At 40.6% G+C, this 71388-nt stretch overlaps 4 protein-coding genes, 5 non-coding genes and 1 pseudogene across 13 annotated transcripts in view; 6 read left to right on the top strand and 4 right to left on the bottom strand.

Moving 5' to 3' along the window:
- Positions 1–18, bottom strand: part of LOC127760900 (small nucleolar RNA Z247) — a 139-nt gene extending 121 nt beyond the window's left edge. Inside the window, exon 1 of the small nucleolar RNA XR_008015175.1 lies at positions 1–18. This exon is cut by the window's left edge and continues 121 nt beyond it. This is a non-coding gene — a small nucleolar RNA (small nucleolar RNA Z247).
- A 1161-nt stretch (positions 19–1179) lies between these two features.
- On the bottom strand, positions 1180–2948 carry LOC127760590 (uncharacterized). Its single transcript, XM_052284873.1, has one exon. The coding sequence runs from the start codon at positions 2716–2718 to the stop codon at positions 1303–1305; it is 1416 nt and encodes a 471-aa protein (XP_052140833.1). The 5' UTR covers positions 2719–2948; the 3' UTR covers positions 1180–1302.
- Positions 2949–29611: 26663 nt separating this feature from the next.
- LOC127768112 (uncharacterized) lies at positions 29612–32874 on the top strand. Its single transcript, XM_052293640.1, has 2 exons — positions 29612–30114; positions 32312–32874. Exons 1-2 carry the CDS (start codon positions 29695–29697, stop codon positions 32570–32572), a joined length of 681 nt encoding a protein of 226 aa, XP_052149600.1. The 5' UTR covers positions 29612–29694; the 3' UTR covers positions 32573–32874.
- On the top strand, positions 31247–31344 carry LOC127760910 (small nucleolar RNA Z119). Its single transcript, XR_008015184.1, has one exon. It is a non-coding gene; the product is annotated as a small nucleolar RNA Z119 (small nucleolar RNA).
- Positions 31463–31560, top strand: LOC127760908 (small nucleolar RNA Z119). The gene has a single exon (XR_008015182.1). It is a non-coding gene; the product is annotated as a small nucleolar RNA Z119 (small nucleolar RNA).
- Positions 31697–31791, top strand: LOC127760904 (small nucleolar RNA Z122). The gene has a single exon (XR_008015179.1). It is a non-coding gene; the product is annotated as a small nucleolar RNA Z122 (small nucleolar RNA).
- On the top strand, positions 32084–32172 carry LOC127760903 (small nucleolar RNA Z122). Its single transcript, XR_008015178.1, has one exon. It is a non-coding gene; the product is annotated as a small nucleolar RNA Z122 (small nucleolar RNA).
- A 2661-nt stretch (positions 32875–35535) lies between the features above and the next one.
- On the top strand, positions 35536–39317 carry LOC127768094 (serine carboxypeptidase-like 26). 2 transcript variants are annotated; one of them, XM_052293628.1, is made up of 10 exons: positions 35536–35923; positions 36182–36289; positions 36423–36518; positions 36615–36707; positions 37312–37400; positions 37725–38000; positions 38090–38235; positions 38325–38420; positions 38739–38844; positions 38975–39317. In XM_052293628.1, the coding sequence occupies exons 1-10, from the start codon at positions 35647–35649 to the stop codon at positions 39125–39127; spliced, it is 1440 nt and encodes a 479-aa protein (XP_052149588.1). In that variant the 5' UTR covers positions 35536–35646; the 3' UTR covers positions 39128–39317. The 2 variants fall into 2 exon arrangements, with proteins under 2 accessions (XP_052149588.1, XP_052149580.1); XM_052293620.1 differs by having other exon boundaries at positions 38087–38235.
- A 164-nt stretch (positions 39318–39481) lies between these two features.
- Positions 39482–60269, bottom strand: LOC127768071 (serine carboxypeptidase-like 26). 4 transcript variants are annotated; one of them, XM_052293597.1, is made up of 11 exons: positions 59752–60269; positions 59552–59659; positions 59348–59443; positions 59166–59258; positions 58398–58486; positions 57930–58034; positions 57759–57851; positions 57543–57691; positions 40274–40369; positions 39948–40053; positions 39482–39805 (listed from the first exon to the last, which is right to left on the bottom strand). In XM_052293597.1, exons 1-11 carry the CDS (start codon positions 60092–60094, stop codon positions 39659–39661), a joined length of 1425 nt encoding a protein of 474 aa, XP_052149557.1. In that variant the 5' UTR covers positions 60095–60269; the 3' UTR covers positions 39482–39658. The 4 variants fall into 4 exon arrangements, 3 of the variants coding, with proteins under 3 accessions (XP_052149557.1, XP_052149549.1, XP_052149565.1); XM_052293589.1 differs by having other exon boundaries at positions 57759–58034; XR_008016553.1 differs by lacking the exon at positions 39482–39805 and adding an exon at positions 45256–45384 and having other exon boundaries at positions 40011–40053; positions 57759–58034.
- A 3539-nt stretch (positions 60270–63808) lies between these two features.
- LOC127770271 (uncharacterized) lies at positions 63809–64847 on the bottom strand (annotated as a pseudogene).
- Between the last annotated feature and the right edge of the window lie 6541 nt (positions 64848–71388).

The following is a 71388-nucleotide window of genomic DNA, read 5'->3' as shown; positions in this document are numbered from 1 at the left end:
ATCTTCCTCATCAAGGGGTTTCCCTGAACTAGCGATTTCATCTGCTAGTGCTTTCATCTTGCCACAATACTCAGATATACTCATGTTACCTTTCTGGGTATTGGTGAGAGTAAGCCGGACGTTGAGCGACCGGGCTTTGGTTTGTGCGGTGAACATGGCGCACACCTGCTGCCATGCCTGCGCCGCCGTGGATGCCGTCGCCACTTGGGTGAGAATGTCTCTTGACAGCGTGGAGAGAAGGAAGCCTAGGACCTGTTGGTCCGAGGCAAACCACTCCTGGTAGGCGGGGTTGACGATCTTCTCCGTCGTCTTGTCGCTCGCCGTCTTCTCGATCTCCATGGATGGAGCGGCGGTGGCGCCGGTGATGTGGCCATCAAGACGGGCGCCGCGTATCGCGGCCAGCACTTGCGCCGACCAGAGCGCGTAGTTTCCTTTGGTCAGTTTCTCTGAAACTTGAACGCCAAAGAGAGGATTGGTGGAGGCAGTGCTTGACGAGGAACCTGCCATCACGCCGGACTTGCAGATCACGCCGGACTTTGAGGCTCTGATACCATATATGACTCAGGTGTATGCGGGAAAGCGTCACGGTGGACGCAGGGTTTCGTGTTGATTCACTATATGCAAAAACGCGCTGAGTTTACAGATATATATGCATGCAGATGTGTTGGTTCGGTGATCCTAATTACAAGGGATTAGAGTCCTATCCTCTATCTATCCGAACCAACATGCATCCGTGCATATCCATACAGAGAATGATAAGATATGATAAGATCTAACAAGCACTATCCGTAGGAGGAGCCCCTCCAAAAGTTCTAGATGTCCGGGTTGTTGCTTCCCTTCGTCAGAGGGTTGCCATCGCACTCGTCATTCGGACTGCAATTATAGGGTTCTGATCGTATTTGATTGGAAGGCGGATCGTGTGTGTCAATTTTCCGCTAAATCGATAGTTATCTTCACCCTAACGGAATATTGGACATCCGATTGCTATCACATCGCTTATCATGAACACTGAAAAGAGAATTAAGCTCTCTTTGTGCCGCAACTTTCTGGGTTTTCTTCTTCTGAATCGATCTCAACAAAGTTACAATACGAACGGATGCTTAAGTAACAAAGAGGAGGCAACTATAACTTGGATCGTGCCATCCGGCCGGCATCCCACGATCCGTGATAACTCAACTATTGCAACCACTACGCGCGCACACTCCCCATGCATAATCTCAACCAAGTATCGTAGATTATTTGCTCAAACATACTCGTTTTGTGTACGTATCGTAGATTATTTGCTCACACATACTCGTTTCCCTACGGTATAATATTGCTTTGCGCCGCAGGCCTTGTGGTGATGCCGGCGTGCAGGAGCAGCGCCCACACGAGCGTGACGAACTCGCCGCCGCGGCCCATGGCCTCAACGTGCCCCTTGACGTTCTCCGACGACGCCACGTATAACACCATCTCCGACCAGAAATTCTCAAGGAACTGCCACGCCATGTCCGCGTTCACGCCGTCGCCCTCGCCCTTGTCGAACTCCTTCACCAGGCGCCCAACGATCACCACTCCGCGCTGCAGCACCTCGTCGCGGGAGCCGGAGCTTAGCTTCCGCAAAAGCTTGTCGTACCTGTACCTCTCCGGAGTATTGCCGTGACTGCCAAGCGCCGTGCGCACATCGGTCGCCACCTTCTTGTACCGTTTTTGGGTCCAAGCGGGGCAGTCCGGCAGAAGCTCCGGCACGGCCGCCACCAGGTACCCGCAGTAGTAGGAGCAGAGATGGCAGGCGACGATCTTGTTGTCCGGAGAAGTACGCGCGTGAGCTATCTCGAAGAGCCTAGTTGCAACGTGCCAAGCGAGGATCTTGTCGGTGATGGTGTCGAACTCGAACTGGAACCGTCTCAGGGAAGAATACCTCACCCTGTCGGCGTTGCCGCCGACTGGCCGATTCGCTGCGTCTCCTGCTGGTTCATTCGTCTGCAGGTCGTAGATGTTCCGGAAGGACCTGTGCATCGCTTCTATGACCCTCAAAGAGACACCGACAGACTCCATGAGGCCGGCGCGGCCGTAGAATTTCTCAGCGAGAAGCCCGTTTCGCTTGCGGAAACGGCGGGGCTCCAGGACCGAGTTCTGCCCGATTTTCTCGCGCCACCGTCTCGCCGGCCTGAACCGCCGCAGCACCGCGTCGAGCGCCGAGTGGACGAAGCGGAATCGGCGCCACGGCGAGTCGTGCCTGATGTAGTGGGCGAGCAGGGCCATCTTGGTCCAGTTGGAGCACACGTCGGCGACGATCTCCCATATCTCGATGAACACGACGGACAGCAGGAGGACGAAAGTGACGATGTAGTAGAACGCTTGCGAGCCGTCGAAAATCACCACTTGCTTCGTTCGATAGATCCATCCCACGGTGACAGCGCCGACGACGATCAGGGCGGAGAAGAGGTGGTTGAGCACGGCACACCATCCGCTGAAGGAGCTCAACGAGATGGGAGAGTAGTAGAAATCACTAGCAAACCAGAGCTCGTCGATGAGGACGCGGAACAACCGCTCGGCGCCGCCGCCACCCAGCCCCATGCCACCGAGCACGAACTCAAGGGCATTGGTGGAGCCTGCGTCGGCCAAGGGGTAGCCCGACAGCCGCCGGCGAAGGCTCTTGAACAGGGAGTAGGACAGGCAGAGGTCCCTGAGCTCCGGCCGCCTGGCCAGCAGCCCGTTTCTGTCCTCCGCCGCCATCTGCCACACTTTGTCGAGCGTGACGAGGTCGCTCTTCTTGTTCGTAAGGGCGTCGCCCTTGATGCGGTAACCCTTAGGAATTCTCCTCGACGTGCTCCTTCTTCTCCCCCGCCACTATGTAACGGGGCACACCACCGTGGTTGCCGCCGCCGTCTTCGTCGAGCTGCGCCATGTAGCCGGAGATGAGGCGGGCGTTCTTGCCAAGAGCGAAGGAGAAGCTGGCGCTCCAAAAGGCGGCCAGCTTGAGCGCCATCTTGGCGAGGCCGAGCACGCAGAAGGCGATGAAGATGGCCTTGTTGACAATGCCCAGCCACCCGGCGACCGGGATGCACAGGTAGATGAGATAGGCCAACCAGGCGTACTGCGCGAGTAGCTCCAAGGGTGGCCGCACCCTCTGGCCGTCGATGCTGACGTCTCCGGAGGCAGGGAAGGCCGCGGACATGGCGACGCCGGTCGACGCCACGTCGGCGTTGCCCTTGATGAGGATGATGAGCGCTATCCACAGGAGGAGCGTCCACATGTTCTGGATGTCTGGGTTGCTCTTCCCTTTCGCCGGGGCGGTGCCGTCGCATTTGCTCTCCGTGCTCCTCCGCAGAAGGACGGAGATGATGGAGGAGGTGAGCGGGAGGAAGATGGTGCAGGCGCCCAACATGACGAAGCGGATCGCCGGGTGGCGGAAACGACGGCCATACGTGCTCAACGCTACCAGCAACACGGCGAACACGGCGGCCGTGATTATTCCGGCATGGACGAAATCGTCGGTTGACAGCATCGTACGATACGAATCTAGCCCCTCGTAGGCAAGGCAGTAGGCAGGCCGCAGGGGCCGTCGCTCTGCGTGCTCTTTGCTAGTGTGATCAAGCTTATCCCAATGACTTATATATATACACAAGGTACATATGCACTGATGTACCATGGGAAAGTTCAAAGAACGCGTGTATAGGCTCACCTAATTCGCAGGGGCCGATTCACCTCCTGGACAAGTCGGGCGACTGCCCTGGTAGGGATGGCAACAGGGCGGGTCGGGGACGGGTTGTACTGGAATGGCCCCGCCCCCGACCCCCGATTTTTCCACCCGGCCCTGTCCCCGAGTAGAGATTCAAGAGGTAAATTAGGCCCCACCCCCGACCCCTCTGGGGCCCCATATTGGGTAGTATGTCCATCCAATCAGAAAAAAAAATTCAAGACAATGATATAGAATTCAACAAGAACACAAATATTTCCATGCTCCATCATTCCGTCCATGATCTAAATGCATAAATGACCACAAAGTTCATAAATACTTTGACACAACAATTCATTCAATACACAAACAACATTTCACCAAAATAGTGAAATATCTCTCAGTGCGTTTCACCGCGCATGTCACCTATGCCGCCCACTCGCCACGCCTGTCCCCTCGCCAGCCGCCACGCCTGTGCGCCGAGCTGCGCCCCTCGCCGCACCCGCCTGTGCGCCTCCCCGCGCGTCGCTCGTGCGTCATCCTACGTGGGGAGACAGGAGGGAAAGGGAGTCTGGAGAGGACGGGAGGACGGAGGGGAGAGGAGGGGAGGGAAGAGGGCGACCGGCAACGGCGAGATCGCAAGAGGCAGAGAGAGAGCGGCGAGATCCAGAGAGGGAAATGAGAGGCGAGAGGGAGTGCGCCTCCTCCGCCTGTGTGGCTGCATGGGGCGAACGGGAGAGGATAAGCTAGGGTTAGACTGTTTAGTTTTTGCTTATATATCTCAGATATTTTATTAAGTTGGGCTTGTTGGGTCTTCTATGGGCTACATTTGAAGGGGTAATATATCCCCTGGGGCCACGCGGGTTCAATGTCTCCCCCGTCCCCTCCTCGCCCAAATGCGGAGCCCCTCCCCCAACTCACACGCGGGTTAGAAATGGCCTCCGCGCCCGCCCCCGTAGGGTCGGGTCCCCACAGGGGACCTGGCCCCGTGGGGGAAATTGCCATCCCTATTGTCGGCTTTACAGCGCCGAATCATGGGAGAAAAGAAACAAATCCTGATCAGATACTAAACAAACTTGCCTAACAAAGTAACAATAAAAAAGAAAATTACTATACACTGCCTAATTAATAGATAAAATTGAGCTGCAATGTTGTGCTCTTCTCGATTCCTTCTTGATCTTGTTTTCTTCAAGTTAAGCTTCCATCAGCTGAATGTCTCATTTTCTTAACCGAATTTACTGAAAAATCTTACCAAATTTTGGTGTTAAATTAAAATTCCAAAATCCAGAATCAGGGAAAAATAGCCACTTACTCTTGTATACTGCATCCGTCCCAAATTACAAGCATAGATGGCCAAAAGGCCCGAGGCCCGATGGCCCGGCCCACGGCACGGCGTTTTGGCCCGGCCCAAGCACAGCACGGCCCGTCAAGGGTCGGGCCCGTGCCGGCCCGACCCGACTACCGGGCCGTGCCTGGGCCTCTCCACCGGCACGTTGGGCCGGCCCGGCACAGCCGGGCCGGCACGGCACGATGGGCCTCAGGCTAGGCCCGACACATAAACAATAGGGAGTAAAAATAGACATATTATATGCCATGGTCGAAAGAATAGGGACGTAAAATAGACTTATTTTAGCTATATATATGTCAACCCAAAGAGGAGGGACAGAGAATAGACTTATTTTCACTATATATAAGCCACAGCCCAAAGAAGAGGGACGGAGAATAGACTTATTTCGCTATATATATATTTCACGGCCCAAAGAGGAGGGATGGAATATAGACTTATATAAAAAGGCACGATGGACCACCAGCGCCTTCGGGCCGGCCCGGCACGGCCCGACGGCTGGTGGGCCGTGCCTGGGCGGGAGGCTCAGCCCATGGGCCGGCACGGCCCGATCGGGCCGTGCCAACCCAATGGCTGGTGGGCCGTGCCTGGCCGTGCCTGGGCCAGGCCGTGCCGGGCGGGCCAAAAGGCCATCTATAATTACAAGGTCTATATTTTTTATACGGTTTTCAATGACATACTTTGACCATTAATTTATTCCATGTTATGTTTCCAATTAATATCATATTAGTATTACATGAAAGTACTTCAAAATATAAATCTAGTGATATAGTACATAATAGTTAGCATAGATATGATTATTATGATTATTAGTCAAAAGTTATCGAGTTGATTTTCTAAAAAAGAGGGCGCCGTATAAGTTGGAATGGAGGGAGTAACACTCTTTTCTTAAGAAGTGTGGAGATATTAGTTCATATTATGGTCACAAACATAACATAATGATTTTTTTTCCTCTGCAACAAAATCTAAATATGACCTATCATGAGATGCATATTGTAAAAACTCAACCTGCAATGGTTGATTCAATTTGTTTTCACATTATTAACAAAACCTATCATTATCTACAGATAATTTGATACGTCTTCACCTCGACAAATCACCTTAGCCACCTTAGATACAAAGGTTTGTTGTAGGTGTGGAAGTCAAAGATGCAGAAGTGTGTTGTTAGATGGCCAGAGAGGGGTCATCGGAGGCTTTCGTTTTAACAAAGATAGATATGATGGTCTAAATGATGGTTTTTACCGTTTTAAGTGAAAATCGATTGCCAAATATTTTTATTAAAAATGTAGTCAAATAATTGCCCTCTGGTTTAAGTATAAATTAGCAGTAGCGCTATTCCGCGCTCTATAGCATGGAATATTATTTCCAGCGCCGCACAACGCCCTCTCCTTCCGGTTTTCCCCTTTTTTACCACCCACCTTTCCTCCGCATCCCACCTTTTCTCGGTTCATTTACCACTCCACCTTCCGTGTTTCTTTTTTTCTTTTCCGTCTCTTCCGTGCTTCATCAATGGGCCTTGTAAAATATTAACCATCCAGATTTTTCTGTTTTTCGTTCCTTCTCTGTAGTTTTTCTGTTTTCGCGTTTTAATAAAATATTTACCATCTAGTTTTTCTTTCCGATTTTTCCGTTTTTCTAGTATCTCTGAACGTTTCAAAAGTAACGAATTTACTCTGTGGAGTTTTTCATTTATTCCCAGTCTCCCACATCTGCTCATTCAAAAAGTAACAAATTTACTCGCATGAATGCGTCCACATCGTACGACTCCATACCTAGATGGCCGTAAAAGAATTACTACCACGTAAAAGAATTACTACCAGCTTAGTAATTCTTTTACCAATATTATAAATATTGTTTAGATTTCGTGGTCTGTGAATAAAACAATTACTATCTTCCTCTCGATATAGCCCATGATTTCGTAGACACCGTGTAGTAATATGTTTACTGATGTGTTCAATACACAGTATAAGAGCAAAAACTAAGATTTCGTGGTCTACGAGTAAAACAATTGCCACCTCTTCCTCTCGATATAGCTATGATCTCGTAGGCACCGTGTAGTAATATGTTTACTGATGTGTTCAATATACAGTATAAGAGTAAAAACTGATACTAATAGTATTGTTGATCTATATCACAAAATAGTCGTATGAATGAAAAAATTACACACTCAATCACACACAAGCGATAAAATTACTTACAAGTGAATCAAACTAGAAAAGAAAAAATGATTCAGCTAAAAATCCATCTGGTTGCTTTGCTGGATCTTGCTATAAGAATGAAGAGTACGGTCGTCTTGTGACTGGTAGTGGAGAGGGCAACCGGGTGGCAAACAGTAGTCGACGATGGAATCATGGAAGGATGTAGCGGTGTGGTATAGACATGAGCTCGACGTTGCGCAGTAAGCATGCATCATCTAGCAAGCATGAAAAAAATACAAAAACATTCTCGTTCATGCCAATAGAGATGACGAGCAAAAGAAAAATAGCAAACAATCTCCATCACCGGTGGACTCCACCCTATCCTCTGCGGCCAACCATATGGAGCACGATGTGCAAATGTAGAACATGTGCAGCCATCAATTGAGATCATGTAATATTGGAGATTGCACGTTAATTTGATTTGCAAAAAAAAAATTGGGGCTTCATGCGTGAAGTTGAAGGAGAGTATGCAGATGCAAATCAGAGTGTCATTTCCTTACTTGCTTGTTCTATCAATGTCGCCGACGTGGAGCAGCCGCTGGTTGTTGCTATTGGCCCCAAGTGAACACCTCCTTGCTGGTTAAGGTGCTACCTAGCGTCCGGCAACGAGGTCCAAAGCAGTGCTTTCGCCTCAACCGCCGTCGGCCACTGCTCGCCGGCCACCGCCATCAACTGCCACGGTGTCATCATCCTCCTCCATGGTGTGTCACCGATCTATGGGCTGGGATGGTGGATCGATTCAGATCCGAAAAAAAAAAGAAAAAAATTAAAAGAAGTGGGGGCGAGAGTGGTTGGTTGGGTATAGGAAAAATAGAATATATATCGAAAACAGAGAAGTTGTTTTTATCGAAGTAAATCATTTACTCCGATAATGGTGGGAGCACGATGTGGGACATGGGATGGGATCGGAAGCAGTGGAGTTGTTTTTATTATCGAAGTAAATCGTTTACTCGAATAAAGGTGGATGGTTGAGGCGCGCGATAGGAGTAAATCATTTACTGCGACATCGGTGGAGTGGGATGACAAGACGTGGGGAGGGGTGAGTCTGGGCTGATGCATGTTTGGCGCTTGTAATATTAGGAGCGTGTTGCACTCCTAATAGTAGTTCTAATAAACTAGTCAATATATATCTTAATAAATTGTTAATTTAATGAGTGTAAAATGTAATTTTGTAAACTTTATATTCACACACTGCGTTGTTTGAAAAAAAATGAGTCCACTTGCTTAAGGAAAAATATCTTGAATTATTAATTTAATGGGTATAAAATTAATGGTGTACACACATGTGTGTTGTGATTGTTTTGGGGAGGGGGAGTCTTCTGAGGCTTTGTTTTTCAACAATGGATAGATCTTTATAGTATAAGTAATTAATACCATGGAAATCGATGAGCAAAATTTTTTATTAAAATAATAGTTTGGTTTAAGTATAAATTAGTCAACTAGCAAAATGCAAGTGCATTACAACGGGTGAAAACAATCTATCTATTATATTATAAAGATGGCTTGAAAATGACGCAGTGTTTGCTTTGACCGCATAAAAATTGTTACATTAATTAATAGAAAAAGATAATAGTTGTATATACATCATACAATGATTGTATTTATAGTAAATGTCACAAAACTACAATTATTTTGTTAAATCGAATCATGTTTTTAAAATATATTGTATAAAAACTAAGAATTGCAAATATATTTCTATAATTAAAATATGTTGCATAAAACAATAATTGCAATAAAGAAGTACATGTAATTCTCTAGTGATGCTTGCGTGTGACTTTCTTGAGTTAGGGTAGAATCATCGAGAGTTTCCATGGTATTCGGTGCACCGTACTCTCTGAGTTTATTTGCTCCGTGAATCATAGTCGAAAATACCCATTCTTGCTCATATTTCTTATTCTACGAGTGGTAGGGTGCACCATAATATTCAAAAACTGCTTCTTTGTGCCGTCAATAGAGTGTTAATTCGTGAGAGTAGCTTGGAGGTACCGACGAGAGTCAGTGAATAGAACACTTGGTTTGATGGTGTGATGGAGCTTCTAGGTCCATTATAATTTCGACATTGAATATATATGTCAGATATACTCTAGAATTAGCAAACTTCTAGTTCGCGATGTCAGTCATCTTCACTTAAAATTCCCGCAAATAATTCCAATATATTTTATGAAATTCTATATATTTACCACAAAGATATTAATTAAAAATAATAAAAGCATTAAAAATAATCAATAATCATAAATGCGATAAATAAATTTCATCATCATAAATAACAGAAATATAATTTCAGTGGATTTTGCAAATATACAATGCCATTCAATCAAATATTCCAAATACATAGGGTCATTTGTGTATTTTCTAGAAATTTCAGGGTTTAAAACACAAAGTTTCCAATGCAAAGGAATATGCGAATAATTTTTGGAAACCGCAAGGTCCTATTTGCAAATTATCTGGAGATTCTTTTTTTTCTTTCCTTCTTCCTTATCCTTCCTTCCTTCTCTTCTCTTTTCTTTCCCCTTCTTCCCCTGATGGTGTCAGCGGGTGCAGAGGTCGGACGGGCTACTGTACGCGAGCGAACTGCGAAAGAGAGTTTGTATGATGTGGATACCAAGCGAATGAAATTCGTAGAGTCCGTGTGGATATCATGTACATCATTGCCCAGATCATCCGATTCTATTCGTATTACACGACACATCCCTGGGGCATATTAGCATGATTTCAAGTCAGTCTACACACATGCTCATACATTCTATCAAAAATACCTTTGCAGTAATGCATAAGAATCAATTTTACTTTCAAAAAAAACATGACAACCGAATAAAAGATGATCGAACTTGTTGATTTTGTCCGTCATCAATTCCTGCTCGACTTGTATAAAGCTGGACGACAAATCGAGCTCGTGTTTGAAGGCCTCATTGTTTGATTTATGCTTATTCCTATAAGCCAAATGTTAAATTTTAGAACTTAATTTTGAATTTGACTTTTTGGTTTTTATCGTGCTTTATTTTACATCATTTACTTTTGAGTCACTAAGAACATGTATATAAAACATTTACACGCAAATAATCTTTTATTCAATAATAAGTGATTCGGATAAGCACATGAATAAACGAAAAAATGGGTTGTGATTATTTATCCACCGATACATATGTACAAATTATATTGGCTCTACCCGTTGCAACGCATGTGCATCTTTTCTAGTAATACATAGGTACAAATAATATTGTTCTATTTGAGATTTTATCTACATCGCTATAATCTGGCCCACCACACAAGCAATAGTTCATATTATTTATTTTTCTTCCATTATTCCCCCCCCCCCCCCCCGCCTCGAAATATTTTAAAATTTTGCAATTTAGGACGCAAGTATATATGATCAGGTTGAACCAAACTTAGCGTGGTTCTATAACCATTTTTTAAGAAGTTCCTTCTTAAAATAGTTTTGTCCAGTTGAGCCAAAATATACTGAAATATTGGTCAGAGTATCTTTTATTGAATTATCACCAAATCAGATTGTCCTATGGTAAGAGTATATTTTCATGAATTATTAATTTCTTAACTAGCCTTAATGCTAGAACCTTTGCTTCATTGCGGAATACATGGATGAATCTATAGTTAATATTATAGAAATGATGGATAGATATATGCTGAATATAATGTGGATGGTGATTTCACATGATGCATCTTGAGCTCTAGAATATTATAATTGTAGTATAAGATTTACTTCCTTGTGTTTTGGGTTTTGAATAAATTCATGTACGGATCCATGTATATGTTTCGTATATGTGTCCAAATTTATATGGATGTTAGTGAATTTATCAAGGATGGAAAGACCAAACTATCTTATAATTTGGAACATACTATGCAGTAATAGTTACCTATGGATGATGAGATTGTATGTGTGCATGTTAACTTTTGGGATGCATTTGGGACAACCACAATGCATGAAGAAAAATAATCTTAAGACAATAATTGCACTTATAAAGTGAGCTATATACACTGTGGGAAGTAGCATTAGCTTAAGGTGCACCTTATGCTTAAGCTCTACCACATGCAAAAAGAAATTTTTTTTTCCTCTCATTCACCTCATGAGCAATAGTTGAAGCAATTTTTTCCATCTTATGCGGGCTCATCTTGTGACAAAATCCTTGCCATACCATTGTGAGAATTGCTTTAATTAAAAATAATGCACTATTTATGGGTCCCATCTTAATATTACACTACACCATAAGCATTAATATTACACTATAGAAGATGTGTAGAAGGTCTATACTCCATCCGTTTCATAATATAAGATGTTCTAACATTGCACATATTCACTGTCTAGATTCATTACATCTATATGAATGTGGGCAATGTTAGAAAGTTTTATATTATGAAACGGATGAAGTAGTTAGTTAGCCTAAAATTTGCTGCCGAGATGGCTATGCTCTTTTTTTTTTTTGCAAAACTGCTATAAGATGTTTATATCCCACCTCAAAATGTATAGATACATGTATGGAGTATTAAATATCACTACTCAGACTCAGGACCTATCCTGTAGGCGCAAAACCGACAGGAAAATGCATTATACCGTCAGGAATTATATTTCTGTCGGTGGACCGACAAAAATTCCCGACAGAAAAATTACCGGAGAAATTCAATTTTCCTGTGGGTTTCCCTACAGAAAAATTATTTCTGACGGCCTTTTCCTGTGGGTGGAACACAGGAAAATTCCACTGTCATCAGGTTTGAGATAGATTTCTGACGTGCTAACCGACAGGGAAATATTGTTTGCACCGTCAGAAAAATTGGCTCTCAAGGCCAAAAAAAATTTAAAAAATAAAAACTCAATGCAGTCTGTATTGCAATTTGAATTAGTAGTGAACATTAACCACGTGCTATAATATGCATCAATACATCAATATATCCAGAAAAATCAAGGCTTGCAAATTGAAAGCTTACATACAAAGAATTAGCGAGAAAGTTGCTTATGCTCCAATTCCATCTCATCAACAAAGCATGGTTGTGCTTTGGCCACTACAGTAAGTTAAGGATAGTCCATTTACAAGAAAATGTCTTCTAGCAGCAATCAGGGTCTCATTCAGCCTGAAGAGGAAGAAAATGTCTCAAGTCTCTTTGCTCCTCTTTCTCAAATCTTTGGAATTATGTCATGCTGCAAATGGCAGTAAAAACAAGTCAAAACTAGCAGTTGTGCAAAAGGTAAAATTTAGGAATGCACTAGTTCAATGCCCATGCTTTAGGGATATGTTTTTCTATGCAAGTAAGGAAAACAACAAGAATACATTTAATCCCTTTTAGTTCTATGCAAGTAAGAAAAACTCCAAAAAAACATTTAATCCCTTTGTTTACTAGTTCTATGCAAGTAAGAAAAACTCCAAAAATACACATATGAGGCTGTGATATATCACTTTTAATCCCATGGGAAGTGAAACTTTGAACTGTAAACAAAGATTTGTGAAATATTATTTCAGTTGAAGAAAGAACACGTTGGGCCTCAATAATTCAAATAGAAAGAAATACATTTCAGAACTCAACCAATTTAATCACATATGTGTTTGTTCAGAATTCAGAACTAATGTTTAACTTCTGTTGCTTAACAATTACTGATTATAACCATTTTGGTCGGCAATTGAAAGACATCATATTTTAAAGCAGGAAAAAGAAAAGTTTATAACTAGTACTATCACTAGTATTTCAAAGTCAGAATAGAAGACTTGGCCAATCTCAAGTTGTTAACTATATTGTCGCGCATAATTGATTACATTGCTACTACATACAGACTTACAGGTGCAAAAAAATTATCCTACACTAGATCAGAAGCAAAATACTAATTGATTGCAAATCAATTACCTAATTTTAAGTGAGTGATGCATCATAATGAACTTTACATAGTTATATAAGAGCATATCAACTTATATAAGAGCATACCATAAAATTCTTCATTAATACAAATAAATAACAACAATTGTGAATTCTCAGGTTATAGCAAAACAAATACATTAGTACAAAAAGCATGAAAATGACATATGACAGCTGAAATGAATAGGCACACACAAAATACTTCCAGCAGTACTCTACCAATTCAATAAATACAAGAATGCTAGGATTAGCTCGAACTCAAACTCACTTGCTATTGGATGCTGAGATGACAAGTTCCATGGTGCAAATGCTAAGGACAAGTTAGACTCAGAAAAGATTTCATCCACTTAATGAGGCATGCACCTTGATATTCAGGTTGTATAGCATTTTGAAGAGATTTAACTGCAGCATTTAAACTACAGGGCATGGCGTGTTAAGCAGAATTTTTAATACAGACTGAAGTGAGCATGGTAAATCATAGAGGGTTTGTACATAAGAAAAAAAATAACAAACTAGAGACATCAAAATCAAAATTAGGAACACATGGACTACCAAAATCATCTATCATAATTTCATAAAGTAAAGACAGCACCGGATCTTAGCAAGTCTAAGAATATAGATAGTCCCAATCAAAATATTTAGAAGTCAGCTGCCTCCACAAGCTCAAGAACCACCATGAACCATGAACCCGCCGTCCACCACCACAACGAGCTAGGAGGAGACTCACCGGCACCGGATCCCCGTGGTTGTGTGGTCGTCGCCATCGTTGCCAAGCCCTCCGCCCGCCGATGCTCACCAACGCCGCTAGATCTAGCAGTCCCGAGGCTTGTTGTCGCCAAATCTGGCAGTCCCGAGGCTGACCTGTCGCCGCCGTCGGAGAGAGAGGGCTCCCGAGGAAGGGGACGATGGTTCCGCTCGCCTTTGCCGCGCCCGCGCCAAGAGGGAGGAGGGAGCCACCGCCTCCGTGCCCGTGCCAAGGGGGAGAGGGAGGCGGGAGCCGCCACCACCCGCGCTAGCCGCCACACCCGAGCCAAGAAGGAGCAGGGAGGAAGGAGGGAGGGGAGAGACACCGCTGCTGTGTCTGTGAGTCAGGAGGGTAGAGGAGCAGCGGCGATGGCGGCATGGCCTGCAGCGGTCGCTCGCGCTCACAGAGTCGCAGGTGGAGAGGGCTAGGAGAGATGGCGGCGGCTGGGAGTTGGGGGAATGGGGGAGGAATTGATTTTAGGGTTTTTGATGTCTCAAAGTTTAGATGGCCCACATGTCAGTTCTTATTTTCCTGTGCGTTAGTGACGAAACCCACAAAGTTATGCCATTTTTCTGTAGGTATAAGTTACACCGTCAAAAAATTCAAACAGGCTTGGTCTCAAGTCTGGTAGTGTATAAACAAAAAAAATAACTAAATACATAGATTGAATGTAAATTGTGAGACGAATTTTTAAGCCTAATTACTCCAAACATTTGCTAATGATGGATTAATTAGGCTTAATATATTCGTCTTGCAGTTTACAGGTGGAATCTGTAATCTGTTTTGTTATTAGTCTACGTTTAATACTTTAAATATGTGTTTGTATATCTAATGTGACACGCCAAAACTTTATACCCATAGATCTAAACACCCCCTAACTGCCCTACTTAAAGAACACGAAGTTAATTTCCTCCAGAAAGTTTGTATTTGCTGTTAAAAATATCGAGAACGTCAGTCTTTATGGTCTGCCAATAGGCCTTATATTATATTTAAGAAAACACCTCTAAATCAATGGTTTTTCAGCTATATATAGACTGCTGAATCGCTGTACGTTAGAATTGTTGGCTAAAAGCAAAAGGTCAGAATTGCTGACTAATTGGAACGAAAACTTCCTATAGAAGAAAACAGCAGTACTGTAAGGAGATAAATAATAGCAGTAACAAGCTATAGATTCCAAACTACCATTCAAAACATTGAAATGGACCCAAGTATGTTGGGCAGGATTATTGACCAAGGGCGCGCGGTACGTAGTTGGCTACATAGTATAAGCTGACTTGATCCTGGTAATTAAGGACAACCAGTAATAGCAATCAGCCGTGACACCACAAGCACACCGTCAAGAAGGGATGACATGTCACGTATATATAACGAATTCTGATCAACAGATCAGAGGTCTACCGATACTACTTCTTTTTTTTTTTTTTGCTCGAAGGTCATGCTCTGGCAAGAAAATCGCCGCCAGTGGCAAATAATCAGGGCACAACTCGTAATGGTAAATGAAGTGGGTGCAACTGTGCATTAGGGTAAAGGCAGTTGTTCGGTTGCCATGCTGGGCTTTCTATAAAAGCAGGCCATGTGGCCTTTTTCTTATTAAAAAAAAACTTTTGGAAAAAACAATCCATGCATGCTCATGTGTGGTCATTTTATCACTGATTCTTCTTCTTCTTTTTAAAACAATCCTGAGGCTAAAAACCTCTCGACTTTATTATTATATCATGTTAAATCATTCCAAAAAAGTACATAGCTAAATTAGATCCATGGTATTAAAAATAAAAAGACTATAAATTCAACCATAAAAAATAAATTTCCACCTAAAAGAGTAATTAATCCAGGGACCACAACTCCTACCCTTTTCATGTCATCCAAATTGCCATACAAAATTGTGAAATAATTAAACAACTATGTTGCATCATTATATATTATTTGGTAAGTATGCATAGCTAAATTGGATCTATAACATGTAAGTGAAAAAGAACAAATTTAACAATGAATAACATAACAATTATGATAAAATAGATTGTACCTTTAGTCAGATGTAACAATATCCAATTACCTATGTCTTTTAGAAATGTGCTCAACTGACTAAACAAATTAAATCGGCTGATTTTTAACGTAAGCGCTATAAAATAAATTATACATTGCCATTAATTTAAGGACTCAGAGAGTTTTTTTTAACACAAGTTTTAGTACATTTTGGATGGAAACAGATGAATGTTGATATATATGGCTTCCATACCTTTCATATATAAATATAAATTTGTCTATTTTATTCATGTAGACAATTAAAAATATGAATATATATGAACATTAATAAGCTAAAAACATGTTCATTCTTCGTACACATGCAGAAGCAACATTAAAATCCATGTAGACATTACAATATACTAAAATATAAATAAATTTTATGATTAGTTACTTGAAAATATAAACATCACTACACTGGATCATGTGACAACTCCGACAAAATTGCAGCCATAGGACACATACAACGACTAACATTTTTGGACTTTAGAAAATAAAGATTTTCCTTACATAAGCAACGCCTTCCCACTTGAGAGACAGGAGAGTGAGTGAACCAGTGTTAATAAGCGATGAATAATATATTAATAGAGATGGTAGGAAGAAGGCGTAATTATTTTAGATGGGCTTACTTTTGTAGCCATCGAGGAACAGTAGTCTAGGAGTTGCAAGAGAACCTTAGCTACCAAATGATTTTTATTTTGAAAACATGAGGAATTAATTAGTGTTTAAAACACCAAATTACATGGAATATAACATAACTTAGTAACATGCATAATAAATTACCATGATAATAACAAGAGTTAATTGGATCTATGCCATTATAAATTCTTTAGTTTTGAGATATGCCATTACTATCACCTATTTGAAGTGATGCACTGATGCCATTACAATTTTGAAGGTATTTGAAATATGCCACTACATACCCTTTCAACACATTTAACAAAAACTTTAGACCAAATTGCCCTCATCCTTTTCCTCGGTCTCCTCCCATCTTTCCTGTTCATCTTCTTCCTCCCTTTCTTCACCTTCTGGATCTAGGTCAGGCAGCTTGATTTCTTCCTTCCCATTTTTCGCCGGTGAACCTCGGCTAAGGACACCACCTTCACCTTTACTCCGGCGCGGTCCTTCAAACCACGCAAGTAGGAGATGAACGTGGCATTGAGGACTGGGTCGAGGCGGTACCATGATTCGGCTATGTGAAGTGGACGAGGCCGAGAGACCAGATGCCCTGGCGTTGGAGCTCAGCCATAGCCGAGGGACCGTGATGGTCATCGTCCTTGGCGGGGAAACCAGTGCTCGGACGCTCGGTAGGGAGGTGCAGGCTTACAGTGGCTAGGTAGGCACAGGCTTGGTGGATCCATGGCAGCAGAGATGAATAGAGGAAGAAGACAGAGGACAATTTGGTCTAAATTTTTTGTTCAATGCATCAAAGAGGTATGAAGTGGCATATTTCGAATATATGAAAAATTATAATGGCATGACTTCAAATAAGTGAACAGTAATGGCATATTTTAAATCTGAAAAATTTATGATGGCACCCTAATAACAATGCCTAATTCTTTCACACAAAGAATACACAGTAGGATAAGCATTATAGGCTTCAAATTAAAGATTACGGACTTACTTATAATTTTTAGTGAAAAGCATTTAAATCATGACGACGCTTATTAAAATGACCACATTTCAAAAATAATGATGCATTCGCAGTATAGTTACCTATCAATCATATTATTCCTGCTAAGCTACATGGAGCCTCACACAGTACATAGCACAAAATATAGCAGATGGGATGTCTCCCACACGAGAAATCAAATTGGACTCCAGGCTTTTCATTCACTGTCACACTTACCCAAGCCAACCATAATAAACAATGATAAAATGAAATACTTCCAAAAAAAATAGCACATATATTTTTCTTGTAAAGAGACACGGTTACTTGTAAAAATACCCATCCAATTTTTCTTTGTATCAAAAAAAAACTATCAAAGTTATTTATCGCAAACACTGATATACATATATTTTGATATGGATCGCCCAAGCCTGTGGACACATAATTTAAATGCTACACGTCTATGCAAGGTTAAAACTACGCTTAACTCTGAATATTATTATTTTAAAAAGGTAAGGCTACTACTTGACTTGTATTATTGTAGGTTGAAGCATACTGTTGTGCTTAAAGAGAGACTTGACTCAGACTTGCTGGGCATCAACATGAGCTAGAAGATCAAATTGATGATGGGTTAGGTGAAGACGATAACCATTTACACCATGCTGATTTCGGAGTCCATTATCTCCTAACATTTGCTCCAACTTCTAAGGGATGTGTGACCTAGCCACTCAACCTTTTCCATGCATAATATATATGATTGGAAAGATAATCAAGTCTAGTTTCAATCCAACAAATGGCTCGTTGTTTCGACTTCCCAACAAGGAGCAATGGACAAATCTTTGAGACTACTCAAAACCCAAACAAACGCGCGAGTCTTCTAAAAAAATTCGCTTATTGAGACCTCTGAGCTAGCCTATGTCCAGTAAACTCCTAAGACTTTTCATTGCCAACTAGGAGGGTTATTCCTAGTATAAATATTCCCTTTGTTTTACCATTTGGAAGACTTTTGACAATGATAATATGAACTCCTTTCTTTAGCTATGTGCAAACAAATTCAGAAAGAGCTCTCTATCCCTTTGATCTTGTGATGCCCCCTAATTGGTGCTTCCGCTCCCTTCGAGGTTTTTTCTTGATTGATTGCATGTTGTGTGATTGGTGGGCAAATCCTCGATTCATATTGCTATAATAGAGAAGGTGGTTGGGTTTGAGTACAATCGTTAGGTTGCACTATTTCCTTTGACTGTTTGCAACTTATTATCTTGGTCTCTTTGAGACTAGTTATCGGTTTGTGATTCTACATTGCATTGTGAAGATCGGGACACCACCTATCGGTTCGTGATTTTACATCGTGAATATCGGGACACCACACCTATGTGGGTCGTATCATAGTTATATTTATTATTTCACATACATAGGGGCTCTCAATAATGTAAAATAATAATTTTAAGCCACTTACTCCCTCTATCCCAAAATATAAGCATTTTTAGCATAGTGCCAAGTCAAATATTTATAACTTTGACTATTAATAGCAAAAATATAAGAAAGATCAATCATGTAAAATTGATTTTACTAAATTTATCATTAAACAAAATATCACAATATGCAACTCTTTTTATTTATCCTGTTCGTTTCTAATGGAAAGAGTGGATGAAATCTTGGATACTCATGGCGCGCTTTTCAAACTGCTAAACGGTGCGTTTCGTGTGAAAATTTTTTATATGAAAGTTGTTTTAAAATATAAGATTAATCCTTTTTTTAAGTTTGTAATAATTAAAACTCAATTAATCACATGTTATTACCACCTCGTTTTGCGTGAAACACTTAATCTTTATCTTCATCTTCATCTTCAGGAGATTCAAACACCTTACTTTTATAGATATCGTTGGTCAAATTAACATCTCGAAGACCGTGTCGAAGTCTAAAAGTGCTTATATTTTGGGATAGAGGGAGTATTATTTTTTTTTTTTAGTTCTTTGAGCAATTATGTTCATTGCACTACTACATAAATAATTTTTGCAAGATCCACACATCTTCTTTTTCCACGTGCGGCTCATATATTGTACTTATAGTTGTGGTGAAGCCGGGGTTGTCTTAGGGTGCGTTTAGTTAGGCTTTTCAACCTGATTTTGCTTTTGCAAAAGCCAAAAACCAACCAAAGGATCCAAAAGCCACAGCTGCTTTTGCTCAAAGCCAGCTTTTGGTGCAGTACAAATCAAAAGCACCTCTACCTCTACTTTCACCTGCTCTTGGGGAAAAACATTACCCACCTGCCACTTTTGCTCCTAGTATTATTTAATGGAGCATTAACCCACAAGCTAACATTTAATCAGTTTACTCCGTTAGCTATAGAGATAGCTCATCATTTGACGTTCTAATTATATTTTTATTTTCTTTTTCTTTTGCATTTGTATGTTTCTCCTTATAAACATGTCAAGAGATGAAGGCCAATAATAAATCCATGAAGTCACTAAATCCCTATCGTTGTAGGAGCTTCTTGAGTTTCTCCACATCTTGTATCTACAAGGCCTCAAAATAGGCAGCCTATCATGAGTTAAAAATGATATCTCTTTCTATTAAATTTATATGTTAAGACATGTACATGTATTGACTATATTTTCTCTTAAGGAGGGTATCGCGTATTATGGAGAAACAATGTTGATATGTATGTTTCTTCCTTTTTTTATTAATTCACATGCAAGCATACAACAACTTACATGCATGTGAACCAATTAAAACAAAGACTTGATGATACAAATAAAATACATTCGTTAGAAAAAAAAAAAAGGTCTCATGGTACGTGTTTGTTAAGATAAAAGACACAATGGAATTTCAATTAAGAAAGAGAATATATTACTTTTAATTTGAACTTAGGCATGTTTCGAGGCCAAATTGATACACATGCTCGCGCGAATGCGCGGGGCTCCTTCCTGGTTGAAAATAAAAATACGAGATAAAAAGAAAAAAAAAAAGACATGCGACGAAAGAGCACGGAGTGTGACACCATATGTATATCTACGACCGAAATATGTAATACAAGTAGCTGCCGACATGGCGACATGTTTAGTTAGTTGATGATATATGCATGCACACGGTAAGTCACATCCCTTTCAGCTGCTGAAATTTGTGCCATGGTTGAGGGAAAAGCGACGAACACGGAACCGTTAGTACCACTAAATGCATCGGTTTGCTTGTCGTTTAGGAAACCAGTGGTACCACTTTATGTCTCGACTTGACGCCAGCGCCGTGTACGATCGGATGGAGTCGTATGTGCGACCATATATGCAGCTACGGTGGCATCATATCAGCAAAATCAGACTTTGACAAAGTCGAGCATCATTTTCGTGCATCTTTTCATCACTGTGGTAACTCGATCGATTCGTAGCTAGCCGCCTTTCGAGCACCGCCATTAATTTCGATGGAAAATGAAAGGGAATTGGTGTAAAGCACAGTTCAGCTACGGTCCGTGTTGCCAACACAGCCCATCAATCTCCACCCTGGCCAATTCAGGTCATCAAAGGGCCACCATCACGCGTAAGGGCCAAACTTATAGTTCATTTTTTTTGGCCCACGCACTTAAGAATTGATATCCAGGCCTTTCAAAAGAATGGCCCAGTGTTACCCTTGATTTTACCAGGAAAAAGTACATATAAGGTCCCTCATCTGGTCACCAAATCAATTATAAAATCGTCCCTAAACCAGAACATCATATATAGTATCCCCCAACTTACAAAACGGCTAATGTTAGGTCGTCAGGCAGTATGGACTCTGGTTGACCCTGGTTTTATCCGACATGGCAACTGAGTCAGTGTGGGATCTACATGGGCTTCACATGTTAGCCTTATGCGGTTTTGCTACTACAACTGAATCCAATTATTCAATGGCAATTGCATCAGGGGCAGCTTTCTCGGTGAGGCCGTGCGTCGCGTCTGCGTCAGCCGCTGGTGCCTCGAGAGCCGGGCAATTGGGAACAGCGGCTGCGGAGGAGGTGGGAAGTGGTGGGTGCCACTGCTGGGGTGGTCGGAACATCGGTGTTGGAGATGGATGAGCGGCGGGAGGCGATGGTGGAGTGGTACATGCAGTCGTGGAAGCTCCGCCGCGGCAAAGAAGGATGACAGCCCCACTGCTCCGCCATCAACGACCGCGCCTCCTCCGTCGGATGTGCTACCTCATTTTTTCTTCCTCCTCCTCCATTGATTTTTCTTCCTCCTCTCTACATCCTGTCAGAGGAAGACAGGCGGCGGTAGCGGTGGCGGCGAGGGTAGTCAGAGAAGGGGCGCCGGCTTTGGGATCTACTCCGCCCAAGCCATGGCGGAGGAAAGTCGAATAGGCCGCCGTTGTGGTGTGGCACGTGGACCGACGCCGAGAGGATGGGCGACGATGGTGCACCGCGCTGGCTTTTTCACACCACACGGGGTCGCATGCTACTGCTGCTGCAAGCTATAAGAGGCAGCAGACGCAACAAAGAAAACTTGACAACAATGGCAGTTAATGAGTAGCAAAGCAATGGAAGTTGAGGATGAAGAAAGATGGCATGCATCACTTGCTCTCTTTCTTGGGAGAGCCATTGATTGCAAAGGACTGGAGAAGAGGAGAAGAGGCATTACTTGCATCGCATCCTCCTCTTTTGCAACAACAAAGATGGCAACGATGAATCCTCGCCGGGAAGAGCTGCAGATGGTGCTCAGTGCTGACCATTCCAAGCTTGGAGCTGGAGATCGAGGTGAACATGGCGCAGCTGCGGTTTCCTCCAAACACCGGTCGCCACCCGCCTCGCCATTAGGGTCCGTGGGGGTGGGGAGAGCGCCGCCGCCGCTCCTCTTCAAGATCAACAGGAGAGATGGGGATTGGCATGGGGTGCCGAGAAAGAGGGAGCTAGAGGAGGGGAGCGAGGTGTGGAGCTCACCGCCCGTCCCGTCGTCAGGGTCCATGGGGGCGAGGCAACACTCCGACTAAAAGAGATGGGGGAAGAGGGGAGAGAGGGAGAGGGGAAGAAGAATTTGAGGTTTCACTGACATGTGGGTCCTATGTGGGTCCCACGTGATTCAGTTGCCACGCCTGATAAAACCGGTGTCAACCAGAGTCAATACTATATAAGGATCTAGAGTTAGCCGGTTTTATAAATTGAGGTATTTTGTATATCTGTTTTTTTTTTGGTTTATGAACAATTTTGTAATTGGGTAACAAGATGAGAGACCTTAAATATACTTTTTCCATTCGGCCATAGGTGGGCTTGCACTTTCTGGCCCATTAACGTACAGCTCTCGCATACTATCAGGCCCAGTCGACAAACAGGAGCTCACTAATGCACACACCGCTACAGGGATTGTGATAGCGACACATTGATCTGCATTTTTTTTAAAAGAAAAAAAAAGCCCCCCTACACGTCACAACTCACACGTGAGAGACCGTGACCACTCGACGGAATATCCTTGGCGGGCGGTACATTCCGTCTACTCCCACCAAAGATCAATGTGAGATTACTCCTTTTAATACTAGTACTAATGCTGGAGGTGGGTTGGTTATACATGGATCCGGTGTGGACACCTATCTCTGTAGCCACTGCTGTGATTTTTTTTGCTTTCGACACGGTAAGGAAATACGGGGACCTGAAGCCAGAAGGCCGCTTGGCGTCGGTGCGACCGCACGAGATCCCACCTGTGAGAACGGGCGATTTCTAGATTTCTAGTAGGGAAATTGCAAAAAACTACCCCAAATGTCACTCTGAGTTTGAGATGTCTCCCCATAATAAGATTTGTTGTAAATTCCCACCTCCTAATTCATCTTGATTTGATTTAGGCACCTTCTCTCCACACGTGCGTGACTCCTGAAGAATCTCGTGGCGAAATCAACCAAGTCCCACTCGACGAGAGAGAGATTATGCTGTTTGTTCTGTATAAGGCGATCATTTCATTGTGTTATCATGACCATTTCACTGTGTTTCTCGTGGTATACTAGTTATATATTCCAAACCGATATCATGTGTGCTGAACAACATATCTGTTTTTTTAAGTACGTAATGAGCATATAGAAACATTTGAACATGAAGCGGTAATCATATAGTCAGATTAGAATTGCATGATTTCATATGTTGCAATTGGTCAGTTGACCCAAAATAGCAGGTTTCAGTACAATTTAATTAGAAATTAAGGCCACACAATCTAATGTAAAAGGGACCTGTTGACAAATCATCACGATGAGCGGGACTTGGCTAATTTCGCCACGAGATACTTCGGGAATCACGTATGTGTAGAGAGAAGATGCCTAAATTAAACCAAGGTGAATTAGGATGTGGGGATTTACAACAAATCTTTTTATAGGGGGGGCATCTCAAACCTAGAGTGATATTTGGGGTGGTTCTTGTAATTTTTCCTTTCTAGTACTATAAGGGCTAATTTGATACTAATATAGTGTTAAAGTAAATATGTGTTAATTATAGATTAATTAGATTTAATAGATTCATATCTTAAATTAGCCTCTATCTGTGCAATTAGTTTTATAATTAGTCTATATTTAATACTCTAAATTAGTGTCAAATATCTGACGTGACAGGGATTAAAGTTTAGTCTCTATATCCAAACACCCTCTAAGATCACTTGTGCTTGCGAAAACGCTAATTGCGGCCAGTCGCGCGTGCCCTATCGCGCGCGATTGTACATGTGTCGCGTGAGAAGAGGGGGCGGCGGACGGCACGCCGTGCGGGAGGGTTTTTTCTTTTTTTTTTTTTTTTTTGTTTCTCGTTTTCTCCGGTCCTTTTTTGTTTCTCTTTCTGTTTGGTTTTTCCTTTTTTTTTCTCTATCTGTTTTGGTTTTTCCGTTATTTTAGGTTCTCTTTCTGTTTTGGTTTTTCTGGTTTTGTTCTTTTTTTCCGTTTTTTTTCTTTTCAGTTTTTTTAACATATACGTATACAATTTTTTTATACGAGTTTGTATACATACGTATATAAAATTTGTATGCATGTATACAAACTAATTTATATACGTACATATACAAAGTTTATATACACGTATACAAAATTTGTATACGTGATTTTTTTTTCATTTTTTAATACATACGTATATAAAATTTGCACACGTCATATACAAATTTTGTATATGTGTATTTTTTATATATGAAAAATATTTACATATAAAAATATATTTTTTATAGGAATAGTACTAGTAGTAGTATATTATATTAATAGTATAGAGAGTAGAGGAGTGGGGGTGGTCGCGCATGATGGCGCAGGCGCGACCAGTCGCCAGGTAGCCACCCCTGTGCGTTGCAAAAAGCGCAAGAGGTGGCTTAAGTTAACAAAAGGTTTTAAGGAGTAAATTACTAATTGCACTTCCAATGGCTGGTCGTTTTGTTAAAAGAAATTAGTGTACACTCTCGTTAGATTTGGCTGAGATGAGGATTAAACCAGTGCACACAAAACGAGAAAAGGGTGGGATTATTGAGTTTTAGTTATTATAAACTTGGAAAATAAATTTATTTAATGTTTTAAAATAAACTTATATATAGAAATTTTAAATGAAACACATTGTTTAATAGTTTAAAAATACGTGCTAACAAAAACCAAGATAAAATCTTGGTAATCAGATTCAAATAAGCACAATGAGCACTGTTCCAGTCACTTCTCAGCTATGCTGAGTAGGAGCTGTAACAAATGGGCTTTAAAAAAGAGTCCTGCTATACATTCGACCAATGCGTACAACTAGCATCCAACCACACATAACATCCAACCACACATCATCCACCAATCCTTGCACTTAGCTTCCTTCTATATGGGCTAAAAAAAATAGCAAATGTGTCTATGTACTAGTTGAGTCGGACTTGGGTCGTACGCATTGGTCGTATGCATAGCAATTTCCATAGAAAAAACTCATGAGAGAGTACAACTATGCAATTGGGTTTAGGGTGTGTTTATTTGTTCGTCTTTCTAATTTCTCGATATTTATTTTACGCGTGCATTCCCTGAAACTATGTTTTTTTTAATATATATATATATATATATATATATATATATATATATATATATATGAAAAATGTTTTCAAACTTAGGGCCTCTTTGAATCGTAGGAATGAAAAAACGGTGGAATAGGAAAAACATAGGATTTTGACAGGAATGTAAGTGTAAAACAGAGGATTGCAAAACACAGGAAAAATATAGGAATGATCGTTTGATTGGACTACAGGAAAAACACACGAATCGGACGAGAGAGATACACTCAAAGGATTTTTACAAAGAGGTTGGATCTCTGGTTAAGTTTCCTCCAAAACATGTATGCAATAAGCCATTCCATATAAATTTTGTAGGATTTGAAAAACTTCAATCTTGCTACATAGGAAAATTTCCTATAGGATTTCAATCATATAAAATTCCTTCATAATTTCTTCATAATTCCTTTCATTTAAAGGGGGCCTTATATTAGTCTAGTGTTTATTTTCTTTTTAATTAATTATGCGCTAATTTATTGCTTTGTTTTTCATGCATGGAAGAGAAGTTAGGAATTTCTACGAGCGAAAGGCAGCGCCACATCTACAATTTTTATTTTTGAATTTTTTTTTCTCCTCTTCACGTCCTACTCCACTGTGCTTTTTATCGGATCACGAAACGTTTGCTTCAACTCCACATCCTCCAAACGATTATTTGAGATTTGGAGCCAGCCTAGTACTATTTGAATGAGTGTCTTGCTTCTTGTAAAAATAATGAATGAATTAGCCAATGATCTTTTAACTTACAATACTTAGAGTTCGTTTAGTTCGAATCTGCAGTATCGAGCGGCTTATAATCGACTTATAACCCGTAATAGAATTTGAAATTTAAAATTTAATCTTAGAATCAGTATCTGTTTTACTCATGTTTATTTCTTCACTTTTCGGACACCCACAGTGCAACACACTATACTATGAGGATCCCAAAAGGAGAGAGGGCGTACCAATTAATCCGACACTAATTCTAATCCTACAGTGCAAAGTTGCTTAAGTTGTTACTACTACTGACTTAAATTTTGCATTCAGCTCCTATAACTTTCTATTTCAGTCCTCATACTTTCTTATAATGTATGGATAAGTCTAATATTTTTCACCAAACACCACAAAACTAAGAAAAAAAAATACACTTCACATCCCATCTCCTTACGGCCTCACCTCCACCGGCCTCTCCTCTCATCTTTCTCTCGCTCCTCTTGGGCCACGAGTGTTGTCTCTCTCCTCCCCATCCACCAGTGGTGCCTCTCCCTTCTCCAATGAGCTTTTCAAGCATAAATTGAGGTGGATGGTGGTACATTGAGCTCCCCTGGTGAATCAAGTTCCAACGTGATGGTAGATCAAGGTGGTGATTGTCAAGTTCACCAGCAGGCCCGATTTACTTGAACCAGTAGCCTTGGCGAAATGGCAGCAGATCTCCGTGGTGGTCTAGGCAATGGCAGAGGAGCTTAGCAATACAAATTGAGTGGTGATGATGACCTCTTGCCTCTTGGTATGTCCCTTCTAGCCGTCTTTCTCCACTTCAGTAGTAGTCTTTCTCCACTCCGGTCACGTCCTTTGCTCCCTCTTACCACCAACAAAAATCCACAAGGGTGTGGGTCCTAGGGGACCGCACAGGGCAGACTCGTCAAGTGCTATGCCCTAACGACTTGACAAACCTTGACGAGGAACGGGTTTCCTTGTGAAGGGACAAATGGCTTTGGGGACGGAAAAGGCTAATGCATGATAAGCCACATGCACGATTAATCACACGACCAATTCTGTACGGTATTATGTACGCATCATCTATACATGTTTGTACATACATACGTATGTATGTGTATAAAATTTCTATGCATACGTATATATAAAAAAATATACGTATATGTACATTAGTTTTTATATGGTACAGAGTACGTGTCCATGCACATATATATACCTAAAACAATTATACAAGTATATATATATATGATTTTTTTTATGTATACGTACAAAGTTTGTACGCGTATATACAAATTTATACATCAAAAGTGTATTCGTATAAATTTATACATACAAAAAAGTTATATAAGTGTATATATATATAAAGTTCATACATAAATACACTTTATGTGTGCGTACTTGGTATACATATGTTTATATATAAACTTTATATACACATATAAAGTTTATACATTTGTATGCAAAATATACACATATGTATAGGTGTACAAAAGGAACAAAAGGTGGAGTTGATCGTGTGTTTGACTGAGACCCTCTTCAGGGAGGCATGACTGACGCTGATGTGAAGGGAAATTTGAATGAGAGGACGCACGCTGTATCACCGCACCATGAACGGTCTTAAGAGGGTCACAATAGGAGTACAACATGGTTTTCTTAAATTTAGCTTTTCCTTATCACAGGATCTTGCTTATTTGAGTGTAGTCAAATTTGAAATTTAGAACATAACTTTAGAATTAATTTTTTCAACATTAACTTTTGGACACTAATGTAAAAGTATAAGAAATCTCATACTAAAATTATACTATTCGTTAGGTCGCTACCAAAATATCTATATCTTGCATGTTTAAACAAAGGACAATCATAATTACCCCTTAGAAATTTTGTTTTCATGTGGATGGACAATTTTCACCAATATCACATCCATGCTTCTTCCTAGTTCTTTCTTTTTCCTACACAAGATATAAAACTTTCATGTGACTACTGTTTTTCTAACACAAGATAAACATTCTTTTTGAAAGGAAGATACTGAGTATACAAGGATGAGCTAATTCGAGAACAAACCTAATATGTTCTGAAGAACTAGAGGGGGATGAAAAGATGGACGAGGAAGGCCAATCATATCCTGAAGATGGAATCTCTGATAACCTAGGAGAAAAGGGTAACAACAATTGCACATATAAACCTCCCAATATTAACTTATTTTTCCCTTTCCCCGAAAAAAAACTTATATTTTTCCTTGCAAGATACATATGATTAATTTTATCTTTTGGAAATAACTAGGCAAATTGTTCAATGGCCTAAAAAAACTTTCCCCTCTTCCAAATATGTTTAAATAAAAACACTATTCTAATATATTTTGAATAAAAAAACTTAATTAAAAGATTACTATTATTTGAATTGAAATTTTTAGCTTCCTAGTACTAAGCGTTTACATTAAATAAAAAATCTAAGGACAGTCACATAAGGAAGGCCACTTATACCAAAAGTAAGAGAGTCAAAACACTCCATTGTTCCTCACATTTGCTTGAATGATCTCCTCAAACCATAGGAGTATCACTAGTCAGCACTATTATCTATTAATATAACTGTTTCATGATAAAATCATCAGTGTAGTTTTTATTTGTAGTAAAAAATCATGAACTCTTTTGAAAGATTTTTATGTATTAAAAAGAAATTAACAAGTGATCATTTTTCTCGATAACTGTATAAACTCCATTAATACACTGTTGGTGCTTCCTCAACAATTTTGACATATGCATTCTCATATCTTTGAATATTTCTGTTAGATATTTAGATACATGAAAATTTTAAGTGCATATTTATCATAGAAGTAATTTTATTACAATTATATGGTTTTGTTTGGTTTAAACAAACTATATTGTGTGTGTTGTTTAAAAAACTAATAGTACTGTACTACAATAGAATAGTGGCTAATTTTTATGTTTTGTACACCATACAGATACAGATGCCTAACATAACATAACATAAGTTGGATATATGTATATGATACTTGTATTTTAGAAAACTCTGTACAATTATATCTTGTTTAATAAAAAGTTTAATTAGGAGAAATATTTTTGGTAGACCATGAGGTCATTTGCCGGGATGTTTACATTCTACGAAAGTAAATAAAAAAAATGCAACAGTTTATTTTCGGGCGATAAATCTAAATCTTTGATGTATACTAACTGATTTTATTTTACTACAATCAGAATTTAGAAGGGAACGTGAATCCAGAGTTTTTTTTTTCTTGGGAAAAAAGAATCTCCCTCACGCTGACGTCAGCCCTAGCGTTCTCCTCCTACCCCGTCTCCGGACTCCGGAGTCCTCCCCCTCCACGAAGGCACGAACCGATCCCCCGCAGCCGTCCGATCGTCCGCCACGTCATCGATCCGCGTGACTGTTCTTGTCTCGGACGGCCAGGATCTCCCCGCAGGCATCCGCCCCGCCCCGCCCCCTGTTCTTCCCCACCCCGCTTACAAATTCGCCCCAAATTTTCCCCTGATTTTTCCGCCGCCACAGCACCAAACCAAAGCAAAGGGAGAGATTTCTTTCTTCTTCTTGATTTTTTTTTGATTCGCTTCTTGAGATGAAGCCGGCGGTCGAGGTGGAGGAGGGGGACGAGCGGGCGGCGGAGCTTGCCCGGAAGAAGGCCGCTGCTGCTGCAGCGGCGGCGGCCAAGAAGGCGGAGGAGGCGGCGGTGGAGGAGGAAGAGGTGGTGAACGGGGAGGAGGAGGAGGAGGAGGTCGAGGAGGAGGCGGTAGATGGGGAGGAGGGCGACGGCGACGAGGAGGGGGATGGAGAGGAGGAGGGGGACGAGGAGGAGGACGCCGAGGAGGGGGAGAAGGGCGCGGCGGGGCACACCGTCGTAGAGATCTCCGACGAGGAGGATGAGGAGGACGGCGAGGAGGGGGAGGGCGGCGACGACGATGACGACGACGACGATGACGACGACGACGACGACGACGACGAAGAGGAAGAGGAGGAAGTCGAGGGCGACGAGCAGGAGGTATAATTTTTTTTCACGCCTTAATCCCTCGAATATATGCTAGTATGCTTTGTTCATGTGTTCTTCCTGCCTGCCCTGATAGATCTATCTTTATGCTCTACTGTTACGATTAGTATGAAATTCTTCAGCTTCCTGCGCGTTTTCTTGCTAATTTTGTCTTGCACAAATCTGTAAAAGTAGTTCTATTCTCAGATCTGTTCAGTACCTTTGTCCCTAAAATTCTCCAGTAGATGTATCTGCTTAGTTTTGAATACAATAGCGTTTTCTCACATCAGTAGATGTATCAGCTTAGTTTTGAAGACTTTTCCTCAAAAACCTTTGGTCGAGATTTTTGTAAGTCTGAGGTCGTTTTGTTTCTTCTTTTTTTTTTTTGCATATCGATTTCTGTAAACGGTCAAAACTTATTTTTGTTTTTGTGAGTTGTTTTTACCACTCAGGAAACTATAGATCTGGGAATAAAGAAGCCTTTTTTGGGCAAAAATATAGATCTTGGAGTAAAAAGGTTCTGAATTTTTGGCAAAAAAAAAACGAGAGAAGAAAACCCCTGCTTCCGTATTTTCTGTAGATCTGGGTGATTGTTCTCTGCCATACCGTTTACCCTTTCCCAGTACTTTTGCGCTGATGTGGTAATTTCCTATGAGGACATGTTAGGTTTTCTACTTTTCTAGTCTAGTCTTATCCACCTGCTGTTTGTGTGGTCTGTGGTGAAGCCCATCAGAGGCCCATCTCCTCCCCCCAAGAATAATAAGTCCAAAGGGCATTTTGGCATATGTTGTTGTTAATATTATTATATTTTTTATATATATATATTAAAAATAATCGGATATTGGTTCTTGATGCAAGGACAGGGACGTGTGACGTGTCTACCACTGTTCATGAACTTTAAGAACCCTTTGTCCGTCACATGTCTCATGGTTCTTGGTTTGGGTTTCTGAGGAGATTTAAATCTATGAACATGTCAAAGATTTTGATGTGATTCCTTCAGGCTTTAGGCTTTATTTACCGTGCCTTCTAGAAACAATCGCCTAATGTTGCTTCTCCTATGGGCTCATGGGAAGTTAAAACACCTGGATCTGGGCTCTTTCCTATGGTGGAAGGCTAGATCTGTGAAAGATTAGTTGTAGGATTTTGTTTTTGGAGATGACGATTTGTATCAGAGGCTGTTTCTGAGGATGGCCCAATGGGCTCTCCCAGTGCTGCAAAGAACTGATTTGCCGTTCTGATCCAAACCACTTTGCTATTGATGTTCAAGTCAATTAGGACGAACCTATTTTAGATCTGAGGGAGGAATGGTACAAATTTGTTGACCTAGAAAGTAATTGGATTTTGTTTTTCTATGCTCTTGTGCTTTTGGAGATGATGATTTATATCAGAGGCTGTTTCTGAGGATGAGCCTTGAGCTCACCCGGTGCTGCAAAAGAACTGATTTGCCGTTCTGATCCAATTCTCTTTCTTTATTTGCATTTTCTCCCTTAAAAGATCTGCCTAGTTTTTTTTGGTCATTAAGATGGCGTTGCTATCTGATGCTTTCGAATATGTGCTCGATAATTGAGAGCATCTACTGAAAGGCTTAGCTCCTATTTTAGGGATATGACGAAAAACTTATTCCAGAGGTTGTTTATGAGGGTAGATCTCTTCTGCCTGTGATTAAACCTTGCACGTCAGTCCGATCCCATTCTCAGTAGATCTGAGAGGACAACCTGGTCTGATTTGTTCCTCCGCAGTTCTTTGGAGATCTAGTAATATTTCACTTCTCTCTGAGGAAGATTCCTATTCCCTATTTCTGAAAGTATTGCGGGTCAGAACTTATCACGGAAGACAAAATAAGCTAATCCATATTCCATCTAGTCTTTTGCTGTTTATGTACCTGTGTAACCTTTTGCTGAATCTAGGTCTGTTTCCCAAGGTATTGTCATACAAGTAGGCCCTGATTGCTCATCTTCCACTGTACCTTATTGAATCTATCATGTTTGGGAAATGATGAATAATTCATCTCAGATATCCTTTATGGATTTATTTTCAGAATGATGAAAATTTGCACGTCAGTCTGATCCCAAAGTTGTTTCTATTCTCATGTTTAGTCAAATTAGAGTTTGCCTTGAAGGCAATTTAAGCTTAAAGATTCACCATGCATCTTAATATCCGAATATCTTTCACCTCAATCAGTCATGACACGCTTTTGATGAAATTTTTGCAGGAGCTAGGAACTGAGTATCTGGTCAAGCCACTTGGTGATGCAGAGGACGAGGAGCATTCCAGTGACTTCGAGCCAGATGAAAACGGTGAGGGTGCCGAGGATGAAGAGATTGATGAGGACGATGATGGCGATGATGATTCCGCGAAGGCGCAATCCTCCTCGAAGAGGAAGAGGTCGGGTGGCGATGACGAAGATGATGACGACGATGATGATGATGGTGATGATGATGATGATGATGATGGTAGACCCTCAAAGCGATAGTTGATCAGCTCATCTGGGGTCAGTTGTGTCCTCTGCAGGGTGCTAGAAAGAAAATAATCCTCTTGGGGAGAAGATTGTTGGTAAATGCTTGTAGCTTTAGGACATCTGTGGTTTAGGTTTAGCAGCTCAAAAACTTGAGAGACAGTCCATCATGTTAGTCGTTAGTGCATACTGCTGATGTGTTTGATTAACAGCCTCTTTGAGGAACATCATCTGTATGAGGAAAGATATGAGAGGCTTGCTTTATGCTTTGTGTAGCTTCTAATTCAGGTCTCTGGAATTTCTTGGTGCTTCGTACTGAATCCTGCCTGCCACCATGATGTTTCTCTTTACCAAAATTTTTTTTGTCTTACTATTTCTACTGGTCGAGATGTGGCAGTCCCATCCTGATGCTATCTTTATGGAATATAGTTACTAGAGTTTCTAGTAACTCTTTTGCAGGTACTGTAGTACTCCTGTTTAAGGTGAAATGTTGTGGCTGTGATTGACCCTAATCTTGTTTGCTTGTCGTATTTAGATATGTGACCAATCTCAGCTTCATCTATCAATTCAAAAGATCTCGATTGAGCCAGATTGCCAGTAAACTGAACCTCAAGAGCTCAAAATCATACAAATTTGCCACAAGTTGCATTGTTCAGTTTGACATCTAATTTGTCTCAACCGTCGTCATTATTTCCCGGGGCCAACGAAAATGACGTTTGAACATGACAATCTTTCTCTTCATAACAATGACGTGCAGCCATTTGCGTCTGCAATTTTCGATAATCTCTCTTCATAACAAGGTACAGTTTTTTTTTTAAAAAAAACAAGCTTGGTTTGTACAAATTGCATAGCCATTTGCCTGTTTTTTTTTTTTGAAAGAAATTTGGTTTGTACAAATTTTATTTTGTCGTTGGCTGTGTGGCTGTGGCGGTGCCCAGCCAACTCAACAGAAACGGCATCAAGTGTTGCGAACAAGACAATCACTGCTGAGCATTGTGAAGGGCATTATTTTTGCTCCAATTTGTGCAATCGATGTCATTTCGCGACATAGCAATCATGTGAAAAGCGACCAGAATCCAGGATCCTTCTTGGTGGCATGTAAAGTAGTAGCATAAACTGGTAAGATTTTGCCTACAATTTGCCGAGATAGCCGGCTGGATTTTAGCCTTCTCCTGTCATGGCCCATGATCTAGCCAATTTGCAGATTGCTCCTACTGGTCTCAAAGCAAATAGGTGCTACATTTCCCTTTTGGCAAACAAGCATATACTAAATATTATGATTTCTGAATGGATTTTTTTTAACAAAAGGCAAGAGTTCTGCCTTAGTTTACCTCCGTCCCATAATAATTACATTTATAAAAAAATAGAGATAATCCTATTTAATAACTGCACTGCATGCGCATATTACTTATGTATACTTTGTTAGAAGGAAGGTTGAGGCACACAATTCATTTGTAAACTTAATTAAAAGAAAGGTTGGGGATACACATTCCATTTGTTGGGTCCCATCTTATCACAAATGAAATTTTTCAGGAAAAATTAGAATGGTAGAAATGCAATTATTATAGGATGGAGGTATTATTCAAATAGGAGAGGGAAACAATTCTAAATGAAATTTAGTTTGGCGACGAATTGAAGCGTAGGGAGTGGGGATGGAGTGCCAAGAAGAGAGGACAGATGTGGAGAACAAGCTAGAGAATTGGTGCGGGTGTATCCCAATAAGTGAGCCAATCCGTGAACTCAGGTGGTGTTTGGATCCAGGGACTTAACTTTAGTCTCTGTATTTAGACACTAATTTATAGTATTAAATATAGACTACTTACAAAACTAATTATATAAATGAAAGCTAATTTGCGAGACAAAATTTTTAAGCCTAATTAATCCATAATTAGATAATGTTTACTGTAGCATCACATAGGCTAATCATGGATTAATTAGGCTCAATAGATTTCGTCTCACGAATTAGTCGAAGATTATGGATGAGTTTTATTAATAGTCTATGTTTAATATTTATAATTAGTGTCCAAACATCCGATGTGATAGGGACTTAAAAGTTTTAGTCCCATCTAAACAGGGTCTCACTTATAGAAATGATTTTGCATGCTAGCGCACCTACAACCCTATTGGCTTGCCTCATTGGCAATGGTGACGAGGGATCGTGGCATGCAGGGGCGGAAGTAGTGGCGACCTAATGGGTATTGATTCAGTTGGAGGGGATGAATAAGTCGATCAAGATAAAGGAATTTCAACATGATGACCTTAACTTGGACTAATATGAAAAGAAACACTCAAATCTTATTTAGACAATACTTAATATTGGCTTGTGATTCATACTAAAGATTTGATCGACCGACAAAATGAAACACATGTTGCTCATGACTGAACTTAAATATAGTCTCACGAAGGAAAATGTCAAAAATGATCATTATCATGTGAGGTTAGTTGGTGGCATATTGGCAAAAGTTTGTTAAAATTCAAACTTGAAGATTCTTTGTTCTCAGAAAATCAATAAATATAAATGGGCTATATGCTAGAACTTAATTGCATATCAGTGAATCCGTGAATGATAAATACATGCTTAAATAGTGTTCGAACTGCTTTAGCTATGTATTTGTCTTTTTTTTAATCATGCAACTGAGTTAATATCAAAATATTGAAAAGATATATACCATATTCTCCAACGCAAGTGCTAAACCTTTTTCTTTTGAGAATTTTTATAAACTTATCTTCTCTGTGGACACTGGAAAGTGCAAATTTACAGTGGGGTAAACATTTTTTTAACTGCACTATCAGCTGATCGGTCAAGGACTTTTTACAAGCACAATACTGATTTTCTTTTTTGAAGGGAACAATACTGATTTTCTTACTTGCACATAAGAAAAGTATCTCAATTGCCACACATACCAGCAAATGACAACTTGCTATATATGTTCAAATGCTGCAATATCTCTTCCCCCCCCCCCCCCCCCCCCCCTCCAAACACTGAGCTATACTAGCTGGTAGTGGACACAGAGAGTTCTGCACTCTCTTTCACTGAAGAGAGCAGAACAGAACAAGAGGAGGAGAACAAAAAAAAAAAAGAGAAAAATCCTATGGCTTCTTGTGCATCACCAAGGCTCAAATCCCTGTGCCACCATCCACTCTTCATCATCTTGCTTGCTCTCTCATTGCTGCAGACAATCACAGCAGAGGATGAGCAGGAGGCTGATAGGGTTGCTTTCCTCCCTGGGCAGCCAAGGAGCCCACAGGTGTCTCAGTTCTCAGGCTACATCACTGTGAACAGCCAGAATGGCAGGGCACTCTTCTACTGGTTCTTTGAGGCTCAGGCACTGCCCTCCAAGAAGCCTCTCCTGCTCTGGCTTAATGGAGGTTGTTGTCATTTGTGCATTGAGCATATGCATTTCTTTGCTTGATGGATTGTTCATTCATATTGATCAGTAGCAAGCAAACAAGTATTAGTTGTACTTTGATTTGTCTGCAGCTATATATGTTTATTCACCTTATGTGTGATGGTTTAGTTCGTCCTTTCTAAGTAGTCATAGAATATTTACCCTGTCATTTTTGTATGTGTGTTTCTTTCACTGTTTCTTGTTTTGTATCGCCATTCAACTGAATTTCCATATTCAGGTCCTGGTTGCTCATCTGTGGGCTATGGAGCAGCTTCTGAATTGGGTCCTCTCATGGTCAATGGAAATGGAACAGGTTTGGAATTCAACAAGTTTGCATGGAATAACGGTACGATATTATTGTTCATCTTTTATCGCTCGTATCATGTTGCACTCCGAAGTCACGTCATGTGTAAAGTTGCTACCGGTCAATGTGGGACTAACAGAATTTTAATCTGCAATTGTTCCTCTCCATGTTTCAGAGGCCAATTTGTTGTTCTTGGAATCTCCTGTTGGAGTCGGCTTCTCCTACACAAATACCTCGTCTGACCTAGACAACATTGATGACCGTTTTGTCGGTATTTATCTAGTCTCATGATCTTCAATTTACCTCCCTGAAAGTCTGAAATATTTGTGTTATTGTGCTCATTAACTGTATTTTTCGAGCGGCGCAGCTGAGGACACCTATAATTTCTTGGTGAATTGGTTCAAGAGGTTTCCTCAGTACAAAAACCATGACTTCTACATCTCTGGAGAGAGCTATGCAGGTAATGTGCAGACAGCTCCCTTTCTTCCAACAAAAATATAGAAAAGTTGAATAAGCCCACAAGAAAAAGAAAAAGATACCGGATTTTCACCTTTTGTTAATTAATGAGTAGTGTAAGCATGCAAAACAGGAATAAATCCACCATCTTTCCACTCCCTAATATTCTCTAGTCAAAAGGTTTAGCCTAGAATACATGTAGTCATCCAGATCCTATTCCCTGAAGTCTTCAGTCCACACCAATACATGGATCCCACTATACCACCTTTATTAGGTCCTGAACAAGTTGATGCTTGTTATTCTGTTGAAAAATACAGCTATCTTTTGTTAGGGTTGGAATACTCATTTTTTGTTTGCTTCTGTCACTAAACCCAAAACAGTCCTATTAAGGGTCAAAGGAGAGAGTGGCTTATTCAACAAACTATATGGTCAAAAGTACTCAGATTTAAACATTGGTGGCCATCTAGTGGACACACGTATCAGGGCATATGCTGCAAACCACATCATCCAATGTGTTTCACAACATGCAAACATAACCTTGAATAATAAGACAGTTACCAACTTTTTATTTTGTGGGGAAAGACAACTTACCAACTTTGATGCAACAGGGCACTATGTTCCTCAGCTTGCTGATGTAGTGTATGAGCGCAACAAGCATGTTGAAACAAACCAGCATATGCATTTGAAAGGATTTATTGTAAGTACCTTATGAAACTGATCAAATTTTCTTTTGGCATCAGATTTCTGCTGAAAGAATGTTATATTGGAAATTAGCTTGAGACCTTATATGTGAGTGCTATTTCCTCGAACATGTTTATGAATGATTGTGTATTTGTGGGCTTTGCTGGATCTCTGTTTACTGAGTTGTTCTAGTTTGAAACGCTGACAAGCAATTCTTTTATCTTATAATACTTTCATTTCCTCATTCATACCATTCAATTTAAGCATATTATGCATTCAGTATGCTCTCCCAAAACAAACTGTCAATGATCTAATCACAAATGCCAACAATATTTTGCAGGTTGGCAATGCAGAGACTGATGATTACTATGACTACAAGGGACTAGTTGAGTTCGCTTGGAGTCACTCAGTGATCTCAGATCAACTCTATAAGCATGTCAACAATGTTTGCGACTTCAGGTTATCACCCCGTAGCAATGAGTGTAACCATGTAATGGGATCCATCTATGATCAGTACGATATGATCGATATTTTCAATGTGTATGCACCTAAGTGCAACACTGATGACTCATCCCTCTTTTCCACCTCCTACAGTACAGCTGATATGAATGCTAAGGTAACTGTAGTGCTTAACAACTAGTATTTGTACTGTAGCAAATATGAAAACAGAATGAACTGAAGGTAATTGAATGCAAATTGTAGAAGAGGCTTAAAGGCACGAGGATGTACTCAGGGTATGATCCGTGCTATTCGTCACACATCGAAGATTACATGAACAAGATGGATGTGCAGAAATCACTTCATGCGAATACGAGTGGATTGATCAAGGACAGAAAATGGAGTATCTGCAGGTCATATATGCATGAGCTTCCTTGTGAATTTCTGATTGATCAGATATACTAAATGGATAGAAGAAATGACATTCTCCATACATTTGCAGTTATTCAATATTTGACAATTACGATATCACGGTCTTCTCTGTTCTTCCTATTTACTCTAAGCTTATCAAGGCTGGCCTACGAATATGGGTCTACAGGTTTGGTTCTTGCATACTAGTTTGCCTTAAGAATTTGATCAAGATATTATGTTATGCTACAAACTACATTATCTATAATTACCCTTATATCTCATTTTTTCTTCATCATGCTTTCAAAAAAGTTTGTTTCATTTCCCTGCCTTTGACTGTCATGAGTTGGTTTAGTGATTTTTTAAGTGCCAGTCAAGTAGACTCATACTTACATTCAGGACCTGCTTTTACTTCTTATGCTCACTAAATTCTGTATAATTTCGAATTCATCAAAATCATCACAAAATTTGGGACCAACACGAGGGAATTATCAATTTGATTTTACAGCGGAGACGTGGATGGCAGGGTTCCAGTTATTGGATCCCGGTACTGCGTAGAAGCCCTTGGCCTTCCTGTTAAGTCACAGTGGCAACCATGGTACCTAAACAATCAGGTTGTTACCCTATTAAATATTCCGTGTCGTCTACGTGTATTAATCAAAATAAAGTGTAAAATTATGAATTATATTTGTAATATTGCACCATAAGTTCCATGATTTCTTCACCTATGCAAATCCAATGTAGGTTGCTGGGAGATTTGTTGAGTATCAAGGATTGACAATGGCCACAGTAAGAGGAGCTGGACATGCAGTGCCACAAGACAAGCCAGAACAGGCACTGGTGGTAATCAATTCCTTTCTTTCAGGCAGGCGACTACCAACAAAAAGCAACCGATGATACAACCCAGACAAAATTTATACAGAGAAAAATAAAGAAGAAATAAGTCATCGATATTATCATACATAGATGCAACAATACATGTATTGTAGGCTCTTCATGTATGCAATTGTCTGTGTCAGCTAGATGCCACCCTATACATTAATTTGTATATTTTCCTTATGTTTGAGTTTTATGTTGAGAATGATAACTTCAACCCTATATTTTCAAACAAAGACTAGAACGTGCCCTTGTTAATTCTATGAACGTTTAGCACAATCTTATCAATGAAATTGCTTGAGACTTGAGATGCTTTACCAACAAAAGTTACCAAGAGCTTCAGGCTGGATAGAAAGAAGTGAAAGAATGCAACAGCAGCATTCAAAAGGATCAGACTGAAATTCAAACTGTCCCTTAAAAGGAATAATTTCAGCTATGCCATGGCTCCTGGAATAATGGTTGACACTTCTTTCTCAAACAATAATGGTTGACACTCATTGAGCAACTTTTAGGACAAATAGTCCCAACTTCCTTTTAACCTAATTTTACCTTTCATCGGTGTGTTAAGAGCTGTTTACCAAGAAGAAATGTGTCAATCAGAGCGAGCCCTTCTTCAGGTTTATTAAGGGGTACCAAATGTCCAGCACCTCTAATCGTCACCATGGTCATGCCATCGTACTCCACAAATCTTCCTGCAACCTATATTGCAAGTGATTTCCACATCAGTGCTACACTGCTACTAGAATACAGATTCACATCCATCAACTAACTTGACTAACTACATCAGTGCTACATTGCTACTAGAATGTAACATCACTGATGATAGTTCAAAAATTCAGACCTGTCTGTTCAGGTACCAAGGTTGCCAGTCCCTCTTGATAGCCAGCCCAAGCGCTTCCATGCAGTACCTTGATCCGATCACCGGGACCCTACCGTCGGCATCTCCACTAAATGCAAAACAATCTTACTCGTATTAAACTTCCCAACAATATTTAGCAGCTGTTTTGAAGGATTAAAATTCAGATAGAAGCAGCATTATATTTCTGATAAGTTTTAAGAAGCATTATCAGGGGAAAACATGCTTGCTTGGATAGGTGATGAAAATGTTCATGTCTGCATGTATTTGGAACAGAAAATAGTCTAAAGGTACAGGAAGAGGAAACACACCTGTAGAACCAGATTCTGAGTCCTGCTTTGATGAGCTTGGAATAGATTGGCAAGACAGAAAGCACCGAAAAGTTGTATGACCTTAAAATGGAGTCACTGCATGATAAATCAAAAATAAAACAATTCAAATAAATATTCATGTCTACCTAGCCTAATATTCACAAAGATGGCTAAATATCAGAATAAAAATGTATGATTTACGACAATAGTGTATTGAACTGTGAAGTGTAGATAGAATTTCATTTAGAGTTGCAATTACCGTTAGATTTTGTTGGGCTATGTATATGTGTGTGTGTGGGCTGTGTACATGTGTGTGTGGTTCTAGGCCCAAAAAGGGTCCATATATGCCCCTTGTATATGTATAGCTGAATATGCAATAGAGAAGGGTGTGAAGCTTCCAGAGAAAGACTTCATGGTATCAGAGCCTTGTCGCTGGCGACTATGCGAGGCTGAACCCTAGCTGGTGGATGTTGACGGTCGTTATAGACCAATTTCGACCGTCAATATAACTGAAAATAAAGGAGAATTAGCAATGTTTGCATGCATATTTGATTAAGAATAATCTATTTCCACTTGTACTTGGAACTTTATTTGTATACAGGAGATCTTCACAGAAATGGAGAAGAAATGATGGAGAATAATTGATCAATTAATCAGAGCTTGACCTGTGGAAGACTTATGGATAAATGGGCCTACAAACCCATTAGAACACCTGTACTTGGGCCCAACCATCATACCATAAGTTTAAGGACACAAAAGAGGAGGCCCAGGAGAAATTGGAGGGCTAGATGGGCTAGCCCGGGTTCGGCCGAACCCCCATCTCCTCCGTTGATCTCCTCCTTCCACGTGGATGTCCAGGATGCCTCCCCAATGATGGTTGCAGGTCATTTCCAACCATTCCAACCGCCACAACCGTCATACTCAAGCTATAAAAGGAGATCACTCTCTCCATTCCAAAGCGCACCAAGAAGGATCAAATCTAAGAAGCTCTCTAGTTTATTTATATTGTTCTAGTACTAGTGAAGTAGGAATAGAATAGTTTTCTTAGTTCTTCAAGTGTTCAGGAGATTTTGGGTATGGCTCTAGTAGTTTTTCCTTCTTTTGTAAAACTTTACTCATTAATAAAATATTCTTCTTTATATAATTTCGGCCTTTTACTTCACTCATATAATTATTCGAGTGCTGACTTTAGTTCATATTTGTTTCGTAAGAATTATGTAGCTAGTTTACTGGAGATATGCAATGGTATTGGTTTAATGTTCATTTATATGATTGCTCTCTGTCATCTGCAGAGGGTCTGTAGATGTAGGCCGCTAATGGTGACAGCTCAATACAGGTATTCCTCCACCGCGTATATAATACTAAGAGAAATTCCTAGTGCGGGTACTCCTCCGTATTCATTACCGGTTGGATGGCCATGATGGGTTGCTGTAAGAAACTCGGCAACCAGGGATGGTTTCTCGATACACCAAGATGGCATAGTTAGGGGGTATTGGCTACATAATTGTATACTAGCAAGGTGTAGACTAAATTAACTATATATTAGAAGTACAAAAATGATTCTTTTCTTATTCTTTCTCCACTTAGTTTAGACTATATTTTAATGAGATTATTCTGATTAGTCCCTTCTGTGTGTCAACTCATTCTACCCTTAAATTAATTAACCCCTGCATTAGACTTTGATCTATTAAAGTGATATAAATTACTAGCATAGTAATTTCTTATCATATCTTCCCTTGGGATTAAATAAATATGATACCTTGCAATACTCCCATGTGAAATGCTACAATGTTATATCTGTAATCGTAAAGTATACCGAGAATATTTTTGGCGTCATTGCTGGGAATTATATTTCTAGTAATGACGTTAAGAAATATCAATAGTGGCACTGTGGCCGGAGGAGCTGAAGACATTTGTGATTGTTTTTTCTGGAAGCTTCACACCCTCTCTCAATTGCTTACACTGTACATATACAAGCATATGGGTACATGGGTTTCTTGGGCCACAACACACACAACCCAACACTCCCCCTCAAGATGGGTGGTATATATCTATCATGCCCATCTTGTCACATAAAGATGCACACTCTTTAACACCTAAAGCTTTTGTTAGACAACCAGCCACTTGTTCTCCAGACACCACATAACATAATTCTAAAGTTCCTTCATCCAACTTTTCTTTGATGAAGAAACGATCTATCTCTACATGCTTTGTTTGATCATGCTGAACCGGGTTATTGGCAATGTTAATAGCCGACTTGTTGTCACACCACAACTTCATGGAGGCATTCTTCAATAGCTTCAACTCAACCAACAAATACTTCAACCATATTAATTCACTTACACTCACATGTTGTATTCAGCTTCGGCCGTTGAGCGAGACACCACATGTTGTTTCTTGCCCCTCCAAGACACCAAGGTACCACCAACAAAAACAAAATAGCCCGAAGTTGACCTTCTATCATCTGGACAACTAGCCCAATCTGCATCACAATAACCTTCCACCATTAGGTGTTCATTTTTTCTTGAACCATAGTCCTTTTCCTGGGCTTCCCTTCAAATATATTAGGACCTATACACAGGCTCCATGTGACCACTTCTTGGATCATCCATACACCGGCTCACCACACTAACAGCATACGTTATATCTGGTCGTGTATGACACAAATATATTAGTCTTCCCACCAACTTTTGATATCTCTCTTTATTCACTGGATCTCCTGACTCAGCACACAACTTATGATTTTGCTCAATTGGTGTAGAGGCTGGTCGACAACCAAGCATACCTGAGTCACTGAGCAGATCCAACACATATTTTTGTTGTGAAAGTACTTTCCTTTTAGAGGATCTTGCAATCTCGATGCCTAATAAATATTTCAGCTGACTCAAATCCTTAGCTTCAAATTCCTTACTTAGTTTTTCTTTTAATCTTGCTATCACTATAGAATCATCCCCTGTGATAATCATGTCATCCACGTACATAGCAAAGATAGTAGTGTGACACCCCTTATGATGATAGAATATTGTATGATCCCCATTGCATTGCTTATAGCCCATACTACACATTGCACGTCTAAAACGATCAAACCATGCTCTTGGTGATTGTTTGAGACCATATAAAGATTTATTCAATCTCAACACTTGTCCTTTAGTTTGTGAAGTAGCAAATCCAGGTGGGATATCCATATACACCTCTTCCTGAAGGTCTCCATGTAAGAATGCATTCTTGATATCTAACTAATGCAATGTCCAGTCAAAATTAGCTGCAAAAGAGATAAGAGTTCTTACCGTGCTCATCTTTGCTATTGGCACAAAAGTTTCATCATAATCAATTCCATATGTTTGACTATATCCCTTAGTCACAAGCCTTGCTTTGTATCTTTCCACTTTTCCATCAGGGTTTTGCTTTACTGTATAAACCCACTTACAGCTGACAATTTTCTTCCCTTCAAGAAATAGTACAAGATCCCATGTTTTGTTCTTTTCAAGAGCTTCTAGTTCATCTAGCATAGCTTGATGACACCTTGGATCTTGCTTTGCTTCTCTTCAATCCTTTGGAATTTGCATTGAATCTAGTGATGCTACAAAGGCCTTAAACGTAGATGATAAAGAGTCATAAGAAATATAGTTGGATATGTTATTCTCATCATCACCCTCATCTTGAGCTTCAAAACCATACCTTAGTGGAGGTTTACCTGCATTCCTTCTTACACCACTTCTGACGGCAATCGACAAGTCAAATTCTTCTCTAACTTCTTCTCCCCCCCCCCCCCCCCCGGACTCCAAAGACCCTTGCTCATGACTTACATCTTCCACAACCTGATTATCCTCTTCAACTTGTTGGATTACTGGACACCTTGTTATCCTTGTGTAAACTTGAAGATTTCCTCTTCATGTGGCTTCCTTCATTCTTGCTCTTGTGCAATAGGACCACCCATAGGACATGGAATTGAACCAACCAGGACCACCCATAGGACATGGAATTGAACCAACCATAAACTTTTCCTTCTTTGATTGTTCATCTCCTTTTGGACCCAAGATTTCACCTTCCATTTGTTGATCATCATGACCACTAGTTGAATTATCAAGATCAATAAATAAAGAACTTAAATATATCTTCTCACCATAAAATGGGATAGATTCTCTAAAAGTAGCATCCATACTTACAAAGGTTTGTCGTTCTGATGGACTCCAACACTTATACCCCTTCTGGCTAGATGAATAGCCTATAAAGATGCATTTGACAGCTCGAGGATCAAGTTTTCAAACAGAAGGTCTATGAATAGCCTATAAAGATGCAACCAAACACTTTTTGTGGAACAATAAATTCATTCTTTCCCAATATCATCTCACATGGTGTCTTCATTCCATGTATCCTTGATGGTGTGCGGTTAATAAGATAAGTTGTTGTCATTGCTGCCTCGCTCTATAGAAATTTAGGTACATTCATAGTATACATTAATGAACGAGTTATCTCCAAAATATGACGATTTTTCCTTTCAGCGACACTATTTTGCAAAGGGGTATCATGACAAGAAGTCTGATGTATTATTCTTTCAATGAAAGAAGTCTACCAAATTCAATATTCACATACTCCCCACCATAATCAGTTCTAATAAACTGAATCTTAACATTAAAATGATTTTTAATATATGCATAAAAGTTCTGGAAACATTTAAGCACCTCATCCTTATGCCTCATAAGATATAACCATGCCATGCGAGAGTAGCAATCAATAAATGTAACAAAATACTTCAATCCACTCACATAGACTACGGGTGAGGTCCATACATCTGAGTGAATCAACATAAAAGACAATATACTTTGGAGTCTCCTACTCACATATGATGTTCTTGTATGTTTCTCATACTCACATGCATCACATACTAACTTATATTTATCCACTCTACTCAGTTCTGTCAGGAACATCTTACTCATAGTTCCAAAAGATAAATGCCCTAGTCGACAATGGAAAAGTAATACCTTAGTCTCTTCTTCACTTGTGGAAGCCATCAATGCAAGACATACATCTTCACTTGTCCCCTTTCGATCCAAGTACCAAAGTCCATCACGCCTGACGTTAATCCCAAGTTTCTTACCTGTTTGCCTCTCCTGAATTAAACAATTCTCATGATCAAGAGACCCGACAGTCCATATGATCAACAAGAGAACTTATTGAAATCAAATTCACTGGAAAAGAAGGGACATATAACACTGATGATAAAGTGATTGAAGGAGTACACTGTACTGTTTCCTCTCCCTTAAGTGGGCATGATGTTCCATCGACAGTTTGAATTGTTTCTTTACGCGTAAATGGGTATGGTTTATATGATGCAAATTCTCCACACATACCCGTGACATGTCTGGATGCACCTGAGTCTAGTATCCAATTTGAATGAGAATATTGATGGACATAAATGCTTGTTTTGAGTTACCTAAGGTGGAATGAATAAGATTGGCAACATCAACATTTGTAGGTCTAGAAGAACCCTCTTCAAGAGTGACAACATTAGCTTTGTGATCACCTCTATACTCATAGCCTCTACCTCTGTTACCTCTACCCGCATAACCTCTTCCACCTCTTGCTCCACCCCTATCACCATATCTTCATCTCCCATAACTAGGGTTGTGTGGAGCACGGCAATCATGCATAAGGTGCCCTATCTCACCACAATTGAACCACTCCCCGATCTCTTTACTTTGTGCAACTACATATGTGGGACTTGGTGAAGATGGTGTGACACTAGGCAACACTTTCTTCTTAAGATCCTCCTGTGCCATAGCTGCAATAGCCTCATCCAAGGTAGGAAGAGTGGTTTGATGAAATATTGCATCTCTTCTCTTTCAGACTCCGAATTTAGGCCCTTCAAGAACTCAATGACCCTCCTGCGCTCAATCCATTTTCTTATTTTTGCTATACAATCGAGGTGTTCTAACCCAAGAGTATCATAATGATCCAAATCTGACCACAAATGCTTCAATTCTACAACATATTCTGCAACAGAACGCTCCCCCTGTCTCAAAGCACTTATCTTCTCTTGTATCTCCACCATTAGCATCATATTTCCTTGTCTTGAGTAAAGATTAGTGAGAGTTTTCCACATCTCACTTGCACTAGAGATGGTCTCAACAGCTGTAGCAATAGCAGGGAAGTGAAGTTAACAACCACGCTAATACTAAAGAGTTGGTAGTATTCCAAGTCTTCCACTCAACACTTGATGTACTCTCAGGCTCCTTTATCTCCCCTGTAACATATCCTTCTAATCCCTTTGTCTTCAAGATCAATAATGCTCTTGTTGACCAACTCAAATAATTTTTGACACCTTCCAACTTAATATCATTTTGCATCAACTCAATTTTTTTACTGATTCAGCATGCAAAACAATCGCATTGCTGGTATTAGAGGTCTCACTAGCAGCTACATCCTTTCTTCTCACCTCTACAAGTCAATCTGTTCCCCTTCTTTTACTGCTATGAGACTTCAATCTAACCAAATCCTCACCTTCTCAGCAACAGCGAAAAAACATTCTCACCTTCTCAAGCAGCAGCCACAACACTTTCTCAAGAAGCAAGCATCAGCTGCACCTTCTCAAGCAGCACCTCCACACGCCAGCAAGCAACATCACCGTTTTCTCTCCACACACCGTAGCCAACAGTAGAAGTCGCACCTTCACTCCACATGCCGTCGTCACCTTGCCCTCCACGCGCGCGGTTGTCATTGACGCCTCCTGCTAGCCGCACCTTCTTCTCTCCACGTCGGATTCCTCCAAGCACAACCACAACAGCCGACGCTGCCTCACCGTCAACACCGTTGCTCCCACACCACAGCACTCACCGCTGCCTTGCTTCCTCACCATAGCAGTCGCCACTGCCTCCACCGTCAACACGCTCTCTTCCTCTCCGGGAGCTCCAGTACCACTCCAGTACACCACCAGTGCACCGTGCTTCTCCGGCCGCAGCTGCCGCCAGCTAGGGTTCAGCATTGGCGCAGTCGCCGGCGACCATACCATGAAGACATTTGTGATTGTTTTTCTAGAAGTTTCACACCCTCTCTCAATTGCTTACTCTGTACATATACAAGCATATGGGTACATGGGCCTCTTGGGCCACAACACACACACACACTACCTAACAGGAGCGTGGCGCACTGGTGTAGTGGAGGCATTGGGAGGCAGAGGGCGTAGGCGTGGAAGCCGGCGGTGAAGGATCGAGATGATGGGCTCACGCTGGAGCAGCGTTGTGAGAGGGACGCAAAGGCGCTGCAGGAGACGGCGGCCAGGAAGGCAGCGCAAGGACTCACGGTGACCAGAGGGAGCAGGACAGGCAAAGGCTAGCGCAAGCAGCAAGGTGCGCTGGTGGAGGAGGCAGAGGCGTGTGGATTGAGGATTTGGCAAGCTTTTGTTGTTTCTGTTGCAAGAAAGAAAAATGGGATTTTGTTTGCTATGTAGCTGTTGCTGCTGCTGTTGTTGCTGTTGGTGTTGATTATTTTGCTAGCAATGGAACAGAGAAGGAGAACAGAGGAGAGAAGCTCTGTGTTTGTTTCACAAACTGGTTATGCTTTGCTCAAGTATTGCACGTTACATTAATTGTTGGACAGCAGCCTCACATCTAGGACATGGCTGCCTATTTATAGGATGGCTAGGAACTTTTCTGAACACAACTAGTACTGGTACATGCATGAAAATACTAGAACTCACAAAGAACATATTATTGTCTACACTACTCTAGAAATTTCACAGAGGAAGGACTTGCTCCTTGACTTTTGTTTCATGAGTAGTAGAGAGAGTTAGAGAGTAGGCTAGTATGTTCTAGAAATAAATTAACTCCAACAAACTCCCCCTTAATTTATTTCTTGCAAACTCCGATGAGCTCTCTGTCACGGATGAATTTTTCTTTGGTTAAAGCCTTGGTAAATATATCTGCCAACTACTCATCAGTTCTGCAAAATTCCAATTTCACTTCCTGGTGATCAACAGCTTCTCGGATATAATGATACTTGATAGCAATGTGTTTAGTCCTGTCATGACTGACTGGATTTTCGCTGATCGCAATTGCAGACTTACTGTCGCAATAAATTATAGTAGGCTCATACTGCTTCTCGCCCAGATCTTCCATAATTCTCCTCAACCAAACAGCTTGTGAAACGGCTTTTGATGCTGCTACATATTCTGCTTCGGCTGAAGATAAAGCAACAATATTTTGTTTCTTTGTAGACCAGGAGCACATACCTGAACCAAGTGAGAAAGCGTAGCCAGATGTGCTCTTCATATCGTCAAGACATCCAGCCCAGTCACTGTCCGTGTAGCCAATTAACTTGGATTCCTTAACTGGCTTATACCAAATGCCATAATCTGTGGTCCCTTTGATGTACCGCAAAACTCTCTTCGCAGCAGTAAAATTTAATTGACTTGGGCTAGACATATACCTTGATAATAAGCTTGCCGCAAACATAATATCCGGTCGTGTTGCGGTCAAATATAACAGACTTCCAACTAAGCTTCTGTAAATTGTTGGATCTGCTTTATCAGCTCCATCTCTAGCCTTTTGCTTTTCATTTGGTAGCAAGGGGTTTGTAACTGACTTGCAGTTATCCATCTTAAATTTCTTCAGAATATTTTCAGCATATTTCCTTTGTGATATAAATATTCCTTCATCACTTTGATGCACTTCCATACCGAGAAAATAGTGGAGCAAGCCTAGATCACTCATTTCATATGTATGCATCATATCCTTTTTAAAGTCTTGCATCATCTTATCACTATTGCCAGTATATATCAAATCATCAACATAGAGTGAGACGATTAGAATATCCGTACCTGTTTTCTTGACATATAGAGTAGGCTCACTTATGCTCTTGGCAAATCCTTTCTGAATAAAGTACTTATCAATTTGACTGTACCACGCTCTAGGCGCTTGCTTTAATCCATATAAAGCCCTTTTAAGTCTGAATACCTTGTTTTCTCATCCTTGAACTGAAAACCCTTCAGGTTGTTCAACATAGATTTCTTCATCAAGATAGCCATTTAAGAAAGCCGATTTAACATCAAGTTGATAAATCTTCCACCTCTTTTGAGCTGCTAGAGCAATTATGGTACGAATTGTCTCTAGCCTAGCAACAGGAGCATATGTCTCATAATAATCAATCCCAGGCTTTTGCTTAAAGCCTTTTGCCACAAGTCTTGCCTTGTATTTCTGAACTGAGCCATCTGGATTTAATTTTGTCTTATAAACCCACTTAACTCCAATAACTTCTCTGTCTCTAGGACGATCAACCAACTCCCATGTATTATTTTTCTCAATCATATGAATCTCATCTTCCATGGCCTTTATCCAATTATCATGTTTTTCTGCTTCTTGGAAACTTTGTGGTTCAACAACAGAATAATTGCAAAATTCATGTTGTTCTGACCCTCTTTGTTGAGAAGTAGATTCTAATAATTCAACCATACTTCTTACCCGTCTTGGAGCTGATTCCGGTGTAGAAATTTGCTCTTCACTGCTCGGGCTTGAATCTGAACTAGGACTTGAGCTTGACCTTGGACTTGATGATTGTGGACTTGGAGTATGATCTTCCACTTCATGAGTACCTTGCATATGTGGTTGGCCTAGTGTGATGGTAGTGGTTGGCAATAATGGAGTACTATAGGCTTCTGGAGACTTCCAGTCCCAACTAGCATTTTCATCAAAAATCACATCTCTGTTGATAATAATTTTCTTTTTCTCCAGATTATAAAGTCTATATCCTTTTATACCATTAGCATAGCCAACAAATATGCAACGGTCACTTTTATTATCAAATTTTACTCTCTTTTGTGCTGGCACTTGAGCATAGCAAATGCAACCAAATACTCTCATATGACCAATGACAGGCTTTTTACCATACCAAGCTTCAAAAGGTGTACGGTTTGGTACTGCCTTGGTAGGACTTCTATTTAAAATATAAACTGCAGTATTAACTGCTTCAGCCCAGAAAGATTTAGGCATACCTTTGTCTTGGAGCATAGAATTGGCCATATCATTGATCGTCCGATTTTTCCGTTCTGCAACTCCATTTTGTTGAGCACTATAGCCTGCCGTTAGCTGTCTTCGGATGCCAGCATTTTCACAATATTTCTCAAATTCTTTTGAGATATATTCTCCTCCTTGATCGCTGTGCAATACTTTAATTTTTCGATTACTCTGATTTTCCACCATGGCCTTGAATTTTTTGAATATCTCCAAGGCTGCAGATTTTTCTTTTAGAAAATATACCCAGATCATTCTTGTATAATCATCGATAAATGTGATAAAGTACCAATTTCCTCCTTCTGAAATTGTTGGCACTTTACCAACTATATCAGTGTGCACTAGTTCCAATGGTGCACTTGCTCTCCAAGCTCCACTGTGGGGAAAAGAAGCCCGAATTTGTTTTCCAAATACACATCCTTCACATGGGTCAGATTTGGGAGTAATAAATGGAAGGCCTTGAACCATACCTTTTGTTCGGAGTAGTTTCAATGCTCTGTAATTAAGATGACCCATTCTCTTGTGCCATAGATCAGAAATATCAACTTCACTTCTGAGAGCCATTTGAGTTGGATGATTCATCCTTAATAGAAAATTTCTGTTCTTCTCCATATTTATTTTGGCAACCAGACGATTATTTTTACGGTCCAATATTTTGCAAGAAAAATCTTCAAAATAAACCGCGTACCCGTGTTCTAGAAGCTGCCCAATACTTAGCAAATTTTGCTTTAAATCGGGTACCAACAAGACATCTTTTATAAACTTTGGACCGTATGCTGTTTGAACAGCAACCGTACCTTTGCCTTCACTTTGGGCTATAGAGCCATTTCCCATGTGGATCTTTGCATGATACGATGAATCCATTTCTCGAAATAAATTTGGATCAGCGGCCATATGGTTTGTACAACCACTGCCAATAACCCAAACATCATCTTTTTCTTCTTGAGCAATACGGCAAGAGAAAACCATTTCTTCAGATTTTTCCTTCTCTTGTGAAAAATTAGCCCGGTTAATTTCCCGAGTTCTGCAATATTTTGCAATATGACCCTTTCTTTTGCACTTGTTGCAGGTCATTTTCTTCCAGCACATATCTGTAGTATGACTAGATTTTTGGCAAATGTCACACCACAAATTTGAACCGGACGTACCTTTTTCTCTTCTCTCTTGACCATATTCGTTCTGCCTGGAAAAACCATTTTTCTGAAAACCACGGTCTCGCATTGGAAATCCATTTTTCTGAAAATTCCCACGAAACCTTGAGTTTTGAGGCCTGAAGCTCAACTTTGACTGAAATGCATTCTCAACGGAGCTCCCTTCACGTTGAAGCTTTCTTTCTTCGTGAGATTCCAACGAGCTCATAAGTTGCTGAATTGTGAGAGTTGACAGATCCTTGGACTCCTCAATTGCAGCAACAATATACTCGTATTTTTCAGGCAGACTGATTAAAATTTTCTCCACGACCTTCTGGTCGTTTATATCTTCACCATAGAGGCGCATCTGATTAACGATCTCAATAACTCTTGAGAAATAGTCTTTTACCTTCTCTGACTCCTTCATTTGCAAATTCTGAAATTGCCTTCTCAGAGTTTGAAGCTTCACCGCAAGTACCTTCTGAGATCCTTGAAACTCCTCCTTCAACTTGTCCCATGCTTCCTTGGATTTCTTGGCGCCAATAATACGTGGAAATAGACTTTCCGCAACTCCTTGTTGGATCAAGAACAAGGCCTTGGCGTCCGACATCCGATCCTCTGCCAAAGACTTTTTCTGTTCCGCCGTAAGAGTTTCTCCAGCGGAATACTCTTGATAGCCATTCTCAACAATATCCCACAATCCTTGAGATAGCAGCAGCGTCCGCATCTTGATGCTCCATATATCATAATTTTCTCCTGCAAATACAGGAACCATAGACCGCGCTATTGTGGCGCCCGAACTTGAAGCCATACTTGTAGCTTCAATTGACAATACTGATACGCCGTGCTACTCCGTCACGCCCTACTCGAACCTGGGCGCTCTGATACCAGTTGTTGGTGTTGATTATTTTGCTAGCAATGGAACAGAGAAGGAGAACAGAGGAGAGAAGCTCTGTGTTTGTTTCACAAACTGGTTATGTTTTGCTCAAGTATTGCACGTTACATTAATTGTTGGACAGCAGCCTCACATCTAGGACATGGCTGCCTATTTATAGGATGGCTAGGAACTTTTCTGAACACAACTAGTACTGGTACATGCATGAAAATACTAGAACTCACAAAGAACATATTATTGTCTACACTACTCTAGAAATTTCACAGAGGAAGGACTTGCTCCTTGACTTTTGTTTCATGAGTAGTAGAGAGAGTTAGAGAGTAGGCTGGTATGTTCTAGAAATAAATTAACTCCAACAGTTGCAAGAAAGGTGGGGGGTTCATTTGCTGTGTAGCTGCTGCAGCTTTTGTCTACTGTTGCAAGGTTATATAGAGGTCTCACAGCAAGAAAAGAAGGGGCACACGAGATTTGGGGGCAGAGCTGCACTTAGTTCTGTTGGTCACTTGAGAATGTGAGGAATTTGGTCACTATAACTTGATCTGTACTGTGGTGGTTAAATCAATCACTTGGGAAGGTTGGAACTATTCTGCTAAAGTTTTGCTTGATATAGTTGTTCTAGGAAGAAATAGGAGGTACATAGCTGTAGTTAACTTGCTGTAATGGGGGGGGGGGGAATCAAGGAATTGAACATGTGATGGGAAATTTGGTAGATATTCTTGCAAAGAAACTCAGTGAGACCTCTACTACTAGTAATGCAATTGTTCCTCATGCTTAATCAGTACAAAAAATTGAGTTAATGCAAAATGATATTAAGTTGGAGGGTGTCAAAAATTATTTGAGTTGGTCAAGGAGAGCATTGTTGATTTTGAAGACAAAGGGGTTAGAAGGATATGTCATAGGAGAAGTGAAGGAGCCTGAGAGCACAAGTGTGGAATGGAAAACTTGGAGTACTACCAACTCTTTAGTGGTAGCGTGGTTGTTGACCTCACTAATCATTGCTATTGCTACAACTGTTGAGACTATCTCTAGTGCGAGTGAGATGTGGGAAACTCTCACTAATCTATACTTAGGAGAAGGTAATGTGATGCTAATGGTAGTGGCACAAGAGAAGATAAGTGCTCTGAAATAGGGGGAGCGTTCTGTGGCAGAATATGTCGCAGAGTTGAAGTGTTTGTGGTTTGATCCTCTTGGGTTAGAGCATTCTGATTGCATATCAAAAATGAAGAAATGGGTAGAACGTAGAAGGGTCATTGAGTTCTTGAAGCGCCTAAATCTGGAGTTCGAAGGAAGAAGAGATGCAATGTTTCACCAAACCACTCTTCCTACCTTAGATGAGACTAATGCAACTATGGCACAGGAGGAGCTTAAGAAGAAAGTATTGCCTAGTGCCACATCGTCTTCATCAAGTCCCACCTATGCAATTGTACAAGGTAAAGAAACTAGATAGTGCTTTAATTGTGGTGAAATTGGGCATCTTATGCTTGATTGTTGTGCTTCTCGCAAGCCTAGCTATGGAAGAGGAAGAAATGGTGATAGAGGAGGAGCAAGAGGTGGAAGAGGTTATGCAAGTAGAGGTAACAGAGGTAGAGGCTATTAGTATAGAGGTGATCACAAAGCTAATGTGGTCACTCTTGAAGGGGGTTCTTCTGAACCTATAAATGCTGATGTTGCCAACTTTGCTCATTCCACCTTAGGTAATTCAAATCAAGCATTTGTGTCCATCAATGGTTCTCATTCAAATTGGATACTAGACTCTGGTGCATCTAGACATGTAATGAGTATGCGTGGAGAATTTGCATCATATAGACCATACCCATTTATGCGTAAAGAAACAATTCAAACTGTCGATGGAACATCATGCCCACTTAAGGGAGAGGGTACAGTGCAGTGTACTCCAATCACTTTATCATCAGTGTAATATATTCCTTTCTTTCCAGTGAATTTGGTTTCAAAAAGTTCTCTTGTTGATCATATGGATTGTCCGGGTCTCCCTTGATTGTGAGAATTGTTTAATTCAAGAGAGGAAACAGGGAAGAAACTTAGGATCGGCATCAGGCTTGATGGACTTTGGTATTAATTTGGATCGGAGAAGGACTAATGAAACCATGTGTCTAGCTTTGATGGCTTTGACAAGTGAAGAAGAGGCTAAGGTATTACTTTTGCATTGTCCATTGGGACATATATCTTTTTAAATTATGAGTAAAATGTTCCCAGCAGAGTTCAGTAGAGTGGACAAACATAAGTTAGTATGTGATGTTTGTGAGTAGTATGGGAAACATACAAGAACATCATATGTGATTAGATGACTCCGAAGTATGTTACCCTTTATGCTAATTCAGTCAGATGTTTGGACCTCACCTGTGGTTTCTATAAGTGAAATGAAGTATTTTGTCACTTTTATTGATTGCTACTCTCGCATGACATGGATATTTCTTATGAGGCACAAGGATAAGGTGCTTAAATGCTTCCAGAATTTTTATGCATCCATTAAAAATCATTTTAATGCTCGGGTTCAGTTTATTAGAACTAACAATAGAGGGGAGTATATAAATAATGAATTCAGTAGCTTTCTTTCATCAGAAGGAATATTACATCAAACTTCTTATCCTGATACTCCTCCACAAAATGGGGTGGCTGAGAGGAAAAATCATCATCATTTGGAGACAGCTCGTTCATTGATGTATACTATGAATGAACCTAAATTCTTGTGGAGTGAGGTAGTAATGACAACAACATATCTTATCAATCATACACCATCGATAATACTTGGGATGAAGACACCATATGAGATGATATTTCACAAGAATGAATTTGTTCTTCCACCAAAGGTGTTTGGTTGCACATGCTTTGTCAGAGATCACAAACCATCTATTGCAAAACTTGATCCTCGAGCTGTTAAGTGCATCTTCATAGGTTATTCCTCTGGCCAGAAGGGGTATAAGTGTTAGAGTCCATCAGAACGACGAACATTTGTAAGTATGGATGTTACTTTTAGAGAATTTGTTCCATTTTATGGTGAGAAAATAGATTTAAATTCTTTGTTTGTTGATATTGATAATTCAACTAGTGGTAATCATAATAAACAAAGGGGAGGGGATAAAATAATGGGTTCCAAGGAAGATGAACAAGCGAAGGAGAAAAAAGTTGTGATTGGCCAAATCCCAGTTGATATGAATGGTCCTATACAAGAGCAAGAGTGGAGAAAGCCACATGAAGAGGAAAATCTTCAAGTTTACACAAGGAGGGCAAGATTTCCAGTAATCCAATAAGTTGTAGAGGATAATCAGGTAGTGGAAGATGCAAGTCATGTGCAAGTGTCTTTGGAGTCAGCTTGAGAAGAGGATGAAGTTACAGAAGAAGAATCTAACTTACCAATTGTCGTCAGAAAGGGTGTAAGGAGCAATGCAGGTAAACCTCCCTAAGGTATGGTTTTGAAGGTCAAGATGAGGGTAATGATGAGAATAACATATCCAACTATGTTTCTTATGACTCTTTTGTCATCAACATAATTTGTAGCATCGCTAGATTTAGTGCAAATTCCAAAGGATTGGAGAGAAGCAAAGCAAGATCCAAGATGGCATCAAGCTATGCTGGATGAGCTAGAGGCTATTGAGAAGAACAAAACATGGGATCTCGTACCATTTTCTGAACGGAAGAAAGTTGTCAACTGTAAGTTGGGTATATACAATAAAGCAAAACCCTAATGGAAAGGTGGAAGTATACAAAGCAAGGCTCGTGGCTAAGGGGTATAGTCAAACATATGAAATTGATTACGATGAAACTTTTGCACCAGTAGCAAAGATGAGCACGGTAAGAACTTTTATCTCTTGTACAGCTAATTTTGATTGGCCATTGCATCAATTAGATGTCAAGAATGCATTTTTACATGGAGACCTTCAAGAAGAGGTGTATATGGATATCCCACCTGGATTTACCATTTCACAAATTGAAGAAAAAGTGTTGAGGTTGAAGAAATCTTTATATGGTCTCAAACAATCACCAAGAGTATGGTTTGATCATCTTCGACATGTAATGTGTGGCATGGGTTATGAGCAATATAATGGGGATCATACAACATTCTATCATCATAAGGGATGTCACACTACTATCCTTGATGTGTATGTGGATGACATGATTATCACTGGGTCAGCTGAAATACTTCTTAGGCATCGAGACTGCAAGATCTCCTAGAGGGATAGTACTTTCACAATGAAAGTATGCGTTAGATCTGCTCTGGTTGTCGACCAACCTCTACACAAATTGAACAAAACCATAAGTTGTGTGCTGAATCAGGAGACCCAGTGAATAATATTAAAGACTTGTGGGACGGTTGATATACTTGTGTCATACAAGACCCAATATAACCCATGCTGTAAGTGTGGTAAGTCAGTATATGCATGATCCAAGAAGTTGTCACATGGATGTTGTGTATAGAATTTTGAGATATTTGAAGGGAAGCCTAGGGAAGGGCTTATGGTTCAAGAAAAATGGACATCTTGATGTGGAGGGATACTGTGATGCAGATTGGGGCAACTCTCTTGATGATAGAAGGTCAATACCAGGCTATTGTGTATTTGTTCGTGGCAATTTAGTATCCTGGAGAAGCAAGAAACAATCGGTGATGTCTTGCTCAACTGATGAGGCAGAATACATGTCAATATCAATGAGTTTGAGCGAGTTGTTATGGGTAAGAGATCTTCTAACTGAATTGAAGTTGATGATAAACACTCCCATGAAGTTATGGTGCGACAACAAATCAGCCATTAACATTGCTAATAATCCAGTCCAACATGATCGAACAAAACATGTGAAGATCGATCACTTCTTTATTAAAGAAAGGATAGATGACGGAACCTTAAAGTTAAACTTTGTGAATTCTAGAGAACAAGTGGTTGATTGTTTAACGAAAGCTTCAGGTGTTAAAGAGTGTATGTCATCATGTAGCGAGATGGGCATGATAGACCCTTTTTGGGCCTAGAACCACACACACTTTTGCTGAATATGCAATAGAGAGTATGTCATCATGTAGCAAGATGGGCACCAAAAAGGGTGTACATGTGTGTGTGGTTCTAGGCCCAAAAAGGGTGTGAAGCTTCGAGAGAAAGACTTCAGATTTAAAAGAAAATATAAAATTTTTAAGAGTTTAACAAATCTACAGTTACCACTCTAAATATTTTTAGTGGAAGAAATTTAAGCCGATTCTTAAGTAAAAAAAAAAAGAAAGAAAGAAGTCAATTCACCTGCAAACCTTCCATTTTCCAGGGAGCATCCCATTTCCATTTGCATGGAATGCTTTCTGCACGTCTGGCTTGTTGAAGTACTTCTCAGCATATGATGAGTAGCATGCGTCATATCCTGAGAACATCCTAATCCTCCTACTGAATTGTTCCTACCAAGTCAAACAAGAAGCCTTGGAATTTCAGAAGCAGAACTAATTTGAACTATTTGTCATCTACCTGATCGCTTGCTTCGAGTGCATGATCGAAAGCGGCTACTCTTGATGTTTGAGCAAGATTGCACTTGGGTGCATAGATATTGTAGATGTCGATCTCTTGGTATTGTCTGAAAATATTACTCATGGCTTCATTGCAATCACTTGTCCAGTTTGAGATCTTGAAGTTGCAAACCTTATTGACGCGCTCATAAATTCCATCTGACACAACTGCGTGGCTCCAAGCATATTCAACAAGACCTTTTGAGTCGTACTGATCATCAGTAAGTGGATTACCAACCTGTATTTGGGCCCAAGTACCAATGTTATGATTCCAGAAAGTTTAGAACTTATTTCGAGAACTGCAAGATTTTATTTTTCCTGTTGGACCTTCAATAATAGATGAAATGTTCTTTTCTGATGTCCACTGATTTTTTATCTAAATTAAAGACCATTATCTAGAAAAAGCATCATCATTACTGTCAATATGTTGCTAAAATATTATAGGTGAAATGTACTTTCAGCTCTCGAATTCTGAACGAAGAGTTTTTGAGTGCATTAAAAAGGACTTTACCAAATAATATTGCTATCCAGTTTTGAAATATGAAAGAATGAAGCCAAACCAGCAATACTGGCAAACTAATCAGTGAATGGATGTACTCACAATGAACCCTTTCAGTTTGATATATCTGTTGGCCTTCTTGTCTTTGTTCCTCTCATAGACAAGGTCTGCAAGCTGTGGCACATAGTGACCTGCATTAATTCGAAAATTCTTGTTGGTGATGTACAGGGAAAAGGAATTATAGGGCATCTTTTTTACTACCGCATATGAGATATCACATAATTCTAGTATGACCAGTCAATGCCACTAGTAGTGCTCAATGGGATGAGGATCTTGCAGGAATGAAACATTTCATTTTGGAAAATGGGGACACGCCTTCATATCTAAATAGTATGAAAATGATGTCAAGTCATGATGTTAACCAGGACATATTCACTTTGCTTCTATTTTCACGGATTATGATATCCTTCTTCCTAAGCACCTAAATATGCTTTTTTTTTTATGGTTACAGGACAGATCACTATATTACCTGCAATTAAAATTTTGAACTTCTAGAAACTTGTAGTAGACATATTAGGGCTCAGCAAACTATCTTATATGCATAATCTGAACTATTGGCTCAAATCTAGTAAAAATTTGAATTAGTTTATCTCAAAGCCAATTCATGGTTATTACGGAATAGATACAAGTACTACTAATAAATTCCTAATTGGAAAGGTCAACTATAATCTGAATTTGATGCATTAGCATCATTTCCTGAACCTTTTCAGACATGTAGGCTACAATTTCAAGGTTGGTTGTTCTAATCAAAACAACAAAAAGAAGGCCAAGGGGGCAAGAGACAACTTCCATGTTCATGTGAAGAATTACCTGCATAGCTCTCTCCTGAAATATAGAATTCATGGTCTTTGTACTGTGGAAATCTGTCCAACCAATTTACCAGGAAATTATATGCGTCCTCGGCTACAAGGAAGGAAGGCGCCAAAAACATCTCAAATGTAACAAACAATGGTCAAGAAAAATATACTTTACCAATAACAATACTGAATTACCTACAAAACCATCATTCAGTTTGGTGAGGTCAGAGGATGTGTTGGTGTAGGAGAAGCCAACCCCAACTGGGGACTCCAAGAACAGCAAATTGGCCTCTGGCAAGAACAATGTGAAAAACAGTGACATGTGTATAGCATTTTATTAATTTGCTCAAACCAATTGGAACAATTATAAGAAACAAAAATGCTTAGTTTTTGCACAACCTTTGTTCCATGCAAATTTGTTGAACTCAAGCCCAGCTCCATTTCTGCTAACTCTGAGGGGCCCTAGTTCAGAGGCAGCTCCATATCCAACTGATGAGCAACCTGGCCCTGCATGCACATATGCACTCATGTAACAAATGTGTACCAAAAAGTTCACATTTCTATTGCAGAAGTAAATGATTCAGACATTATTGCACAACCTCCATTGAGCCAGAGCAGGAGAGGCTTCTGAGAGGGCAGTGCCTGGGCCTCAAAGAACCAGTAGAAGAGTGCCCTGCCATTCTGCCTGTTCACAGTGATGTAGCCTGAGAACTGAGAGACCTTCGGGCTGCTTGGCTGCCCGGGGAGGAAGGCCACCCTATCAGCTTCCTGCTGCTCATTGTAACCAGCAGCAGCATTGCAGTGCAAACTTTGGAGTGAAGAGAAGAAGAAGAGCAGGAGAAGAGCACCAAAGATGAGTTGCTGCTGCTTGTGTGGAGATTGGGGAGGAGAAAGAAGAGGAAGAAGAAGCCATCTTGCTGTTGCTGCTGCTTCTGTTGCCATGTGAAATGTGAAATGTGCAGCTAGGACAAGAGCAGCATGGTCATGTAAAAAAGGCAGAGGTGGCTCACTGAGTCACACTGCTCAATGTGTGTGACAGTGAGAGCGAGAGAGAGTGAGATCATGTGAACGGCATTGGAGGGGTCACAGGAGGGGGCTCACCTCTGACTGAGAACAGGAGGAGGATCACAGGTTGCATACTTGCATTGCAGGCGAGTAGCAAGGCTGCATATATGCAATGCGCATGTGAGCACAAAGGGGATAAGGAATTTTATTTTAGCTGCGCCGCGCGCTGTTGCCGAGGGGCATCTTCTGTGTTCTGTCCGTGTTGGGGAGTGTGGTTCTTGGCATGGTCTCTCCCGGGGGTCAAAGATTTGGTGGATGTGTTCTTGGCGTCTTGCCTGACAGAGATCGATGATCACGGAGAACATGATCCACAGAGCACAGTGCAGACATACCAAATATTTGTAAGTATTTAGTTTATCTGTGAAAAACAGGACAGGAAAAACACAAAAAATAGAATAATGCAAGAATTGAAATGTTAAATTCCTCTAAAGAAAAAGTTTATTTTACTCCCCCAAACTATTTTACTGGAGCACTTAACCCTATATTTTGACCCATTTTACACCCTAAACTATTAAAATTGGTTTGCTTCACTCCCCTAACGCTATTTCTCTTCTTTCGTTCTTATTATATAAGTCATATTTTGAACTGGAAAATTGGTAGAATAAAAATGCATCCACAACTTACATCTTAACATTCTTTTATGATTTTTTTCTCACTGTTTGCATAGGTTGAATCCACTCCAAACTGATTTAAACATCAAAATTTTAAAGTTCAAGCAAACACCATGAAAAAAAATTCAAAATATTTTTGAACTTTGGTAATGGTGTCATCTATTACTCTAACAAATTCCAGCTTAAAATAAAAATTGTATAAAAAGTAACAAAAAAGGGAAATGTTATTAAGGAGTAAAGTGAACCATTTTTAATAGTTCAAGGGGTAAAATAAGCCAAAAAAAATAGTTTAGGGGGTTAAGTGATCCACTGAATTAGTTTGGGGGGAGTAAAATGGACCTTTTTTTCTTCTCTAATCCCACAAGAATGAAAATCATCAAAAGATCAAACCTTCTTTCTTATTTTCTTATACGAAATTAAGCCGTCGGAATACAATCCTACCAAAATATGTTCTTTTCTTTTCTATGAACCACATGGTTCTATAAAAAAAATTATTGGTAATTGAAATCCTCCAAAATCACTACCAGAACACTCAAATGGTACGTAGTGGCTTGAGCTGGCTAGCTAGCTGCAGCTTAATTAGCTCGAGCCTACAGGTACGTGCCTTGCAATTAATCATCAAACGACTCCAGCGATTCAATGACCTGAAAATGAAGTACTCAACAACGGAGATACAAAGTGGAGCGGTATACGTTACTGGCACGTACTGTACGGTGGTTGTGCACGCCTTCCACGGATCGGAAATTACTCCCAACCCACGTACGCCGGCGCTCTTCGACTCCGGCCACCGCCACCGGCCGGCACTCGGCAAGGCCCCGACCATCCATCCATTGCTACCGGTCGCCGCCGGCTCCATGGATGAATAGCGGCGGCGGCTCAAGTGGTGGTGGGAACTAATTAAGCTCCGTGCGGACGTTGGGCTGAAATCTGCACACAAATTTAGGCCCATAGAGCATCTTTTATGGAAAATCTGGATACAAAGGCTTCGTGTTGCCTCGAGACCAATTTAAGGGTTTTTTTTTTGTTTAGATTGATTTATTAGGCTTTTAAGTTATCCTTTCTTTTTTGAGAAATTTTAAGTTATCCTTTTAGCTTATGTGATTTATAATCTAGTGAACTTAAAGTCTTAAGTTCAATCCCTGAAAAAAAATCTTAAGTTTAATGTTAGAGTCACACTTTTACTTCACGTAAGGTTAAAAAAGTTTCTTCGGCCTAACTAACTTTTGGTTTAACAGTTATAGAGTGACTTATGGTTTAGAGAAAAAAACAAATAAAAAAGCTGTTGTTTAGATTTAGATTTTTTTTGCTTACAAATTGGCTTGTAAACCTAGACAAAGAGGACCTAAAACACGCTATTTTCTTCCTAGAAAACTAGAGTATGTGGGTTTAAAAAATGTAGGACATCAGGATTGGAGTATATCCCAAAACTTGACAAAAGTCTCACTCCTCCCCACATCGCACTCGCACGAAGCACACAACCACTGTTTGCCCAGATAAAATCAGCGTAAAAAGACAACTGATTGGTTACATAAAAGGGTTAATTAGATCCATATCACTACAAATATGCTATTTTATATAAATGTCACAGGTACTCACGATATCGGCCACATGCCACTACTACACGCGAGATTTTCCTGGACGCCGACACCGATAGCTTCTAGGCGGGCCGTAAGTAGCTCCGCCTGGAACAAGCCAAAGACCGGCGCCGAGCTGTGGGTCGCACGGGATAATGCTTTATCCCGTGCAGCCCACGTAAGGCGACCGCTTGCGATGGTCGGGGGCCTATATAAGTTCCCAGCCTAACCGTTGCCATATATATCGGTGTTTTCTCTCTCCTAAACATTCACAAATTAAGGGGGAAGGTTTTTGACCTTAAATTTTTTATTGGGTTCCATATAAAAGGTGTAGAGCTTGTTCTTCTCCTTCATTTGCTTCCATTTTTTTCAGTTTTCATCAGTGCAATGCGAAGGAACTTGCACTTTTATAAATGGAATAGTATAGGCACTTTTTGTTTTTTTGTGATTTTTTAGCTAATATATAATGTTTCCATTACATGTTTTTTAAAAGTATTTAGTATCCAAATTGAAAAGTTGGGTTTGCCTCCATTAAATTTATTTTCATTCGGGTAAAAGGACGATTTTTTTCATTTTTTAGAAATGGACAATATTTTATTAATGGTTAAAATTCATGTACGCTTGTTTAAATTGTCCGTAAAACTTTAATTTGCTATTTGATAAGTTCCCTCTATTTAAATACACTCATTTTTGGATCGGGCATGGATGTATTCATGACAAGATGTATTCTAGGTCATGGATCGGACATGGATGTACAACACGAAAAGAGCTCATCCTACGTTCTTGAAGGAAGCATGCAAATTTGTTGAGCTGGCAAAGGCACATGCTATGAGGGAGAATTTGAGGGGCATTTTTTGCCCATGCAAAGATTGCAAGAATGAAATTTTGCTGCAAGATCCGAATTAAGTATTGTCACACATCGTAGAGCAAGGATTTAAGAAGGGTTACGAGATATGGACTTTTCACGGGGAAGTCGACGGTCGTAACGAAGAGGCTGATGATTTCTGCTTTGATGATGCAGAAAATATTATAATCGAAGACATGTCACAGGGAACCATCCCGGAATGCGGTGACTCTAGTATAGACGATGCATATATTGATTTTGATTTGGAAGATATGTTGTGGCACGTTGAACCAAGGGTCCTAATTGGTAGAAGATGAGGGTTGGACAATTGGGAGGCGTTGAAAAAGCAGCGAAAGAGCTTCTTTACGACGAAACGAAAGGATGCGTCAAGGACTATGCAGTGTTGCGCTCTGTGCTTGAACTTCTCAGATTGAAGGCCAGACATGGATGGTCGGAGACAAGCTTCAATGATTTGATGGATATTTTGAGAGTTATGCTTCCTAAGCCGAACCTCCTGCCGACGAACACATATCAAGCGAAGAAATTGATATGTCCATTATCTCTAGGTGTTCAAAAGATCCATGCATGTGAAAATCATGGCAAAATTTGCTACAGGACACCGAAAGATTGCGGCCTTTGCTGTGAGACACCTGAAGATTGTGTATTTGCTCGTGGACACTGCAAAAAAAGTGGTAATTAGCTGCTGGACAGTCCTCCCATTATTTTATTATTTCCGGTCAAGAGATAAAGAGCTGTGTAAGTACCAAAATGCCCTTGGACACGTACTGTTCTTCCCCTCTCTCTCTTCCTTTCTTTTCCCCATTCTTCCTCGCGACGGCGGCTAGCCCGAGCCGGGATGGCTCGGCCATGGCGGGGCGGCGTCGCATCGCTGGGGTTCATCACCGACGGTGATGACGCACGGCGGCATCCCAGCGCACGGATGAGGTCGGCAAAGCTTGGTCGTCGATGATGGCTCGCGAAATGTCTCGGCAGCGGCGCTTCACCTTGGATGAACGACGATGGCTCGATTTCTTCAAAGGACTGCCATGCATTCATGTCTTTCATATTAGAGAGGTCCATGCGAGGCTAACATGGCAATGAATCGGATTGGGACTCACCGGAGAGGGAGAAATCGAAGATGGAGCTCGGCGGCTGGAGTTGGAGAAGATAATCCCGATCTCCAAGATCGCTGCGCCATTGGATGGGATACTTGGGGGTAAATGGAGAGAAGGTCGAGGTGAAGCTGATGGCGTGGTGGCTCGGCCTGCAACGGTCCACTGCATCCAGAACGGAGACGATGTCAAGGCGGCGACGCGCAAAGCGCGCTCCAAGGCCGGGGATGACACAACGACGTTCCTGTCGATCCGCTGCACGAGAGAGGATGGAATCAAAAGGAAAAATCTTCGGCATGTTAAGGTGAGTATGGAACGGTGGTGAGGCAGAGATGGAGATAGCTCTATGGTGACAGCGGGCGTTGTCTTCTTCATGGCCGGCGAGGGATTTGAGGGCGACGAAGAGATTGAGGGCTTCCTCTCTCGGTTTGGTCGACACTAGAGCCGGGGTTCACCGCTGACGGTGACGACGCACGACGGCTCAGCCATGGCGGAGCTTGGCGGCGGCGCAATGAGAAAGAGATGAACAGAGAAAGAGAGGAAGAAGAAGAACCGAGAAAGAGAGATTGACAAGTGGGCCCATGGGCAAACTTGTCTTTAACCAAAGTTTCACTCTCCATTTTGACCAGAAATAATAAAATAATGGGAGGAGTGTCTAGCAGCTAATTACCACTTTTTTGCAGTGTCCATGAGCAAATACACGATCTTTGGGTGTCTAACAGCAAATGCCGCAATCTTTCGGTGTCATGTATCAAATTTTGCCGAAAATCATTGCATACTGTACCGCAAGGAATTCGCGGATTTAGACTCTTGCCCAATATGTGAGACGAGTCAGTACAAGACGGGCAACGGAGTCTCCGACGGAGAGGTGGTCGACCAAAATGCACCGGTGGATGAGAAGAAAAAAAGATTCCTAGGATGGTGATGTGGTTCCTGCGTTGGTAATTCTTACGGTCACAGGTAAAATCCGCAAGTGCACGGATATACCGATGTAGCACTTCCCCTATGGAGTATTCCAAGGGTATCGAATCCAAGGGAACGTGTGTGGTCAGATCTTCCTCCGGTTCATCCAAGGACACCAAGCAATGGATAGGCTAGGATAGAGAGGATTTACTAGTGAGAGACAATGTCTAGGGAAATCTTAAGTTTAATCCTAACGCAATACTTTAGGCACTAGCAACCCCTTGTTACCGGATGTCGCTCTACTACATACCTGGACAGAGAGGACTTAAGTAATCTCGAGGGCTGTCACCACCTCTACACCTACCTCAAATGTACTGTGGCATACGCAGCAATTACTGGATAACAATTACCTAAACACCACGTCTAAGCAATTAAAATCTACTTTAGTGTCTATCACTCACCAAAGTAATAACTATATTTTAGTTGATTATAGTGAACAATAATCCCGTATGCTATTTAGGAACTAATCAATAGATAATTCTCACAAGATAAATCTAAATTACTTAGGAAGATAGTTATATTGAAACCAGAGTAATAAACAGAATAAAAGAAATGAGAGAAGATTACCGACACCTCCGGAATTCTTTCAACTTCTTCTACTCTACTCTCTTCCTATTCTAGTATACAATATAGTACAATAGAGCCTCTTATAATTCAGCTCAAGCTTGGAAGTGTTTGTGTGAAGTGAGGGAGTGAGGTCTATTTATAGGGCAGTTATGACGGTTGTGAGAAGGGGAAATGTCCGAACTGCCCCGCAACTGTCATCAGGAGAGCATCTGGAGCGTCCACGCCAAAACTTGGATCCAACGACGCTTACCGGGGTTTGGCCGAACCTGTGCTGGGCCCTCCTGGCCTGGCCTTCGGCCCATCTCCTCTCCTGGTTCTCCTCTATCCATTTCTCGGAGTTTCAGGCTGATTCTCTGGTATTTTGATGAAGTTCACAACCCATCCTTGTGTGGATACATGTTTCTCCTCACTTATGTCTGATTTCCCTTCCAACTTCGGGGTTTAACACCTGCATACAAATATACACCAACACTTGTGGAATATGTGAGATTTAACACCTATCACTATGTTGGATGTTTTATTATCTGGACTTTATGCAGATGTTGGCGGTATAGAATCGTCATTTAATAACTGCCAACAAAACCCCCCACACATAGCTCTTTACTCGTCCCTGAGTAAAGGTTAGTGTAGAATTAATTTCTCTAAGATATAATTCAAGCATATAAATTATTCAAAGCCATACCTGCACCTGTGAACTCTATCAGTGGCTAACTTACCATCTCGAGTAATTGATAAATGGAACGATCTCGATTCCAGTCCTTCTTGCTCCACCTGTCAGACTCGTGGGATTTTATGAATTTTCGCAAACTAGCTCTTTTCCTCATATTGACTTTCTCTCTTGACACTCAAAGTATTTTGTCTTTGTGGGTCCTCACTAAGGCAAATTGTGCCAGAACTTTTTCCTATTCTAAGGCTAATATGTGGAGCTCGGTAGGGATAAAATTGTGACATACCTGTGTCATATATATTGCAAAGCCAAAAATATGGACTCAACAAGATCTAGGAGAAGAAAGCATAGTCTAAAGTAGGAGTTTATTTGAATAGAATTTGTGTGGGAAGCCAACTTCCAATGTAGAAGCTTAGCTTATTTATATATGTGGAAAAAATAGAAATGACCCCTTGATCATGAGAGTATGAATGATATTTAACACGAGTCACATACATTTGACAAAGCTCAATATAATGCCAAGCAGTCATATGTATAATAAGGTTTATCATTGATATACTTGCATATGGCCCAGTAGGTATAGAATAAAGTCAATTAGAGGAATGAGCTTTTAAAACAAAATTTTATTTTGAAAAACAAATTCCCTTAAGTCATGACAAATATTGCAAGAATTTCTTTCATCTTTAATCATCTCACATATAGCAATTAGCTAGATGCATAAGGTTCCCTAAACATGGATAATTGTTCACAAGTACAAGTTCAGCTGAGAATAATAAATATACAAGGTTAATCATAGGAAGAATTTCATTAGTTGGAGATTTTATCTTTTCAATTATGCCTGAACCAATCATTTTCTGAATTTCCAGCTCTAGTACCATACCATGGTAGAGATATACAGATAATAGACGTGCTCACCTGCTTATCTGTGGAAATTGAGGGTGATTGGGGCCAGTGTTGGTTCGGCTGAACCACTCGACTGCCCAATCACTCTGCAATTTTTTGCAGAGTCTAGTGCACATCAGATGTTCAGATGTTCATCAATTTTTAGAGTATGTGCACATCAGAAGCTGGGATATCTCCTCCACACTTATTCAAAACCTGAACTTTATTGAACATAAGAGCAGGTGCAATAGCAGACTATTAGCCAGCTACAAACATATTTTAATGAGATAAAGGATGAGAGAGAAGAGCAGCGGGCTACAGATATGTAGCCAGCTGCAGCACGGACTCCAAGACATAATGTGTGTATGACAGTGAAACCATATACTAATAGTATAGGAAGTAACTATTGTATGAATTGGCTATTAGATTAGCTATAGATGAATTGGAGCTACTAGTTGGCTATACTATTAACCTTGCTCTAAACAAAACAAACTTGGCAAACATTGGGGTTAACACCAATGAGCCATATTATTTATAGCAAGTGCTTACATGATTAGAAAGTAAAACACCAAATACCTACTACTTTATTCATGAGAAATGAGACATCTATGAATGCACGCTTGATCTTAGCTCACAAACTGATGGCACAAATTATCCCGTGCGGTCGCCCTAGCACATGCTAGCCGTGGGGGATAACCTATTATCCCGTGCGGTCGGTATAATTTGACCACACGGGATAATCGATTATCTCGTGTCGTTGGCCCGCCTGCACGCGAAAATACCGATTTTCCCAGACGAGGCGCTGCAGGCAGGCCGAGCCACCGCACGGGATAATCGATTCAACCGCACAGAAAAATAGGGTCTATAGTAGTGTACCATTGGAATCTAGGGAAATCGGACCTGTGACACTCCGTCGTAAATTATGCTGTCACCTATCACCGATCAAAATTTACGATATCGTCTGTATTTTCCATCACCGATCGATGTATAGTAAAATTTTGGAACCAAAATATATGTGATTTTTTATCTTGATAGGAAAATGAGGAATACTCTACATTATATTTTTCCATTAACAAGCAATTGATTTTACAAATTGCAATCGAAAAATGCAAGTTCAATAAAATGCCATTGCACAATTGTGTTTCTTCACAATATGCTATCACCAAATTCCCAGGCGGTCGGCCATCTAGCCTCCCCTTCCCATCTTGCAGGCTAGAAAAATGGTAGTACCTTGTCTAGGAAAATGGTTTTCCTAGCAGTGGTAATTCGTACAATATATACATCGCTTGATAGCAAACAAACTATAGGTTTTTTAAAAAGAAAAAAGAACATACTTCCTGCGTCCAATTTTAAGTGCAGTTGTGAGCTTCCCTGTCTAATGTTTGACAATCCATCTTATTAGATTATTTCTATCATTAGTATTTTTATTGTTATTAAATGATAAAACATGAATAGTACTTTATGTGTGACTTAATTTTTTAAAAAAATCATAAAATTTTGAAATAAAACGGACGGTCAAACATTACACACGGAAACTCATAACTTCACTTAAAATGGGATGAAGGGAGTATCTAATACATATGCTAAAGATAGTTATATTTTACGACAGGGAGTAGTTAATAATGCCATTGGCCAGTGCAAAAGCTTGACATAGATTTCTTAAACGCATATGTCGGCTATTGAAACAGACAGATCCATTTCTTAAGAAGAAAAAAAATAAGAGCAAAGAAGCAGTATCCTCGCAACCTAGCAGGCCAGTAAGAAGAAAATGTGGACACAGAAACGCCAAACCAGCATAAGCTTGGACAGGCTAACAGTGAGGACAGGGTTTCTCTTTTTGGGTACAAATAGTGAATGCATAATATATACAGTAGTATGTTCTCTTCTCCCTTTCCCCTGCCGTGTCATCTGGAAGCACCAATATATTACTCACACATTCATGCAAGCCATGGACTCATCGACCAGATGCCATGATTCATGCATGCCATGGACTCATCGACCAGATGCATGGCAGTGCATGAACCCCAGCCGTCAGAAAATATATTATGCATATATGCTCGGCAGTCCGGCTGCTTAAACAAATATGAGATCGGCTAAAACTAGCTGAGGACGGCAATAGAGGGGACCTATCTAGCTAATACACCATAAATTGACAGCTTCTTCAGTCTTCAGGATTTGGATGATCCTCTGCAACGCTGTTAGTTTATGGTTACTTCTATATATGGTTGTATTCTTTTTGTTGGCTTTCTCAACTCAAGCTCTTCTTTATAAACTATTAAACGGTGTATTTTTTACAAAAATTTTATGTACGTAAGTTACTAAAAAAATTCACATTAATCTCTTTTTTTCAAAAAAAGCTAATACTTAATTAATTATACACTAATAAATCACTCTGTTTTACGTGCCGAAGAGATTAATTCCCAGCGCAAGGGAACGAAGGCAGCCTATTGGCTGAGTTCATTTGATGAGTTTCATGCACATTTCCCAAAACTATTAAACGGTGCATTTTTAAAAAATATATACGAAAGTTTTTTAAAAAAATTATATTAATTCATTTTTAAAAAATAGCTAATACCTAATTAATCACGTGCTAATGAGTCGCTCCGTTTTGTTTGTGCGGGGATTAGTTGCCAACACTCGCTACTGGAGAAGTGATCTTTGCTGGATCGGCCGATTTCCACAATAGTCCCGATTCTAATAGGAACCGGAAATAGAACCGGGACTAAAGATTACTTTTAGTCCCGGTTAAAAAAATTTTGATCTTTAGTCCCGGCTGGTGTTACTAACCAGGACTAAAGATTATTTTTTAGTTCCGGTTCAAGAAGTTGTTAGGTTCGAGACATACCCAAATTATTTTTAGTCCCGGTTGGTATAAACAACTGGGACTAAAAATAGATCTTTAGTCCCAGTTGTTTATACCAACCGGGACCAAAGAGCACCCCGAGCTGCGCGCCATTGATCTCGATCTTATTCGGCCGGTTATCCCTCCCCCTTCCTCTCATTAAACAGCGCCATCTCCTCTCTCCTCTCCTCTCATTAAGAGCGATGGCCTCCATCTCCTTCTCCATCTCTTTCCCTTCCTCGCCCCTTCCCCTCCCATTCCTCCCCCATTCCCCTCTCTGGAGTGGCGGCGGCCAGCCGGGCAGTAGTGGCGGCGGCTGAGCGGGCGTGGCAGCCGGCCGGGCGGGAGCAGCGGTGGAGGGAGGCGGCGGCCCGCGCGCGGGAGCGGGCTACGGCGCGGGGGTGGAGGCGGCGGGCGCACTGGGAGGAGGCGGCTGGCGGCGGCGCACACGGAGGAGAGGTGGCACGCGGCGGGCAATACGGAAGCGACGACTTGGCGATGATTTTGGGATGATTTTGGGGATAATTTTGTGATGTAAATTTGTGGGTGATTTTTACATGTTTTTGTGAATCTGTCGATGATTTTGTGATGTAAATTTGTGGATGATTTTTAGATGTTTCTATGAAGTTGCAGATGAATCTGTGATGTCAATTTGTTGATGATTTTGTCTGTGTGGTTGAGTTCGGTGTGAAATCAATATGAAAGTAGCAAAAAAACAATAAAAAAGAAAAGAAAATAGAAAGCGTCACGTGGTGTTTTTATTTTTACTCCCGGTTTAGTGACTCAAACCGGGACGATCTTTAGTTCCGGATTCTCTCTCCCGGTTCGCTACTCGAGAGTAAAGGGGTTGCGAACCGAGATATGTGGAGTTCTCCAGCAGTGACTAACAAAAAAAACACAGCGCGTTTGAGGTTTCCTAAAAAAATTGCAAGTTCACATTTTTCGTGGTGATCGATCTCAACCCTTAAGCAAAAGCAGCGATTATTTACGTCGGCTAGAATTTAGGCCCCATTTGACAGCTAGCCACGTAAGATCATCATCCTGTTGTTGACGTCCACGGGTGTTTGGATCCCTGTCACATTGGATGTTTGACACTAATTTAGTCTATT

Source organism: Oryza glaberrima, chromosome 1, assembly GCF_000147395.1.
Source record: "Oryza glaberrima chromosome 1, OglaRS2, whole genome shotgun sequence".
NCBI classification, from domain to species: domain Eukaryota; kingdom Viridiplantae; phylum Streptophyta; class Magnoliopsida; order Poales; family Poaceae; genus Oryza; species Oryza glaberrima.
The sequence above is the reverse complement of the archived record's forward strand: the minus strand, read 5'-3'. Positions and strand labels throughout refer to the sequence as shown.

What these genes read in the sequence shown, in the direction of transcription:
- LOC127760590 (XM_052284873.1), bottom strand. Translation starts at nt 2,718, where the DNA reads ATGGCGGCGGAGGACAGAAACGGGCTGCTGGCCAGGCGGCCGGAGCTC.
- LOC127768112 (XM_052293640.1), top strand. Translation starts at nt 29,695, where the DNA reads ATGAAGCCGGCGGTCGAGGTGGAGGAGGGGGACGAGCGGGCGGCGGAG. An exon ending in TCGAGGGCGACGAGCAGGAG is followed by an intron (nt 30,115 to 32,311) that starts GTATAATTTTTT and finishes AAATTTTTGCAG; the next exon opens with GAGCTAGGAACTGAGTATCT.
- LOC127768094 (XM_052293620.1), top strand. Translation starts at nt 35,647, where the DNA reads ATGGCTTCTTGTGCATCACCAAGGCTCAAATCCCTGTGCCACCATCCA. An exon ending in CCTGCTCTGGCTTAATGGAG is followed by an intron (nt 35,924 to 36,181) that starts GTTGTTGTCATT and finishes TTCCATATTCAG; the next exon opens with GTCCTGGTTGCTCATCTGTG. An exon ending in CATGGTACCTAAACAATCAG is followed by an intron (nt 38,845 to 38,974) that starts GTTGTTACCCTA and finishes AATCCAATGTAG; the next exon opens with GTTGCTGGGAGATTTGTTGA.
- LOC127768071 (XM_052293589.1), bottom strand. Translation starts at nt 60,094, where the DNA reads ATGGCAACAGAAGCAGCAGCAACAGCAAGATGGCTTCTTCTTCCTCTT. An exon ending in TCAAACTGAAAGGGTTCATT is followed by an intron (nt 58,035 to 58,397) that starts GTGAGTACATCC and finishes GCCCAAATACAG; the next exon opens with GTTGGTAATCCACTTACTGA. An exon ending in GGAAAATGGAAGGTTTGCAG is followed by an intron (nt 40,370 to 57,542) that starts GTGAATTGACTT and finishes TTTATCATGCAG; the next exon opens with TGACTCCATTTTAAGGTCAT.